Consider the following 72,089-nt stretch of genomic DNA (forward strand, 5'->3'; position numbering starts at 1 on the left):
AAACTTTCCCATAGATTATGTATGTTCAGTGAGACAAAGAGGCCTTGAAGGCTACAGTGCCTGTGGCTACTGCAAATGGGAGAAAAGAGTGGGCCCTAAGTGAAACAGGAAAGATTACCTGAGCAGCAGGGAAAGCAGGTTTTGGACAACAGAAATCAGAAGGTTTTTTTTTTTTTTTTTTTGACAAGATTCATTTGCAATGTCTCTTAAAGCATCCAAATGGCAATTGGGTACAAGATTGGAACTGGGGAGCAAATTAGGGTTGAAGAAAGACACTTTCAAATCTTTGAGATAAGAGATGATGGTGTTACAGATAGGAGAATGGACATGATCACCCAGGCAGTGAGTGGACACAGAGAAGAGGTAACCAAAATACTGAGTCTTGAAACACTAAGAGTAAGAGATAAAGTCAATGAGGAGGAACCAGCTGCAGAGGTTGAGAAGTCATCAGTGAAGTAGATACATAGCCAAGCAATATCAAGCCCCAGAAGTGTTAAGTGCAAAGTATTTCAAGAAAAAGTCCAGGACAGACTGTTGAATGCAACTGAGAAGTAAATGTGGTAGCACTCAAGTGAATTCTCGATTTCACTGCATTACTGGGAATCTGTTTCTAACTGTAGTCATTCTAGACCGTGTATCAACCAGGGGTGTCATAGCCTCATCATGGAATTTGAGTCCCTGTGCCTTGGCACTATGAGTGGAAACATGCTAGCCCAAGCCAGCTATAAAAACCAGCAGGGACTTTCTGCAAGGCTTCTTGAATCACCATCAGATAGGTAACTATACAATAATCAGCAGGGTCTGTTTTAAAAGCTCATATTGCACTTCTGTGTGCCACCACCAGCATACACACAATAACACACAAACTTGGCATTTATCATTCTAAATGCAAAGAATGGCATTCACCCTATTTTACTGAAAAGTAAATGGGTTTTGTATGGAAAATGGCATTAGTCATTGTTGTTACTATTATGCTTTTATTATTAATTGCTAACATTTACTGTGAGATTAGTAAGTATTAGACATTTTATAGATACAATTTTAACAAATCCTCTTGGCATCCTCTGAGGTTGGTATTAATATCACCCTGATTTTCCAATGATGGTGCGAAGCCTATGAGAGGTGAAGTAAAGTTTCTAAGGCCACACAATAAGTAACAGGCAAATTCTCTTTTCAAAACCAAAAGTTTGCCTCTAGGCATCTTGGCCAAAAAATAAGAATAGTAATGTTCAGTCCTCCTAAATAATGCTCTGTTCTCTGGATAATATATGTACTTTCAGCTCTGTTACCAGCTGTTCTTTTTTGTGATTCCCAATAGGATTTGTTTGTCTGGAATCAACACTAGAATTTTCTTGGCTCCTGAAATATAGGCAAGAGCTGACTTTGCCATGCCTTTATAAGATAGTCCACCATTTCTAAAACAAGGTATCTCATGGTCAGACTGACTGATGAGTGGCCAAGAGCCAACTGAGAGGTAGCCTTCTGACATGCATGTCTGACCCAAATAAGATTATCAATTTGTATTTCTGTAATCACATCACCATGTCAGTACTAGCCTCTGAGTTCACATGATTGGTCATATACCAAAAATTAGATACCAGACCTCTAGTGAATGGGGCAGTAGTTCAATTTTATTATCATTCAGTAATCAATTTGTTAAGAAATAACAATTCTTTATGTTGGCATGACCAGTGGCCAAGATGGCTGCTTAAAAACAACCAAACAAACAAAATCTTAGAGAAGAAATATCTAGACATTCGAGAGACAGTAAAAGGCATCATTCAAATTCCTCAGTAGACAGAATATTATGGTTTGGGTGTGAAGTGTCCCTCAAAAGCTCATGTGTGAGATAATACAAGAAGATTCAGAGGAGAAATGATTGGGTTGTGAGAGTGAATTAATCTCCTGATAGGGATTAACTGAGTGGTAACTGAAGTGCTGGAGTGTGGTTGGAGGAGGTGGGCACAGGGGGCGTGGCTTTGTACTTGGCAAGTGGAGTCTTTCTCTCTCTCTCTCTCTCTCTCTCTCTCTCTCTCTCCTTTCTGATCATCATGCAAGCTGCTTTCCTCTGCCATACTCTTCTGACATGACATGATGTTTAGATCACCTGAAGCCCCTGGGAAATGAAGCTGTTGTATATGGACTGAGACCTCTGAAACCATGAGCCCTTAAATAAATTTTTCCTCCTCTACAGTTGTTTTGATAGAGTCTTTTAGTCAAAGGAGTGAAAGAGCTGACTAAAACACAGAAAGAACATAAAAATGCCAGTACTATTAAAAAGCCTCTTTATGCCTCCCTCCACCAAAAGAAATACTTATAAGTTAGGCTATCAGTTTATTCCCTTGTTCACTGGAAAAATACTCTTGAAAAACATTATTTCAAGGACACGACAGTGAAGCAACATTAAACTTTATGGACAAAGGATACCAGAATACATTTGAATTATTTTCATTATTTATCATTTTTTTTTTTTTCATTCTCTTGACAGCCTTGATCAGTTCAGGTAAATCTGTGCATGGTGAAGAAGAGAAAGAACAACTCAGTCATTCTCAGCAAGGCTGGTGTGCTCTGGAATTGGATTTGCTAAATGTGTCACAGGCTGTGATGAGTCATCCCTAGCCCCACTCATTCTTCTGATTACTCACCAGGAGTTTCCATGCACATTAGAGAGAAGTCTCACTGGGATAAAGCATGTGGTCTCTAGCTGTGATCCAATCTTTGTGTACATGTCGAGTGTGTGTGTGTGTGTGTGTGTGTGTGTGTTCGCGCACATTTCTGCATACATACACAGGCACATATGCATAATCATTGGTTCCCTCGGGGCACCCACTTAAGTCATCTAGCCTAGGGCCCTGCTCAATTAATGAAAGAATATTCTTAAGGGTTCTGATCCTATATTTCCTTTCTCAAGGGCACTAGGAACATTCTACATTCTGATTCTTACACCATCTCCAAAAATTATTTATATTCAAGAGCTTTGGAGCTCTCTTTGATCAAAAGGAATAAATAGACTTATGGTAAGTGAGATGTACTTACATAAGGCAAGAGCGCATATATGTTCACCCCTTTGAGTATCAGCAAGGCTTGGCAAGTAGTATTTTTCAGTCATTTTCTTTAAAATGATCATTCTGCTGTAGCAAATAAATTCATCAGTTGTTCTTCATGAAGTAAGAGTATTTAACTCTGGTTCTGAATTTAGAAATCACCTCAAAACCAGATTGAAACACTAACTTAAAACAGTTTGTCCAGTTTTCACCAACTGGAGACCTAATGGGAGTCCAACTAAAAACTGTATGTGCTCATGTGCCTCAAGAAAAATTTCAGACTACTCAGAGTGAACAATAATGATGGCTAAAATTTCTTGAGTGACAAATGTATAAGTTACTATCTGCATAATAAATAATGCCCAAACTTAAAGTGACAAATACTTATTATCTCATAGTTGAGGGTTCAGAGTCCAAAAGCAGATAGTTTAGTAGTTCTGGCTCAGGGTCTCTCATGAGGTTTTAGGCTAGATGATGGGCAGTTTAATCATCTGATGTGGTTCATTCATAGGAGTGCTGACAGGAAGATTCACTTCCTTGTCCCGTGCTCACCACATGCAACTTAAGTGGTCTAGCAATATGCAGTTGGCTTCCTTCAGAGCAAATGACTCAAGAGAGCAACTAGGACATTATGCCTAGTAATAGAAATGACACATCGCTATATCTTCCGTAATCCATTCATTGGAATTAAGTAATTAAGTCCAGACCACTGTCAGAAGGAATTGAGATCTACCACTTGAAGTGAGAATATCAAAGATTATGTGGACATGTTTGGAATCCACCTCAATCTCTTTATTCTAGAAACTATTTTAATAGTGTGATAAAAATTGTTCCTATTTAGTCTGTATCACATCTCAGTGAGGCTAGAAATTATCACATTCCTTATTTTATAGCTGAAATAGCTGAGGCTTAGAAAGTTTAAGATATCTACATAGGTCTGATGGTTCTGGAAGTACAAACCAACTAGTCTGAAGACAAAATGTTGAGACAAAACATTTTGAATCATCTCAAAATTACTTTTATTCAGTCAAAATTATAAATTTTTTAAGATTGATAATGTATATCTAGAATACTTGGAAATGATTTAGTATGTAGAATTTTGGATTAATCATAATATATCATTTATTGACAAAGTCAAATGATTAAAACTTAGGGATTTACTTATTATGAGTTAGTATCAATTGTGGCAGGTAAAATTAATTCTTAAATGTTCTGCTGTATGCATTATCCTTCATTCTCAAACAATATCAATCCCATAAAATTATTTTATGAAATATAAGAAATGGTGAAGAAATTTGTCTATTTATTCATCGAGGGCAGTTAAAAGTTCTAAAAGATTCCAACAGAGTCTACTGTAAGATTATTTCATATCATTTTCAACACTCCTATGTTTTTTATGTTCTCAGACTTATTTCTAATTATCTCAAAAACACGGAGGGGGAAGCCCCATTGAGAAATAACTTACACTGTCATTTAAAAGCTACTTTTCGGGCAGCAATGACTCGAATTTAATTTACTAGGGGATCAAATTTCAGTTGTCGAGAAAAATCAAAGCAGGTGGGGGTAACCGTGGATGATCCAGATCACCACTTCAGTAATATGCCACAAAAATGTCAGGAGGCATTAATAAAATAAATGGATGAAGAAGGGGGGAGAGGAAGGAAGAGCAGAAGAGAAGGAAGAAAGAGCTGGGTGTGGTGATGCCTTGTAATCCCAGCCACTCAGGAGGCTGAAGCAGGAGGATTGCAAGTTCATGGCCAGCTCAGAAACTTAGCGAGGTCCTAAGCATATCAAAAATAAATAAATAAATAAATAAATAAATAGGGCTCAGGAGGTGGCTCGGTGGTGAAACACACCTGGGTTCAATGCACAGTTAAAAAAAAAAAGTGAAAAAGAGTGAAAGAGGATAGAAGGAAAACAAATAAATGAACAATTAAATGAAGAAAGAAATGTGGGTCTGCTATTGTCCAAATGTGTCTCCAAAAATTCAGGTGATAGAATTTCATGGCCAAGTGGTAGTGATATTAAAAGGTGGGATCTTGGGCCAGTGATTAAGTAATGAGGGTAATGCCCTCCTGGATAGGATTAGAGTCCTTATACAAAGGAGTCTGGAGGCAGAGGTTTTGTTTTCTTCAGCTCTTCTGCTAAGCTGTCCCCTATGAGCACCAGCTATGTCAGCACCTTGAGCTTGGAATACTCAGCCTCCCAAAGTATGAGAAATAAATTTCCATTCTTTACAAATTTCCCAGTCTCAATTATTTTCTTATTGCAGGATGAATGAATGTACTAAGAAAGGTAGGTAAGAAAGTAAGAGGGGAAAGAATGGTGTAGGCAAAATGCCCTGCTGGGACAAGAATGGTTCCTTTTATGCAACAGCTTTCTATGGCTTCCTGTTGTGAGGAGCAAGAACAGAAAACTACTGTTTACTGCTTGCTGCCTTGTCTCCAAGAAGGTGACCAGCTAAGGACTGTCATCAGAGCCCTCCAACAACCTAGGAAGGAAGTTCTTTGGAACTCAGGAGAGGTGTTGGAAGCACAGCACAGAATCCTTCCCCCATTCAATCATCCTTTGATGCTCTAGACAGTAGTATTTTTATGCTACTTTGTTGATAAAGAGAGGCATTCTCTTTCAAAGACACTAAACCCAAATTTCAGCCATTTACTGGAAAGATAAACATATATGTTCATCAAACTATTACAATTAGGATTAAATGAAATAAAGCAAGCAAAATATTTAGGAAACTATCATTTTCAGCAGCAACTATTATTATTATTAACATTATCAACTGTTTTACAGGATCTGGGGCACTCATATTCCAACAAATGCTCCAAAGTTAACAACATTTAAATGATACAGAAATGCTAAGCTCATGGCTACTGAGATCTTCAAGCGAGTTCAATATATGACACCTATGTAATCACCACCCTAGGATTTGAACAAATTAAAAAAAAAAATAAGGTCGAGGAACGGCAGATGGACACCCAAACATCACATTGAATACACAAAGGTTGAGCAGAGTCAGCTAATATCTATATCAAAGAATCTGGCAGATTTACCCAGTCAGTTCCAGACAGCCACACTGAATTGGAACAAGCCTCCTACCCTGTCCCTCACAGGGGCAGAGCTAGACCTGGAGGAGTAGAGCAGAAGGACTAGTTAGAAAATAGATGGGAGCAGCTTAGCTGAGCATGTCTGTGCCTGCTCTGTTCATTTTTTTCCCAGGTGTGTTAATCAGATCAGTCACTCCCCATTCTCTAGATTACAGTAGGGAAGAGGATGGACTGAGAGAAGATATACTAAGATTGAGATCCTTTCAAACTGAAGGAATGCCAAAGAAATGTTTCCTCCAAATAGTGTTTTTATAGAGAAATTCTGAATGTTCCTAACCCCAGGCCAGTCTAGAAGCTCAGGTCTGGAAACAAAGACACCAAAAAGCAGTTCAAAATTTTTAAATCCTCTAGATTTCACATGATATATATTCTCACCGAATATTTTAACTCTGTATTTTCATTTTTGCAATTTGAGGATTTCATTACCACATTGAAGCCCAAGGAAACACTTTTAAGCAAATGGTACTAAATCACTTAACCAGAGAGCTGATTGTATTAACAGCTACCAAAATCAGGGAAAACTCTAGGTTTATAACCAGGAAGTTTGATTTTCCATCCCAATTCAACCATATTTTAGCCAAATATTCTTAACTAGAAACTTAAATCTCAGTTTCCGCATCTTTACAATGGAGAGGATGCTAGGTTGCTTAAGATATTTCACATGATGCTGAGTACATCGTTAAAGGATACATTAAAAGATATTTGAAGGTGCTGTGCCTATAGATATGGCATTTTAAAGGGCTCCTAATGTACCTTAATCTAACTGAAAAGAATAAAAAAAAAATCTGTACCCTGGAAACATAAGCAAAGGAAATAAAGCCATCAGAATTTTAACAGTATATGATAGCAAAGCACAAAGAGGAAAGAAGAAAAAGGAGATTCTGGTTTTTTCCACTCATAAATCCATTAATCTTTTACAATGTGCTCAGCCTTGGAGAGATTTTTACATATAAGAGGAGATTTTCATTATATAATTTAAGGGCCAATATTTTGCAATCAATACATTGTCAAACAATTGGATATTTCATATAGATGCAAAACCACTATATTAATTCCTAAAAAAAAAAAAAAAAAAGTCATCAGGCTGAATCTACCACAAGTATCTTCTTGTAAATGCTTTTCATTCAGAAATGAAACAAAAAGATGTGCTGCTGCTAAGAGCTTCAAGGTCTGGAATAACTATGTGCTCCTTATTATAATTCCTTTCTTCAAAACAGGCATTTTGTGTCCCTGAAGGACAAGTGTTGTGTTCAGCTTTAGGAATTGATTAATGTTTCAGGGTGTGATGTATATTTAAGCCAGAATCGTGGCCTATTAGCAATTCACAAACCATGACTGTGTGCAGGGCTGTGCTAAACTCCATTTGCGATTACAAAATGTTTATAAATCTGCCTGTATTCCCAGAATGTTGTATAAACACATCAACAAATCACACACGCATATTATGGGAAGGAAGGTAGAAGGTTATGAATTTATCATAGCCTCAGGCTGTTCTGTGACAAATTAAATATCACCCTGACCACTGAGGACCTTACCAGGCAGCTGGTCAGAATGATCTGTAGATGAATTGAACCTCTCTGATTGGAGACTGTAAGCAGCTCAGCCAAACAGTATGAATTGAATCCCACACTAGAAAGAAAATTACACCATGCTAAAGTCAAGTCTCTCATTTCCACAAGACTTCAGCCTAATGACTTTCTTAGATTAGAAAACAAAGAGATTTTTAGGACAAAAAAGATTTGTATTTTCAGCACCTGAGATTTTTTTTTTTCATTTTTATGGAAACAATGGGCTTCAGAATAATTAAAAATATAAAATCCAGAGGATACTAATTTCCCTGAGACTATGTGTGCTCTATTTCTAGTAAGTGAGTTCTTCCCCGCCCCCCCTCTTATCTTTGGAACTGTGACAGGCCCTAGAAGGTGTATAGAAAAGGAAATACCAAGGAGTGGCTCACAGATTTGCCCTGAACCCACTGCCTAGTTCCTGGGTTTCAACAGGATTTAATCACAGGCAAATCTACTTTTCTCCTTTAATCATTTAATTAATTATTTTTTTATATATGCAACTGAACTTAAAATGCAATTAATCTCTCTCTTAGTTCAATGATTGATGTGAAGGTATGTTTTGGTATAAACCAAATCTCCTGAAAGGTTCTGCAGTCAGTTAAAAGATTAATCTGATAAAGCTTTAGCTTGTAAAGTGTGATGTTTTCTTTTATGCTATATATATTTTACCACAATTAAAACCAAAAAGAAAAAAAGGTAAGAAAAGCACACACACTAATTTGAAAAGAAAAAGGTTTTCTATGATTAAATCACAGAATTATAGACTGGAAGTGCTCTTAAGAGATTCGTTCACCACAGAGTTTTCCAGAATGTAATTCTACAAGTTAGTTATAGCTTTTCACTAAGAAAAGATTGCAGAGTCATGGTTGTCATTAGTTCTGCTCACTACCATCCAATTTTTCTCTTCTCTGGATACTTCTGTCCCCTTTGTAGTTTACTAGGGTCATGTGACTAATTCTGACCAATGAGTTGGTAGTGCAAGTGCTATGCATTATATTTGGGCTGTAATATTTAGTGATGGGTTTGAGGCCTTCATAAACTTTCTCTTTGTTTTCTAATAAAATTTCCTGCAATTTTCATGATGGCCTGCCTATACTCCATCAGCTGTTATCCCTGAGTGACTGAAGAAAAGAACCTTCACTCCACTGTCACTAGACCGAGAGAGAGAGAGAGAGAGAGAGAGAGAGAGAGAGAGAGAGAGAGGAGAAGAGATAAAAAGGGAGATTTCCTTATTTTAAGCCAGTCAAATTTGAATGTAATTTTTATAGCTGCATGCCCGGTCTATCTGGTTGATATATGCAATGACCAGTTGAGTTTAAGTTTACGTATTTATGCAGGCTTTCTTAATAAAGAAGTGTTCAAAGCTTCAAAATGCTAATAGGAAATGTATATCCTTTTAATATTTATTTTTCAGTTGTAGTTGGACACAATACCTTTATTTTATTTATTTATTTATTTATTTATTTATGTGGTCCTGGGGATTGAACCCACAGCCTCGTATGTGCTTGGCGAATGCGCTACCACTGAGCCACTACCCCAGCCCCAGGAAACACATGGAACAAAGGTATTGTGTCCAACTACAACGGAAAAATAAATAAATATTAAAAAAGAAAGAAAGAAATGCACTGGGAAGCATTTCTCCCACCAGTTTGACCATGGAAGTTTTTGTACAACTGCAGAATATTTATTAGGATATCAAAGATCATAGTATTCCACACAACAATTAGGGAAACCATGTTTGGCCCAATCTCTGCAGTTTACACAGTAATTAAGGCTCTAGGAAAGAAGGTCTTCCTCCAGGACTTACTTAGTGAGGCATTTGTCAGTGGTACACACATGACTGATGCCTCTTGGCCACATTCTGGACTTCACAAGATAAGTTAGCTTCTCAGGTACATCAAATGTTCACTAATAATCAAACTTTTCACATGTGTCTTTAAAGAGTCAGTCTAGTGCACACGTACCACCTCACCATGCACATTAAAATAAATCCAAATAAATTTCTGTCTGCAGAGAATTAGTAAAAAGAAACACCCATGAGAAATCCAAAATTTCAACCAAGACAAAAGCCAGACTTAACAGAGGTAACATTTTTAGATGTGAGAAAGAAAAGAGAAATCTCTCAGCTGGATCTCCTGAACCATAGTTCTATGGCCTTGTGCAAAAGATGAGCTCTCTTGCTAAGAACCTGCTGGTGAGAACCTCAAGGACATATTGGATTCCTTCTCCTTGGAGAAATACTTGGCCAAAAAAATGAGATTTCAGCCTGAAACTGGGGAGAAAATATCTGGTTCACCGAGCTTGTTTTTAAGCCACCAAAGACACTTTAAAACAATTTATTTTGACTGGTGCTGGAGGCCTTAGTAGAATTTTCTCCTACTTCACAAAACCACAGTAGTCAGAATGATAGCTCTGTCATGAGAGTAAAGATTTACCGAAAAATCATTTGGGTTTCAGCACAAAATTGAAGGAAGAAATAAAATCTGCTTTAAAAAAGAAAAGCAAACTGCTACATGGATATTGCCAGAAATTGATCAAAAAGAGCTCCAAGAACAAAAAATTTAAGTTACCTTTTATAACTGCTTCCAACTTGTTTTTTTTTTTTTTTGAGTTTCACTGAAGCACAAATCACTGTGTGGCATTTTATTACATAAATTGGAAAAGGTTCTCAATGGTATTCTGCATCTTTCTTAAAATATGGCCCCCAAATGCAGGATTTTCATGGCTCTTTGAAATTACTCAAATTGCATTGGATTCTTCACCCTACTGAAATGAGATCTTTAGTTAAAAAGTAATGAAGTGTGATTAGAGTATAAATAATTAAAAAGATTTGGGTACAGACCTGAGACCCAGCATGTGAATAATTTTGTCATGCACTGGGGAGTATATTGGTAGACACAGGTGGGGAGCATGAATTCTAAGTACTGCCTTGAGGGTTTCAGACATAATGGGTAAGGCTGACAAATCTCTGCTTTTTCAGCCAAAGACCTTCTTAAAAAAAAAAAAAAATGTCTGCTGCTGTAGTGCCTCGCTATGTGAAGAATAGAGAGCCCCAGAGCCTCTTCTAGTGAGCTGCAGAAGGAGAGACAGCTCAGCCCATCAAAGCCCTCTGTGCCTCAGCAAATACTGAGCACTGCAGTACCTAGCTTGAGTGTTTCTTCTCAAAAAAAACAGGAGGTGAAATTAGGATAAACAGGGCTTGGAAGAATAATGAATTTAGCAGTACATCTGCTATAACAAACAGCTTCCCTGGAGGACTGGAATACAGAAAGAAGTTCCAACTAGGACATAGAAGGAGGTAGCGGACCTGAACCAGAAAACCCACAGATGCTCTGTCAGCTGTCATTCATTTGCCCAGCACCCCTGAAACAGGATACATGCGCACAGCAAAGGATTCACTTGTCAAATAGCAGCAGCAACTATGTCATGACTAAGCATGATTGTCTGCCTCCCACATAAAATTGGAATTAAAAGAAATCTGATTGAATCCTCTTCCTGGCTCCTCAGCTATATCTAAAACTTTCAAAAAAGGTTCATCCTTAAGTTCATTCTGCCTCCTTTTTTTCCCCCCTGGTAACCCAATTATTTTATTTTTTCTTTTGTCTCTGATAATACATTCTCTGAAAAATATTACAGATTTCACATCTTATTTCTTTCCAGAGCTGTGGTTTCTAAAGAGACAGTGAGAACCATGTAACACAAAATAATAATTTTTTGATAGGGTGTACCAGGGATTGAACTCAGGAGCACTCACCCAGTGAGTCACATCCCCAGCTTTATTTTGTATCTGATTTAGAGACAGGGTCTCACTGAGTTGCTTAGCACTTTGCTTTTGCTGAGGCTGACTTTGAACTCTAGATCCTCCTGCCTCAGCCACCTGAGCCTCTGGGATTACAGGCATGTGCCACCACGCCAGGCCAAAATAATGAATCTTGAAAGGTGGGCTTTCTATATATATATATATATATATATATATATATATATATATATATATATACTGTCATTGATTGATAGGGAAAGAAGAGAGGTCTATCTAACTGCTAACCAAACTGAGAGCACTAGGTAATTACAAGTTTCATTGACTCTTTCACTAATTTATTCATTTAACAGACATGAAATCCAGTAAGCAGATAATTGTTCTCATTATTAACAAACATACAGAAATAAAATACAGAGATCTTGATTTAATGAAACTTCCAATTTGTTGAAATAGACATCTAAACAAAAAACTACAACACTAAACAGAACAAGATAGAGGTCACAGCAACATACTATAGAAGCCAGGGGAGTGAACAAATAATTCTGATCAGGAAGACACAGAACTGATTAGAACCTTGAAGTGGGAATACATAAATATAAGTGTTTCATACTTGGCAATAGGCAGGGAATACAAATATACTGAGCTGAGAACACAGCACAAGTGGTAGACAAAATACCCGAACATAGAAACAGAATCTGACCAGGGCACAAATCAGATCACTGAGGTGACTGTGTGCTGCTGTGGTTAGTAGTTTGAAAAAGTCCCATAGGAGCTGTATTAGTTTTCTACAGCTGCTAACAAACTACCACAAACTGGGTGACCACAAGAAAAAGGAATTATTTTTTTTTTCACAGTCTAGAAGCCAGAATTCAAAGACAGAGAGAAAAAACTCAAATTATTATAATTCATGATGAAAAGAAATATAACCATAAAGGCTACTGAAATACAGAGGATAATCAGAAACTATTTTGAAAATTTATACTCCAAAAGCTAGAAAATCTTGAAGACATCAACAAATTCCTAGAGACATATTTCTACCCAAATTAAACCAGAAAGATATAGAAAATTTAAACAGATCAATTTCAAATAATAAAATTAAAGAAGATATCAAAAGCCTTCCAACAAAGAAAAGCCCAGAACCAGATGGATTCTCAGCGGAGTTTTACCATGCTTGTAGAAAGGAACTAATGCCAAGCCTTCTCAAGTTATTCCACAAAATAGAAAAGAAAGGAACGCTTTCAAATGCGTTCTAAGAAGTTAGTATCACCCTGATACCAAAACCAGACACAGATACAGCAAGGAAAGAAAACTGCAGACAAATATCCTTGATGGGCATAGATGCAAAAATTCTTAAGAAAATTCTGGAAAATTACATACAAAATGCATTAAAAAGATAGTGCACTATGATCAAGTAGGTTTCATCCCAGGGATGCAAGCAAGGTGGGTTCAACATATGAAGATCAATAAATGCAATTCATCACATAAATAGACTTAAAGACGAGAATCACATGATTATCTCAATAGGTTCAGGAAAAGCATTGGACAAAATACAACATTCATTCATATTTAAAACACTAGAAAAACTAGGGACAGAAGGAACATACCTCAACATTATAAAAGCCATATGCAACAAACCCAAGGCCAACATTATTCCAAATAGAGAAAACTGAAAACATTCTCTGTAAAAACAGGAACAAGATAAGGAGTCCCACTTTCACTGCTTGTATTCAACATAGTCCTTAAAACTCTAGTCAGAGAACTAGGCAAATGAAAGGGATGTGACTAGGAAAAGAAAAGCTCAAAGCATCTCTGTTTGCCAATGACATGATCCTATATTTAGAAGACCTTCAAAAAACTCCACCAGAAAACCTCTACAACTCGTAAATATTCAATTTACGAGTCTACGTAAATATTCAATTCAGCCAAGTAGCTAGATACAAAATAAACACCCATAAATCAGTGTTCTTATACTCCAATGATGAATCAGCTAAAAGGGAAATTAGGAAAACCATCCCATTCACAATAGCCTTTTAAAAAACACTTGGGAATTAATCTTTAAAAAGAGATGAAAGATTTCTACAATAAAAACTACAGAACACTAAAGAAAGAAATTGAGAAAGACCTTAGAAGTTGGACAGACTTCCCATGGTCTTGGATAGGCAGAATTAAAATTGTCAAAATGGCCACACTATCCAAAGCGCAATACAGATTCAAAGCAATTCCCATCAAAATCCCAATAACATTCTCCACAGAAACAGAATTCCAAATTAAAGTATCAATAGGGCCATGATCTATGAGAAGGTTCTCGAAAAAGCACATTCCATTTTTCCTTTTTAGATGGAATTCTCAAAGTCTTAGTATTTCTTAGCCCATAGCTGAACTGCTACAATTTACACCTTCCTCTCCACAGGGCCATCTTCCCTCTTGACAGTCTGTTTTCTCTTCCTACATGGATAGCATTTGTTGGGATCCACTCTAAGTACATCTGCAAAGATGCTATTTTCAAATAAGATTAAGTTCTGAGATTGCAAATAGCCATAAATTTGTGAAGGAATAGGGGGATGCTACTAAACCTAGTACAGTAACAATGTCATTTTGGCGGCAAGAGGTGGGAATAACCTCTCCCAGATTCACACAGGCAAACAATGTGCAATACTTCTAAAATCTTCTTAATAAGAAAAGTACACTGGCTACTTCAACAGTTGCATAGACACAATAGTCAGCAAGAGGTGAAAGGAGCCGGGAAGGAAGAAGGGTCAATAGTTGTTCAGGTTCCTAGTGGAGGTGGTGGGATGATGGTGGTGATGGCACCTGTCATTTGTTGAGGATGTCCAAGTGCCAGGCACTTTCCTAACTGCTACTACTTCATATACTGCCCATAACAACCCTAATGTGACAGACATTACCATTTCTCATGCGGTAAAACTTTTATCCTTTTTTAAATGATTAAAACTGAGACACAAAGAAGTTAAATACTTTGCCTCAAACTAATGAATGTGATATTTAGAAAAGAAATCCAGATGATCAGAATCCAAAAATCTTAAATTCAACCACTATATTAGAACTGCCTAAGATATATGCTGGTGCTACTTTTAACAAAAGAGAATTTCTTTAAGGAAAAAAAAAAAAAGACAAAGTGGAAAAAGAATAAGTTGGAAGCAGGTATAAAGAATTATGTGTCCTAGCATTTATTTCAGAATCAAAATTACATTTGATGCATTGAGAGTGCAAAACCTCCCTAACAAATGTGACTTAAAAGATATGAAAAACATAATAAACAGTGTGCTGTGTAGCACAGCAACATAATGTCCCAGGACACTGCAGCATATTATCACACAGGAATATGAAATGATAGAAAAGACTTTTCTGAACCTCATTTTGGACTTGCTTTTCAAATTTTTATCTCCACGTAGTCCATGGTGTAAATTCTTCCTCTACTCCTCTGGTGAGCCAAGATAGGTAGTATCAGAGGTGTTCATCCATGGTATAAAGAGCTGCATGTTCCAAACGTTTATTTCCTTATTTTTTTATTGATAGTACAGAGTTACCTAATCATCAGAAAGGGTTTAAAATATTGCATTTCTATTTTATAAGAAAAAATTTTCTTTAAGCTTAGGTTACCCCTTAGAACATATTCTCATTTAGGATTATATCTAGCACAATAAGATTCCTTTTACAGTCACCTATCTTCTCTATTTTTATTCCCTGGCTTTAGTTCTGTATGAAGTACTCTGCTTCCCTGCCCTCCACCCCATTACTGCACTGCAATTGTTCCTGCCTAGACTATCTAGGTGCAAGGTGGCTTCTGATGTTAGTGTAATATTTGACACACCTTCTTGACACTTACTCTTTTGGTGGGTTTGGAAACCTCTTTCTGGTTTCATTCTTACTTCTGTAGTTTCTTAGATCTCATTGTCCTTTTTGAACTCTGGTTTCCCTATTTCTGATTAACTCAGTGGTTTTCAAACAAAGCATTATACATTGCTAAGAAGGAGATACCATGACATTAAGGGTTTTGATAGGTGACCTCAAAAATGACAATCAATGATCTTCAGTGTATTCATATCCTTGTGCACGCATGTCTCCTGAGTGTGGACTGTACTTGTTGACTCCCTTATGGTGACAAGAATACTGCAGATGCAATAAGATGTTACCTCTGAGAGCTGGCTATGACAGAACTGTGGCTTCTATCTTGAAAGTATTCCCTCTCACTGTCTCCTAAATTGCTCACTCTGGAGAAGCCAGCTGCCATGTTAACAGGCAGCCATATGGAAAGCCCGTGTGATGAGGGACAGAGGCCTGCCAAAACCCATGTGAGTAAGCTTGAAGGAAGACACTTTATCATTCAAGCCTTAAGATGATACCACAGAGATGGCTGAAAGTGGGCTACAGCCTCATTAAAAATCTGAGGCCCTGGACTAAGCCTCATCCAGATTCCCGGCCTGCAGAAAATGTGAATGAAGAATATTTGTTGTTTTAAGCTGCTAAAAATTGGTGTGATTTGTTATGTAGCAACAGATAACTAATACAGAAAACCTGTTAGGCTCTACCACCTACCTGGTACTTTCTGTTCCCAGTATTGCAGCCCCAGCCTGCTGCCGCCAGTCCTTACCATTTCTCCTTTCCTCACCTCTACTAGAACATTCAACTGAGGAAGTTCTGTTTTGCTCTTTCCTGTAAATTAATTTTCCATACAGTTTCATTTGCACAACTATTTCCACAGCTAAAAATTAGTTGAGAAGTAGCTCCCTAAATGTTAATGTTTCCTTCCTTGGCTTCTCTTCTCACTTTATATATTCCCCTAGAAATCATGTTTGTGTCCATATCTATAACTGTTTCCCCTATTTTTAGTTTTATGAAGCTGGAGATTGAACCTAGGACTTTATGCATACTAGACAAGCACTTCGTCACTTAGTCATATCCCCAGCCTTCCCCTATTTCTATAGATCCCAAATTAGCATTCAACTTAATTCGAAGCTTAACTGATCATTGGCCACCACCACTTGAAGTCTTAGGGGCACCTGAAGGTAAACCTATCCAAAACTGAACTTATAAAATTTCTTGAAAAACCTGTTTCCCAACTTTATTTCCCACTTCAATAAATGGAGCTGCTATCACTTAGGTCATAATAATGTCTCACTCTCATACCCAACTGTTCTTTAAATAACCATTTAAAATCCAATTAAATTGGGCTGGGGATGTGGCTCAAGTGGTAGTGTGCTCGCCTGTCATGCGTGCGGCCCAGGTTCAATCCTCAGCACCACATACAAAGATGCTGTGTCCGCCGATAAAACTAAAAAAATAAATATTAAAATTCTCTCTCTCTCTCTTAAAAAAATAAAAATTCCAATTAAATCTACTTCCTTAATATACTTTGGACCTATAACCTTAGCTTCAGGTCACTCTTATTTCTGCCTTGATTATTTTAATTCACTCCTATAAAGCTTATCTATATACATGCCACAGAGAGGTGGAGAGTTCAGGTTCTTATTTCAGACTGCCCAGTTTGAATCCCTCATCTTTTATTTACTATCTAGGTAATATTAAGACTTTCTCCTTAGTTATATCATCTACAAAACAGGGACATAATAATACTTCACAGGTTGGTTTTGATATATTAGTCTGTGCAAGCAAGACATTTGGAATACTACCTGGCAATATTGAAAGCTCTCAGCAAATGCTAATGATTATTCAAAAGCATTCTGGCATGGTGATAAGGACATGGACAGCCAGCCTGCTGGGTTTGCATTCTTATTCTGAGTGAACTTGTTTCATTGCTCTGTGCCTCCATTTCTTCATCTGTAATACAAGTATAAATAATAGTATTAGATAGTATTAAATACTAAATAGTATTAAATAATAGTATTAAATATAAATAATAGTATTAAATAGTATTGAATATTAAATATGTAGCAGCACAGGAGTTAGTGCATGGAAAACATTGAAAAACATTGCCAAACGGGGAACACTAGTTTTCAATAGTTACTGTAATTAACCATCTTGCTACTTTTATATCCATTTTTACCTTGCAAAGATGACATTTATTAGCCTCAGATCTCGTCACAACATTCTTTTGTTTATTCTGTGATGTCCTACCTATTACCCTTTTCAAGATCTGGCATCTTAAGCTTCATCTTCACCACTAAAGCTTAAATACCAAACAGCTATTTGACCGTCCTGAAATAGGCCACACTCTTGCATGCCTGTCTTATTGCAAATGTATTATTTCTATCATAAATACATTCTCTCCTGACCTGCCTAATCCGAGCCCCCAACCTTCCAAAATCTAGCCACCAGTGACATCCCATGCAACATACACCCACCCACCAACACAATCATAGATGTAAATATTTCCTCCTATGGGCCTCAATATTTCTCTGCGGACACCTGTATGTCTAGCATCCTAGGGATCATAACTATCCGTGTATGTTTCTGACTCTCTACATGAGACATAAGCTATAGAGCCCCTACCCAAGTCATTGGGCAGGAGCATCTGGAGCACAGTAAGCACTAAATAAATATTAATGCATCAAAAAAGCTCCATTTTCCTTTTATCCCCTTTGAAAAAGTATATGAATTTTTTATATATTGCTCCTACAGTTGACTTTCATGGCACACTCTTGATGTTGAGTTGGCAATATCTAGAGGAATTCTTAGTAATATCAATTTGAAGATGGATGCTGGACAATGAAGAACAATTAAGAGCTCCAGAGGACTGTTATTGTCTGTCCAACCCAACCCAGGCTAACAAAGGTAGAACAATATCTTCCTACCTGAATATATCCTATAGCTAGGAGAAGGTGCATATCTATGTTGAGTCTACCATAATAATTCTCCATTCCACAAAATTCCACAGTAATTTATAAGAAATTGAAAGTTTTTGAATACTTCAAACTAAGGTTGCAAACCACTAACTCCAGTGAGGTTGGTTTGTATCTCCTCTTTCAATCACAACCTCATGATATGCCTTGAACCTTAACTTCCCTAGAGAGGTGGTGCATGGATTTCCTACTGGGGGGGGGGGCAAGATTTGAACCAGTTCAGAGCTTTAGTAAGTACCAACAAAGCCAAGTAAAGAGACCAAAGAGTTTCCTGTCTTCTTCAGATTTATTCAGAACTGATAAGTCCCTGGTCCTCAAGAATATTTAAGAATGGAAAAGTTATGCTCTTTTCCTTTTCTAATATAATGTGCTTTTTTGATATATCCTGAAAAAGAAAATAGCTGTTGAGAAATGACATGTACTGCTGACACAAATGGGAGACTGTCTCAACCAAAAGAGCAGAGTCGGTTTCACTAATGAGATCTCCTACCGAAACTCCTTGTTGCGTGAAAGTTCTACACATGTGAGATGAGCAAAGATGGTTTTCTCAAACTGAACCTACATTGCATAACTAGGATAGAGAGTGAAGGAAGAAAGTGTACCTATCCAACTGATCAAGAGAGAAAGAAAGAACTGGCTTTACACTTCTGACACAGAGAAATGAAATGATTTTTCAAGAGTGCATTTTCATGACTAAAGTGAGGTGACAATGATCAGGGTAGGAGCAAAAGAGCATATTGTATAATTTATAGTGTATACATAGTGGGAAGTTTGGCATTTCTTTTGACACGAAGTTATTTTCTCAGAGATATTGGCTGGGAGTTTCTGTGCTGCTACAGAGACAGAAAATGGAAGCAATAAACCAGCGAACAGAATACTTTATATGAGAAAATACAACTCAAAAATGTGATGGCAAATAAGAGACTTAGGTCTTGACCTGATTAAGAAAAGATATGTCAATTTAAGTTTAAAACTATGAAGTCATATGTCCTGAAAATATGTACCCCATAAAGCATACACAGCACTGCATAGTATTCACCCGGCACATAAACTACTTAAGAATTTAGAGTATAAAGTTGCTGAGGATGAGACTCAATGGTGGAGCACTTGCCTAACATGTGTGAGGCCCTGGGTTCGATTTTCAGCACTGCATATAAATAACTAAAATAAAGGTGCACTGACAAATAAAAAATATTTTAAAAAAGAATTTAGAGGATAAGAGTTACTGCTTTTCAAAAAAATACTTTGTAGTCTTATCTTCAAATCCATGAATCATTATTGTTAGAAGACCTTCCCAAGTGACTCTATTAACCCTAAAACCATGTGTCCATGAAAGCCAACCATCCAGGGAAAGGGTCTTCTCAAGACATGTGTGTAGCAAGAAGCTGATACCACAGATGACAGAGCAGAGGAGGAATGGGCTGATTTTGAATAGATACATTACAAGGAAGGACTTATCAGGATTCAAGAATCACGTGAAGGAGTCATTCTGTGGGGGTCAAGCAATTTCATCAACAATGGGATACAACTCTGCATTCACAAAAATGGCCAGAACATGCAGGACTGACCCTTATGGATGTTGCTGAGGATGTGGAGCAATTAGAACTCTCCTACCTTCTGGTGGGATACTAAATGGTATCAAAACTTTGGAAAAGAGATGTGATACTTTCTTGTAAAATTAAATATATATTTGTTCTATGACACAGCGTTTCACTCCCAAATAATTACTCAAGAAAAATAAAAATGTGTTCACAAACTGCCTTGCTAAAAATTATTTATAGCAGCTACTTTCATAATTAGCCAAAATCTGGACAGAACCAGAATCAATAAGATATATGGTTTATTTTAAGGAACTGGCTCATGTGACTATGGGAGCTAACAAGGACAAAATATATAGGGCAGACAAGCTAGTTAGAAACCCTGGCAAGAGTTGATGTTGCAGTTTTGGAGCAGATTTCTTCTATCTTGGGAAACCTCAGTTTAGTTCCTTAGGCATTTTTTTAATTTTATTTTTATTTAATATGACCATAGATTGTATTTTGAAATATTATACATATATAGAATAAGTATAACTTGTTCCAATTAGGATCTCATTCTTGTGGTTGTACATAATGTGCAGTTATACTGGTCATATATTCATATATGAGCATGGAAAAGTTATGTCCCATTCATTCTACTGTCCCTCCCTTACCTTTATTCCCCTTTGCCTAATCCAGTGAATTTCTGGGTTAGCATCCACATATCAGAGAGAATATTCTACCTTTGCTTTTTTGGGACTGGCTTATTTTACTTAGCATGATATTCTCCAGTCCCATCTATATACTGGCAAATGCCATAATTTCATTCTTGTTTATGGTTGAATAATATTCCATTGTGTATATGTAGCACATTTTCCTTATCCATTCATCTCTTGAAGGGTACCTAGCTTGATTCCATAGCTTGGCTATTGTGAATTGAGCTGTTATAAACATTGAAGTGGTTTCATCATTGTCGTATGCTGATTTTAAGTTCTTTGGGTATAAACTGAAAAGTGGGATAACAGGGTCAAATGGTGGTTCCATTCCTAGTTTTCTAAGGAATCTCCATGCTTCTTTCCAGAGTGGTTGCACCAATTTGCTGTCCCAGCAATGTATAAGTGAACCTCTTTCCCCATATCCTGCCAAAATTTATTGCGGCCTGTCTTCTTGATAATCGCCATTTTGACTAGAGCGAGATGTAATCTTGGTGTGGGTTTGAATTGTATTTTTCTAATGACTAGAGATGTTGAACATTTTTTTTCATATATTTTTTGACCATCCGTATTTCTTCTGTGATGTGTCTTCAGGCCTTTAACTGACTCAATGGGGTGCAACAATATAATCCATTCCACTTAAAGTTAGTTGGATGTATGTGTAAATCACATCTAGAGAATACCTACACAGCTACATCTAGATTGGTATTTAAATAAAGGTACCAGAGCCTAATCAAGTTAGCACAATTCACTATCACAGAGTCCTTATATAAAAGTCTATTCTGTCTGATTTTATTTTATGAAATTTTAGAATTAGTAAAACCAATTCATGGATGTATACAATGAAAACCAAGCTTACCTTTTTGGCTTAGCAGTTAGGTAAGTTGGAAAGAGCAAGAGAGAACTTTCTGGAATGATGGTAACTTTCTCTGTGTTGACAGGATTTTGAGTTACACAGCAGTGTGCATTTGTTAGAAGTCAGTGAATGTATACTTGAGAACTGTGCACTTTACATAAACAAATTTTATGTCAAAAGAAAAAATATGTAAACATTCAACTCTAGTTAATGATATATATGAAGTGTTTAGGTGGAAGTATACTAATGTACTTTTAAATGCTCTGCAAAATGAAATTGATGGACAATAGATGGTTATAGAATGTAAATGGAAGGGCACAGAGGACTAAGGAATATATAAGATTTAATTGTCAGATGCTCCTACATTTGGGTTTTAAATAGTTTATTTTATAGAAGAAGAGATTAAAACAGTGTTCAGTGAAGGCTAGGAAAGGTTGGGTAAGGAAGGATAAAGGGAGGTTGAATAATGGATACCAAAATACAGTTAGACAGGAGGAATTAGGTCCAGTGTTCTACAGCACAGTAGGATGACTATAGTTTATAATTTATTATGTAGTTTTTAAAGAATCAGAAGAAAGGAACTTAAAAGACTTGACTCGCATCACAAAATAGGGATGTTTAAGGAGACGAAAATTCTTATTACCTTGATTTGATCACTATATCTTGTATGCATGCATCAAATTATCATACGGTTCCATGTCATATGCCTAATTATTATGTGTTCGTTAAAAATTTTTAAAAACTATCCTAACAAATCTTGGGTAAGCAAACCAATCTCTCAAAATAAGTTATAACAATCTTTTCTCCCCCAACTAACTGCAATCAATCGCCAGACTATTTAATTAAACCACTTTCACAAAGGCCATTGACCTCTATGCTGCTAAATCTGGAAGGCACTGTTCCAGCCATAGTGCATTTCATATTTCAGAGGAGGTTGCTTTGAACCTTAGAGCTCATTACATACTTTTGGGAGAAGATATTTAAATATTATCAAGATTTTATGCGAAATCACTGATTCTGCTTCTTCTTCCTAAACAGAAACCTCTCCACCTTTGTGGATCTTGTGTGTCCTGGAAGATTGGTGTTCATAGCAACATTGTTGTTAACCTAGGAACTTGTTAGAAATACAGAGTCTTAGGCCTGAGTACACTGACCTGCCCAGAGAAAATCTGTATTTTAATAAGACAGTGATCTCTGTGCACATAAGACAATGGGAAGCACCGACTTCTAAGTTGTCCACACCATCTACCACATCAAGACACTACTGCCTCCTGACTTTCCATCTACAGCTCAAATTTTCCTTCCAAGTCTCCTTCTCAGGCTCCTTTTCTTCTTTTCACACATATAATCCCATTTTGTCCCTGATACTGTGGCCCTCTTCTACTCTTACCGTCTGAGTCTTTGTCTTGCCAGTTTTTTGCAATCCTACTTCAATTGATGCTGGATTCCCAAACCTCTATCTCTATCCATTCTCTTCAGTTCCAGACTTGTATGTCCAACTGCATATTGACAATTTCTCTTTGAATGTTCCATAAATACTGCAGAGAGTCACTATATCATAAGCTAAGTGTATCTTCCTTCTCAATACAGTACTCTTCTCCTCCTCGCCACACCCTATGTCTCAGTTAATGTCACCATATTTCATTCAGGACCCCTAATGAGAAGGGAAGTCAGATTCCTTGCTTCTCTACTTTGTACAATACGCAGATTCCACTCAATCAGTTTTAAAATGTCTCTCATATAGGTCTCCACCTCCTTTTCCTCCCCATTGCACTGCGGAACTAACCCCCTTACACACACATTTACACTATTGATAACCTTTCTAATCAATATATCTGTTTTTGATGAAGTATGTCTCCATTCCATTTCTGTCTGTGAGTTTACCTAAAACTCAGATTTCATCATTTGCTTTTAACATCTGTGAATATCAACAATAAACCTCTCAGTAGAAAGTCCAAATGTCTTGGTCATGCAAATACAAATATCCTGTCATTGCCTTACCTCCTTCTTAAGCCACATGTTCCAAAACCACATATTCTGCTACTCCCTTAATTGCACCTCACACCCTGACCCATAGTAACTGAAAAACTATCCCACATTCAGCACCTGTGAGCATGCCACTTCCTCTTGCTGGAAGGAAGTGTTTTTAAGAGTGGTGAAAAAAAACTTAATGGGTGGTTAAGTGGACTGATTTCAAGTTATTCTAGTTATTTCATGTTATTCTGCAATTATTCTAGTTGCACAACTTGATTGTGCTTTTCAGGATCTCTAAGACCCAATTTACTCATTCATAAAATGTGACTAGTAAATGGGATTTGTGTGCCTATGTGTGTGGACAAAGTGTGTTTTGTGGCATATATTAAGTGTTCAGTGTGTTCTGTGACATGATTAGCACTATAATGCCTCAATGTCTTTCTCCATGATTTCCCTGGTTAACAAATGGCCTTAAAGTTTCCTTAAGTTTGACTAATCTTTAGATAGACTTCTTCCAGATGCTAGGTCCCTGACCTCTCTTTTCTTAACATCATTTTGCTTTAGAAAACTTATAGTTTTAAATCTTTCTCTACCTCTTTGAGATATAAATATTATCCCACTCTCTTGCCAGTTTTATAACCCAGGGACTTCAAGGATGTCCAAGCTAACCATTTGAAATGTAATCATCTGAGAAGAGGGCATTCTCTCTCCCAGTTCCTATAGGAGAGGAGGACACTAACTTTGGTGTAGGTACCTTGCTTCAAGTTGCAAAACAATGTCCTTACATAAAGATATGGGGAGTTCATGTCTCTCCCTTAGGACAAAACGAGTTAGCAAATACAATGAGTGGCCTATGACTTCCCTGTACTGTCCAGTCACTAGTTCATCCCCACACTTGAAAACCCTCCCACCCTTTGGCATGAATCAAAGCATTAACACCAAACTATACTAGTAGTCATGACTTCACAGCCATGTTGTTACAGGACACAAAACAGAAACAAAAAATAAACAAAATAAAAATACTACATAAGACTGTCCTTGGTAAAACGACAGTAAATGTACTCATTTTATTAAACCTCTGACCTATTATCTATTCTATGTGATAAAGTGAAAAGTATACAAAAAGCATTTTTTGCTACATGGCAAATACAGTCATTATCTTGAATAAAAAAGCACTTGTATAATTGTGATTAGTTGGAAATTAAATCAACCATTTTTCATGCAACAACATTTTTATTCAAAAGAATAACCAACAAACTCAATATTGGAAGACATTTTTTAAAAACAAACATAGCAATCTCATCACTCTAAGGAAAACAAGTGGCAGTATTTGTAGCCAGTGATAAAATTTGAGTTTTCCAGCAAAATTTAGAATTTTGAAAAAATTGTATGTGCCACCATGATTTTGAAAGCTTCTAAATACTCAAGTATTTCCTGATGAGAAAAGTGGTTTTATTAACAAGTGAATATTTGATATCACATAATGAAATCTGCCAATATTTTAAAAATATACAAACTCAATAAAATGGTATTTTCTGAGTGACCTATGCATGATATTACAAAATCACAAATTGAGAAAAGTCCCATTCAAAGTGTAAGACTGGCTGGTGGCTTTTAATTCAACAAAGCATAAAAAGATTATTGATATGATTTTTAGATTTGACATTGTAATTTAACATCTAAGAAACTACCACTTGTCAAGTTTTTGAGAAAGTAACAATGAACAGCCATTATTATCTGTAAATGCTATTATAATGACTTTCCTGTTAAGACTTCAGACTTCCCTGGATATCTGCAAGGGATGGGTTTCAGGACCCCTCCACACAGAGATAAAAAATCCAAATGTTCAAGTCCCTTGTATAAAATGATGTAGTCTTTGCTTGTAACCTAGGCACATATATATACTGTATAGTTTAAATCTCTTCTATATTGCTTATAGAAACTAAATGTCATCTGAACTATCATATATTTTGAATGTAATAATGAAAAATAAAAGTATGCACACATTCAATACAAGCATAATTTTAAAAAAATCTTTTAATCTGAGTTTGGATGAATCTGAAAACTTAGGACTCTTAAATACAAAGAGTTGACTGTACTTACCTGTATGAATGTGAATATTCTTCCCATACTCAATCCAAGACAACATCAGAATAAATTTAATACAGAGACAGATTCACAAGATTCCAGCTATGTTCTGTTATCCTTATATAAGGGAGATGTGCAAAATTGTAAAACGATGACATTCTTCCAATTTGTTTTTACCTTGAAAAAACCCTGTAATTTGTAAATAAATAAAATGTTTAATGTTATTTTTAGATAAGAAAATAACAATTTTTAAATTATTTTTAATATTTAATATTTATTTAATATCCTAATATGATAAATATCTGAAGCTATAACTCACATAAATAAAACTTCTTTGAGTTTTTCTATTATGTAAGATTTTAAGAGTATCAAGAGAAAGAAATTTGGGGATGATCAATGTTTTATAGCACATATAACAAGTTTTCATTCTATCCATTTTAAAATTATTGTTCATTGTCTCCATTCATTAGGTTATTAGCCATGAGAATATTATCTAGATCTGTCTTGTTCATTGACAGCCTCTTTGCCTCAGAGTGACACATGGCACATACTAGATGCTCAATAAATGTATGATTGCATGAATAAATCTCCATTTTGAGGTAAGGAAACTGAGTTTTACAGAGTTTGTGTGCCCAAGGTTATGTTGCTAGTTAATAACTGAGGAGAGATCCAAATCCATTTCTGTCCAATTGCAAAGCTCATGCTCTTGATTACTCAGCTATATTGCCTTTGCAATGAGGATTTAGAAGTGGTCTAGTCAAAGCAATAGTTGGCTCTTGTATCAAGCCTTCTAGCCCACATAAACATTCATAGCATCTTACATGCTACATAAAACTATTTTTTTTATAGCACAGAGAAAACTTAAAACTTACCCAGGGTCATAAGGTTAGCTATTCATATAGCTGAGGAGTAAATCCTGAAACTTCCATCCACATCCATCAGGGCAAAAATCACATCAAGTGATTTTCATTTCTTCTGCCTCATTCCAGCGCAGCCTTTTCTAAAACACCAGATGATGAGGAGATGCATAAAAGAAATGGAACCTGGCATGCTAAGTTGATGGCATTGACTTTTTGACCACAGATCTATTTTTTATTGCTGACAACAAGGCCACACATCTTTCAGAGGTATGCCTTGATCAATGACATCCTGCCCTACCACAGCCTTCAGCACTTGAAATAGAAGCACACTCTGACCATTCCAGCACTTGGCAGAGGTACATTCAATGTACAGTTCATTAGAGATCATGGCCTTTTGGAAAAGCCTTGCCAAGTCTCTCTTTTAATTTAATTACTTTTTTTCTTTACATTTAACACTTCAGTGTTGGGGATGTGGCTCAGTGGTAGAGTGCCCGCCTGGCATGTGTGAGGCTCTAGATTTCATACCCAGTACAGAAGGTGGGAAGGAAGATTTGACACTCAAACAATCAAAGAGAAATATTTTACTACCAAATTATTTCAAATGGTGAAAGACAGCGACCAAAGCAAAAGTGACTCAAAGTTTCATTGAATACTATGTTCATGTGTACCTTCACATGTAACACAGCTGAATGTGGAAGAATGACAATGGCCATTGTGACTGTGACTCCTGCATTTTGCCTAACAGTGCTCAGGGCAATGCCCATCTCACACCAATTCCAGTCCCCAGGGAAATACCCTTGATCAATGCTGGCCTTAAGCACTGAGTGGCTTCTTAAGGTAGTAAGCTCCCCAGCTTCTAGCACATAGCAGATGATCAATAAATAATCATGGAATGACTAATTGTCTTCATGCTGGTACATATTTCAAGCAATCAACATAGGTAGGGTTCCTCTAATCTGAAAGTATTATGGTTATATCAAAGACAAAACAAATCATCTTGTCTGTACCAGGGAAGGTTAAATTCATAAATCATGCAGGTTTTATGTACTTCTGTTAGAAAGATGATACTATTTTACCTTTAGATAGACTTAAATCCAGATCACTGCTGTCAGACAAAAATACTGACTTAGCCTACAGTCCTACTACAAAATATAAAGTAGCAAAATGTAGAAAAAAAATATCAAACATGGGACTGGGAGAATTCGGGAAGACACTAAGAACCTAGATACTTAAATTAATTAAATCAACAATTAAAGGTTTAAAACTATTCTGATTGCTATGATCTGGATGTTTGTACTTGTGTCCACAAATTCTTTTGTTAAAATAAAAGCACCAATGTGATGATAATATGAAGTGGGTCCATGGGGAGGTGATAAGGTCATAAGAGCAGAACCCTCATCAAGAGGATCAGTGTCCCTTAAAAGAAGCCCCTAAAAGCTAAATGCGTGCACCATCCACCAGATGATGATGAAGAAGGAGGAGCCAGACACTCAATCTATTGACACCCTGACTGTGGACTTCTCAGGGTCCACACTCGTGAGAAATGAGTGTTTGTTTATAAGTCACCCCGTTTATTGTTATTTTGTTACAGCAGTCTGAACGGACACAACACTAATTTATCACATCTGTCAATTATTTTTTCCTACCATCAATGTTACTCATCATATTTTTGGATTTTAACCCATGTAACATCCAGACACTTGCACGGACTAAAGGCTTTATAATTTGTGTTAATTTAATATACTGGTTTTACTTTTCATTATTTCAATTACATGGAGTTAACTTCTGTCTGAATCATTAAATGAAAATTTCCAGAAATGAGTATAAGTTTTAAATGGCACGCCATTTTGAGTAGCATGATGAAATCTCATGCTGTCTACTCCATCCTGCCCAGGATGTGAATCATCCCTTTGCTCAGTGCATCCAGGCTGCAAATGCTACCCCTTCATTAATAACTCATTGACTGTCTCAGTTACCAAATTTGCTATAGCAGAGCATGCATTTAAGTCACCTTTATGTATTAGCCTAATTCTATGTCACAGTGTCTATGTCATTTATCATATAATGCCACTTCATCTGATCATGTAGGCATTATATCATCATCACAAGAAGAGTGAGTATAGTACATTAAGATGTCTTAGGTAAGAAGGGAGAGAGAGAGAGGTGAGAGAGACTGCACCAACACAACACAACATTAATTATAGTCTATTGTTAGAATTGTTCTATTTTGTTAGTCATTGTTAATCCCTTACTATGCCTAATTCATAAATTAAGTTTATAAATTACATTACATATGCATAGGAAAAACTTAGTATATAGAATTATAATATATAATTATATATTAGTATATATAATTATATTAGTATATAGAACAGCCATATCAGTGTATTTACACTAGAGAAATAGGCAAGTGCTACAAATAGGAAGATTTTTTTGCCCCTAATCAGTTGTTAATTTTTTAAAATTTCAGGTAATAGAGCAGCATACCACATTCCCAGAGTTCTCAAACCCTTTCCTAGTCCTTTCCCTTTCCAAGCCCATGGTTTTTTAATGGGAAAGGCTTATTATCTTCATATATGTCAATCAAAAGAACACATTAAAACATGAAGTATAGAAGTAGAGATGAGAGACTAACTATAAGACCAATATTAAAGCAATTGTGAATATTGTATAAATATGTCCCTCCTCTCACTATTTTCTGAATTCATACTTATTTTTTTCTTCTTAAATTCTAGTAAGATAAATATTGATGGAGAAAACTCACAAAACCAAAAGCTCTGTAGGGTCCTCAATACTTGTTAAAGAATAAGAAATGGTCTATGTCACCATTTGTGACTCAGAGGTAGACCACTTGCCTAGCACATGTGAGGCACTGGGTTTGATCTTCAGTACCACATACAATGAATAAAAAAAAAAAAGTATAAAAATGTTGTATCTATTTAAAAAAAAAAAAAAGAAAGAAATGGCCTGGGATCAAAAGTTTGAGAACCATTCAATTATTAGTGTTGTTAACCCCTCATTCTGCTTTCTTTAGTGTTGTCACAATAGAAAGCAGGTCTCTATTCCTATGTCTTCTTGACCTTGAGAAATTAATTCTCCATCTCTTCAGATATTCATCTGCAAAGGCCAGTGCTAACCAAGATGATCTCACTGATCTATTTTTAGTTCTTAAATTCTTAAATATGAGAATTACAAGGGAGCTTTGCTCCTAGTGTGAAGGCAATAGAAATGTTTTGTTTTGCCATCTTTTTTTTTTAACCTACAACCCACATCATCACTATGTTTAATAATCTTTTCTGCTTTAGCTCTTGTCCCCCAAAAGATTTAACATTCAATTACATCAATATAATTACACGTGTCACTACTTTCAGTTGTCAAGAAATCAGACCAGTTCTGGTCTAAGCTATACGTCATGTACCGGGTACAAAAATGCTGTGCAGACCGAGAAAATGCCATGGTGTCAACCCATCCATCACACACAAAAAAATAAAATAAATAAAGCAAGCACTGCGACCTAATTTAATACAGCACACTACTATCTAGGCCGCTTTCCATCACCCTACAGCAGCAGAGTAAAATGTGAAGACATGGGCTGCTGCGTATTTTCTTTTCGGTACAGACTCCAGGGATTTGTTAGGATGTGCTTGGCATCCTTAAGAAAGTGTGAATTATCAGTCTTAATTTCAGACAAGTCCGTGTCTGCTTTGCCCTCAAAATCACTGCGGCAAAATGCAAATTAAATGTGAAATTAAAGGCCTTTTGTCAAAGCTCCAAGACTGCAGCCTTTACTTTGGAATCACATCTGTAGTTCCTCTTCCCTCGCGCATCCGCAGCCACAAGGATGTGCAATGGCATAATCAGAGCCGGGAATTCAATTTGCACATCCTTTCTCAACACCCAACAATCACGAAAAACAACCCCGCCTTGCGCGAAACCGCCTGGGAGCCAGGGTGCGGGTAGGGGAGCCTTCACTGCGAGCGCTCCTCTTAGCGTTCAGACCCTGACACTGATCGCCACCCACTGAGGCGCGATCCAGGTCTGAGATGCGCAAAAATGGCTGCCACCTAGGTTGCTGCCTGGAGGGGGCTGCTGGGTGCCAAGGGTAGAGCGCCCTCCCCAAGGGGCCCGGGGTTCCCTGAGCCTGCGCCACCCGAGGGCGAGACTCCAGGCAGCAGCCAGGATGCCCCGGAATTTGGAGCACTTTCCAAGGCCAAGGCGGGGCGACCTCCACGTCGTCATTTAGCACAGTAGAAGGTCACCTCTGCACTTCCCTCCCCTTCCTGGCACGTGCTGCCAGGCATCGCCATAGCAACCTTCCTTCCCCCACCCTTTTATTATGGAACAGCTGAGACAGTGAGCGGCCCTTGAACTTGTTACTGAACAAGTTAATGCGGTCCTCTGAGGGCTCGGTTTCCTAACTATTGTTCTTTGAGCAGGACTGCTTCCTGGAAAAATAAAAATAAAAACAACAACAAAAAAAAAAACCTACCAGTATATTCCAAATGTGCTCCTTCTCTCTCTACCACTCCTCCTAGGCCCAAATTTTACTGAATCTGGTCTTTCTGTTCCAAGCAAGTGCTACAGAATCAACTGGAAGGACGCAGGAAGGGTTCAACTCCAACTCTAATTTACAGACACTAACATTAGAGCCATCTTGGCATTTAGAGGTTTCAGTTTCACTAGATAAAAACCACTAATTGTTATATGACTACCTATCTCCTAAATGGCCAATGAGTGGGTAAATTGCTGTACTCTCCCTGGAGGCAAGTGTTTCAAGAAATAATTATGGGTTAAAACAAAATACAAGTGCAAAGATTCTTATAGCAGCAATGTCTATTATTTTTTAAAATGAGCTAATATGCAAAAAACAATTGACTATAGAAAATACAGTGAGAGACTATGTATCTTTAAAAAAATGAAAAAATCCATAATTCGCTGAAAGATTTTTTTTTTAATGATTCATGGCTAAGTGAAAAAGAGATATTAAACAGTAATTAATCTCAATCTTATTTTTACTTTAATGTAATGTATACAACAAGGAAAGTGTGAACAGTGGTTATTTCTGGATGGGGGAATTACAGGTGACTTTCTTTATCCTTTTGCTTTGAAAGTGACAAGAATGATTTTATATAACAATAAAAAAGCAAAAAAAACCAACGTGTTTTGTTTTCTATTATTGTGTTAACAAGTTTGATGTCTTTTATAAATAAATATATAAATAAATGATATCGGATAGCAATAAAATTATACATAGATTATAATAATATATGTGTCTCACATAGATTATGATTATATTGCTATAAAAAGCATCTTTGAACAGATTGCAATTAAATATATTTTTATCTAAGTGTGAAGATTTAAATAGAAGAGCTCTGGATCACTGGGATCATTTGTCCTTTCCCCCTCAGCTATCCTAGCATTTGCATTTGATTGGGAAAAGAAATATTTCTTTAATTATTTATGCTCTAACAAAGGAGTTTCCATTGAAACCGCAATGATGTTAGGAAATATCAAAAACGTTTTAGTGTCCTAAGCCTTCATTAAGGATTAAGACTTTCATTTTGTTCCAGTTATCTGATTATAGAATTTCAAATGGAAGAACACTTATTGGTTTCAAATGGAAATCAGTGAGTGATGAGAGGTCTGGCTCCCATGTGAGATGGTGTTCAGAGTGGAATCCTTCAAAACCTCCTTCTCTGAGGTCCTACACCCAGATCCAGAGCAGCAGGGAATGGCCTGTCATCTCATTCACACACTTCTACTTCATCCTGCAGGGACTCTGCTCCCTTCCTGCCCTATGAGGGTGAACCTGGCTGTTGCTAAGCAGCCTGAGAGCCCTGCAGCATTACACAGAAGGCACCTTATTTCTAAAGAAGGCTCACTCTGAGCCCAGGACTGACCAATGGGTGCAATTAAATCAGAGCTTCTTAATGCTTGAGAACTGCTTATGGAGAATTATCTTGGTCGTGGGATCATAGACGTGGGTGAAGATTAGGTATGATAACATTGCCTTTCACGTGATATTCTAACAGAATTTTAGAATCCACATAAATTTCCAAGAGTTAGAGACATTGTGTTGCAGCTAGATTATAAAACTGCATGCAGCCATTAAAACTGAAGATATAATAGAATATTCAATCAGGCAGGAAAGTGCTCATGGTGCAGTATTAAGTGAAAGGAAAGGAGTATTAAAAATAGAATGTTCACCATGACCCCATTTTATAAAACAGTTCATATTGCACACAATAGTTAACATATTTCATATGTAAGTGAAATTTTTAAACTCCAAAATTATGGCTAGCCAGTTATTAGAGAGGTCAAAAGGAAAAAAAATAAGTCCATTAGTAATGGGGTGTTAATGCTTCTGTATTTATTAATAAGGCATTAACAAGAGAAAGCATATTTTATTAGTAGCCAGGAAAATTTACTATATGCTCTGCTGATATTTTTTTAGGTAATGCATTTTGCAGGCAACTTGAAACAGTTCCAAAGCTTACCTTTTTACAAGTTCAGTAATTAAGGATGATACATGGCCTGAGTCACATTACCCATTTCATATACTCTTTCATCTGAACCAAAGTCCTTGGACCTTGTGTTTCTTTCCAACCTAATTTTTAGAGCACATATTATACCATTTACCTGGGGACATCTGTTTACAACATTGAAAAGATTAAATGAAACTAAAGGTTGTGCAGGCCCCTACCAAGCACATTCTGTGCATTCTGAGAGTAAATATGTACTCTGGATTCAGATCTGATTTTCCATAAACTTCTCCTTTATAAATGGTGAAACAGTTGGCCATATAACTCCATAATTGAAAATCCACAAGCACTCCCCATTTAGGGTGGATGGCAAAGTTTATTTTTTAGCACAACTTTGCCATTTCTTTGTTACCTGAACCCTGTTAACCCACTGAAGTTTTGAATCCCAACACTGCCTTTCCCATCTCCTATGCTTGAACACTGTGAGACTACAACAGCTAACACCCATTAAATCTTTTTTTCTGAGCTGGGCATTTTTATAATTCTCTCAACAAATCTATTGGGTCAGTATTATTATAATATTGTCCTTCCTATTTTACAAATCAACAAAAGGAGACACAGAGAGTTAAACTATCTAACATATCATCTACAATTAATAAGCATTTGGGTACAAGACCAGGAAGCCTGACTTCAACTCTGTGCAGTTATATCATGAGTATAACTGTTAAGTGGCTTCCCAGATAAAGCATTAGTTTCAGTGACCCTCTGGTTTGACTTAGACATTTTTTTTTCCTCTGTAAGAGTCCTGTCTACTTTGCTCTCTATCTCCCCTGAAAAGTGTTCCTCAGTCATCATAGGTAGACTTAAGGATTTCCTCTATGCCACCATACATGCCTCAGTTATGTACTTGTCACATTGTTCTTAGGCATAGTGTAGCTCCTACTTTCACCATTAGTCTTTGAGAATTTCAAAGCCAAGTTTCAAATTTCTATTGATTTTATACCTCCAGTGCCCAGTTCGGTATCTGACTCATAAGAGGTACTTAATAATTAGTCGAGGTATGAATGATTATAAGGAATACTATATAGTTCTGCTGGCCCCCAAATATGGTTACCATACATAACAGACATTGTCTCACTATTAGAGTAGATGCTGTGTAGCCAAACACTGGGCTCAAAGCCAGAAGGCCAGTGTAACTCTGGCTTCATTATTTAAGTACAAACTTCTCCTGCTGGGCTCTTGGTAAATCTGGACTTATTCTTGGGAAGGGGAGGGACAATGTTAAGAGGACCCATAAAAATATTATCAGGAATGAGTTTTGATAATTTATCAGCTACCTATTAAAAAAGAAGGGACCCAAAACATGTAGCACAGGACAACTAAATTTAATAGAGGGCTTGGAGTTTGGTAGATGATCAAAAGAGCACAACTTGCTGAGATTCTATAGTCATCAACCAAACATTAGTGCCAGAGATATCTGCTCAGGACAATTCACACTGCCTCTCTCTGTCATATTCCACTAAGACAGGCCTGAAACTCATGGTCAATGATAAGAAGTTTTTCTCTTCATTTCAATCAGGCCACTATGTAGAACTAACTCAAACAGTGGAAGGTTACTGCTATTTATGCAACATAAATGTGTAATGAGTATATAAAAAGACGTTTCTTTTTAATTTTTTAATAGTGTACTATAATTATACACAATAGTGGGGCACATTGTGACATAGTCATATATGCACATCACATAATTTGCTCCATTTTATCTACCAGTACTTCTCCTTTCCCTGTCTTTCTTTCTCTCTGACTCCCTTCCTCTAATCTACTGATCTTCCTTCTATTTACTTATGTTTTTAGTTGGTGAAGTATACTTAGGCATAAAAATGGGACTCATTGTGATATATTTTTACATGAACTTAGCATAATTTGGTCATTCTTCAGTTCTTCCCTCATGTTCCTCTCCTTCCCTCAAATACCTTCCTCTGTTCTACTATTTTCCCTTCTATTTTCAGGAGATCCACTTTTAAAAATTCCTTATTTCTCTTCAGCTTCCACATATAAGAGAAAACATTTGATTCTTAACTTTCTGAGTCTTGCTTATTTTACTGAGCATGATGTTCTCCAGTTCATCCACTTACTAGCAAATAAAATGATTTCATTCTATTTATGGCTAAATAAAACTCCGTTATGTATATATGTCACATTTTCTTTATAAACATTAGAATGCTATAAACATTAGAATGCATGTATTGCTATAGTATGCTGATGTAAGTTCTTTTGGATAAATGCCAAGGAGTGGAATAGCAAAGTCATACAATTGTTTCAATTCAAGTTTTTTGAGGAATCACCATACTGATTTCCATAGTGGTTGTACTAATTTGCAGTCCTACCAACAATGTACAGTGTTCCCTTCTCCCCACATTCTCAGCAGTATTTATGATTGTTTGGGGTTCTTGATAATTGCCATTCTAACTAGTCTGAGATGAAATCTCAGTGTAGTTATGGTTTACATTTCTGTCATTGCTAAAGATGTTAAACACTTTTTAATATAGGAGTTGGTCATTTGCATTTCTTCTTTTGAGAAATGTCAGATAGTTCATTTGCCCCATTTATTGATCTGGATATTAATCTCTCAGAAGTGTAATTGGCAAAGATTTTCTTCTATTCTGTAGGCTCTTTCTTTATGTTCTTAATGATTTGCTGTGCAGAAGCTTTTTTTTTTAGAACTTTGTTTTGAAATTAACTGTCATTTATAATACCATCAAAATAAGAAGTATTTAAAGATAAATTTAACAAAATATTTGCAGAAGCTTTTTAATTGGATGCTATCCCATTTAGAGATTCTTGGTTTTATTTCTTGAGCTTTAAGAGTCTTATTAAGGAATTCAGTACCTGTCCATACATATTGAATGTTGACTCTATATTTTCTTCCAGTAGCTACAAAGTTTCTGGTCTAATTCCTAAGTGTTTGATCCACTTTGAATTGGGTTTTGTGCAGGGTGAAACAGAGGAATCTATTTTCAGACTTCTACATATGGCTATCCAGTTTCCCCAGCACCATTTGTTAAAAAGGCTGTCTTTTCTCCAACATATGTTCTTGGCACCTTCTAGACATGTTTCTGTTTGCCTCATTCTTACTATCACTTCATCTTACTGTTATGCCTGCACTTTCATGAGGCTACTTCAAATATCTTTAGAAAAAGTCTGAGAATAAACAAATACATAAGATGAAAATAAACATGCTCTTATTTGACTTTGAGGGTCTGGTTTAAACTTTGCTTTGGGCTTTTAGGTTTACTTGTAACCACATTTCTAACAGAATCTAGGAGATCCTCACAGATGCCAAAACAAATGCTTTGAAGAAAAGTGTCAAAATCTCAGGAGCCTTGAATCCACTCATTTGGAAGGAAATCAAACTAATTTCACCCAATATATTTCCTGCATTCTAATTATAGAAACTGAGATTTGAATATTAGAAGTTTCATTTGATTTTCTAAAAAATTTTCTCTTTATATTGTACTCCCATTGCACATTTGAGGATTCTTTTTCCAAATTAGGAACGTGGTGACTCCTTGGAGAGTTTTCTGTACATATTATAATGCACTAAAAAGTTAAGAAATCATAAAGTCTGAGTTGAAAGCACCTCAGAAGTACTTAATGCCAACTTCTACCCAGCTGGGTGTATATTTTGCAATAATCATGAAAGATAGTTGGAAATCTCTTGTGAACCAGAAAGGATCTCTAGGATTACTGCCTCTATCTGTTCTTCCAATGGTGAAGCATACTGCCCAACCATGTTGCTTTTTTTTTTTTTTTTTGGATTTTGCCAATAGATAGTCATTTCAACAGGGCTTGAGATGAAAATTAAAAGGAAAGAGAATTTCACATCAGCCAAAATCTGTAATGTGTTGTGGTCATTCTAAAATGGAGGTAGCATTTTTTTTATCACTAGTACTAAATCAAATTTGACCTTAAAGTCATAAGCCTAGCCAAGTTTATTATTCCTATAATGCAAATAGGTACCCCTCCTGTTATTTCTAATAAAAAGTGTGTTTCGGTATAAAAGATGCACAAGTGAAAAATGCGTAATGAACAATTAAAAACACATTGCAAACCATGAGGTGAGAACTTTCTGTGTATTAGTTTATTTAAAACTCAAAACAACAGTGTACTGCAACTTAGAACATTTAATGCTTTGCTGAAGGTTATAGGGCGAAGAAGTAAAGAAGATGAAATTCAAACTCAAGTCCATCTGATACTAAAGGTCATGTTTTTGTCTGATACTTCTCTTCATGCTTGCTTTTTCAGGATTCTAAGAGGAAAAATTTTTAATTGTAACCAAGGGCAGAAAGAACCGGATAATAGTATGTAAATTCCTGCTAATAAAATATTAATTTTAAAATTAAATTTAGATGGCCAGAAACATTTTTAACTTTTTTATATGTGCACACATACCCAAAAAAGTCATTTTCTTGGAAAATAAGAATTATTTAATCTGTACCTTGCTTACCTCTTCTTTCTCTTCTCACCAGCATCCCATACCTTCCAGAATTCATGAGTTATTTATGGGCCATGATTAATGGAGGCTGCAAATTTTTTCTCTCTTTTCTAAACACCTTTCATCATTTCCACACACAAAAAAAGTTAACCTTTTCTTAACAAGACTGTCATGGTGGGTGGAAAGAACCAACACCTCTTACTCCCACAGATTTCTGAAGAATCCTGTATCTACCTCAAACATGGGATGTTTCAGTCTGTGTTATGTTGGTAGCTTACCTCTTTCTGTTACTAAAGGTGAAATTGCATCTATTTGTCTTTAAGCTTCAGCCTCTATCTGGCCTGAGATATATGAAGTACCCAATAAATGTCTGTCAACAAATTAAATAATTAATGATTCAGTACTTTGGAAAACTAATACATTGTTTTTTGTCCAAAATCTTATAAACTCAGTTTGATTTCTGCATAGAATGTTCTGATTAAATAAATAATCTGTGTAAGAGATTATCTCAGAAATAATATCAAACAACCATAATATCATGAAATACATGAAAATGTTACTAAAAATAAAGTTTCCCTGACAAAACAATTTTGATATTATGATAGCTGGAAACATCGGAGGCCCTTAGTAATTGTAATGTGTATGCCCTAACATCAATTAATTAAGAAGTCTTAACATGATGTTAAATGCCAGGGAGCTTATTATATAGTGGAAATACTCCTGTTATTCCAAATATTGATCTAATAGCATTTCTAAACCTAGGGGGAAAAAAATCTTATTTTGGAAGGGTCTATAGTTTTTATTCTGTAATTTTATGAAATTTATCGACCTTGACAAATGTGTCATCAATATTAAAGTTGTTCTGTGCAAAAGCTCATGTATGGAGGCTCATCTGGCACCCTCATATTTTATAACTTGTCCCTGGCATTTAAGACATCAGTAATTAGCAAGAATTTTGGCTTTAGTCCCTTTTACCTCACATGAGGATACTGCTCCCGGGTCCCAGTGGGCTTTCTCTTTCCTGGGTCACTCCCCAGCTTCTTTTAGGGAGAGTACAGGGTAGAAGGACTGAACAGGCAAAGATTTGACAAGTTCTTAATTCCACTTTGCCATCACAAATATATGACTAATCTCTTGTAATAGAAGCCAGATGGCTCTTGGCCAAATTTGAATGACTAACAATTAGCAGTAAAGTTTGCATGGTCTCAGCATTTCCTGAATTCTAATCCTTAACTTTGGCTATTTGTGAATATATACAGTCACGGCAGGAGAAAAGGTGTCTCCAAGAAGGGTCTCAGGCATTCCAACAGAGAAAGAGGAACTCAATTCAGGACCCACAGGGTTCTTGGCAATACTTGAGGAAAAAGAAATTCAGCATGCACCAAAGGTATAGACAGGTTTATTTAGGAATATATTCAAAGGAGAATTGGGGCCTTATCAAGAAAGACCCCTTTGGGGATAAAGCAAGAAATACTCACTCAAGGGAGATATTAGGTTGCCTCGAGAGTGATAGATATATTCCAGGGGTTTCTAGCTTTGGAAAACTTGGTGAGGGTGGGTATGGAAAGGTGTGTAAGAATGGTATCAGTCTGGTAATCTCAAGATGGATATGATCAGTCTCAGGATCCTCAGGCTGATGTGGTCTTCATTATCTGATCAATAAATAGGGCTGAGAATTCTCCTAAATTATAGGACCCTTAAGATATCATATGTTTTCTTTAGGGGGTTCACAGGGCTCAGATAGACTAACAGAATTTCCAGGAATTTGGGGGTAACAAAAAGGAGACAAGCTTAGTGAGTGACATGAACTTCTGAATTGCAATCATATTTCTTTTTCCTTTCTTTTTGTCTCCTATTTACTTTTTTTCTTCTTTCCAACCTCAAAATCACTATCTATATAATTTACTAGAAGAACATATATTGGTTGAAAAAGTAAATATCAAATATGACATTTATTTGTGAAGAATTAGAATTAAAAACACTCTGTGAAAACTACAGAACACTGAAGAAAGAAATTGAAGAACACCTTAGAAGATGGAAAGACCTCCCAGGATCCTGGATAGGCAGAATTAATGTTGTAAAATACTACCAGAAGCATTATAAAGATTCAGTACAATTCCTATTAAAATCCCAATGACATTCTTCATATAACTAGGAAAAGAAATCATGAAATTCATTTGGAAAAAACGAGACACCCAGAATAGTCAAAGCAATCCTTAGCAAGAAAAATGAAACAGGGGCATCACAATTCCAGACCTTAAACTATATTACCGAGCCATAGTAACAAAAATAGTCTGGTATTGGCACCAAAACAGATATATAGACCAATGATACAGAATAGAAGACACAGAGATAAATCCACATAAATACATTTATCTCATAGGAGACAAAGGTGCCAAAAACACTCATTGGAAAAAAGATAGACTATTCAACAAGTGGTGCTGGTAAAACTGGAAATCCACCTGCATGTAATGAAATTAAATTAAACCCCTATCTCTCATCTTGCCCAAAAATCAATTCAAAGTGTTAACAAAATTTAAGCACCAGAACAGAGACCCTGCACATAATAGAAGAAAAGGTAAGCCTAAAATGTCAGGCTAAGGATCTGACTTCCTTAACAAGACTCCTAAAACACAAAAAGTAAAATCAAGAATCAATAAATGGGATGGATTCAAACTAAAAAAGCTTCTTTTCACCCAAGGAAACAATCAGTAACATGAAGAGAGAGCCTACAGAATGGGAGAGAAATCTTTATCACATGAAACTCAGATAGAGCATTAATATACAGGATATTTAAAAACTCAAAAAACTTAACACCAAAAAAAACAAATACCCAATCAATAATTAGGCTAAGGAACTGAATGGGCACTTCACAGAAGAAGAAATACAATTAATCAACAAATATAGGAAAAAATGTTCAATATCTCTAGAAATTAGAAAAATACAAATCAAAACTACTCTGAAATTTCATCTCACTCCAGTTATAATGGCAATTATCAAAAATACAAGCAACAATAAATGTTGGGAAGGATGTGGGGAAAGGGGTTCACTTATACATTGCTGGTGGGAATGCAAATTGATGCAACAACTCTGTTAAGTGGCATGGAGATTCCTTAGAAAATTTGGAATGGAACCACGACTTGATCCAGTCATCCCACTCCTTGGGACTTAAAATCAACATACTACATTGATGCAGCCACATCAGTGTTTATAGCAGCTCAACTCACAGTAGATAAACAATGGAATTAACCTAGGTGTCCTTCAACAGATAAATGAATAAAGAAAATGAATATTATTCAGCCTTAAAGAAGAATGAAATTATGGCCTTTGCCAGTAAATGGATGGAGCTGGAGAATATCATGCTATGAGAAACAAGCCAATCCCCCAAAAACCAAAGTCCTAATGTTCTCTCTGATATGTAGATGCTAATTCACAATAAGGGCAGGGGGCTAGGGAAGAATAGAGTTACTTTGGATTAGGTAGAGGAGAGTAAAGGGAGGGGAAGGGGTATGGTGGTGGAAGGACAGTAGAATGAACTAGACATTATTGCCCTATGTACATATATGACTACATGGCCAGTGTGATTTTACATCATGTACAACCAGAAGAATGATAAATTGCACTCCATTTATGTATAATGTGTCAAAATGTATTCTACTGTCATGTATAACTAATTAGAACAAATAAAAGAAACACTCTGAAGGATAAAGGCAAAAAGAATGAGTTAGGCTTCAAATGTAGCTCAGTGGTAAAGCACTTGCCTAGCATGTATGAGGTGCTGGGTTCTACCCCATTACTTCAAAATAATAAAAAAGCGGGCTCTCTTCTGTTATATTTGGGGAAGTCTTGATGGGATTTTATTATGCTGTGTATGTGTGATGTCAAGAAATATTTATATATTGAATTACATCACATGAACTAGATATATTCTAGCAGAAAACATGACCATTATATCTGCCATAAAATCACAATCCTGGGTATCCTGGTGTTGAGTGCAGGGGGAGTCAAGCATTCAAAGCCAGCATGAATTTCCATTTCTCATTTTTCCTACATACTTCTTCCACAATAATTCCTTTTATAAGACAACCTGTAGAAAGTATCAAATATCAAGAAATGTATGTGGAAGAAATGCTAAGATTTACATCATTATTTGACTCAAAAAATTACTTTTCATTTTGGAAAGCAACATACTGCAGCCTCATTCAAAGACATCCCAACTTCCACACTGTCAGAGTTTCAGAATTATTGTGCTCACATTCCTCAACTAACTTCTAAAACAACTATTACCCCTACTTTTCCCCTTAAAATAAACTGCAATTTAAAACGGGAGGGTTTCATTCAGATGGGAATTGAGATGCTAATATTTCTTAAAAGATTGAAAACAGAGTTGAGCATAAATACATAATATGTATATTTCTCATTTTCAATAGTCTTGTAAATGTTGACATAGAGCATTCACACTGCACTCATTCATGCAATTGATGCCTAATTTGAAACATATTTCCCATTAAATAGATGATTGTATATGGGGAAGTAATAACTCCTTTAGTCCCTCTGTGTATATCAAAAGAGAAATCTGGAGCCATTATATAGTTTATGCTTAAGATTTTGATTAAAAGATACAATGAAAATCTCATGAGTGCTCAGCCCAAGTTAGAGAATTTGAATTGAACATATTGAAAAAAGATCAGGTGCCCCAATACCAGTTTTAAATATCCTTTCTTACCAAACTACATAATAAACCATCCACATGAATGTAAAAACCAGGAACTTCCTGAAAAATGGCCACATCTGTTTTCCAGTCAAACTTATATCCCCTATCTCTGAATTTGGCAAGTGATTCAATTTTTGAGCTGGAAGGACATTTTAGTCCAATTCCCTGATATTACATGAGGAAATTGAGGCACAGTGAGACTCCACCTGAATATCCCATATTAATCCTTCTAGTCGTATGCTCAGAGTCACTCCTTGGGGAAGCCTCTGCTTCCTGCCACCATCAAAATTGGAGGTCCCTTTATTACATATTAACTAATTCCTTTGCATTTTGTTTCATAGCACTTAATGTAATTTTTAATCCTGCATTTGAAATTCATAATTATTTTAGTTTAGGGTCTGTTGCCACAAACAAAAGCTGCCATTAGCTCTACAATCTGGATTCTCATTGATCAGCACATGCCAAGCAAACATAGGGCGACTCACAAATATTTTTAAAAGTCAAGCAACTGTCAATGGCATGAACCTGTGTGTTACTTCATTTATAAAGTGAGAAGTTGAACTATATTATCTTTAAGATTTATACCAACTCAAAAAGAAATTGAGTGGTAAGTCTGATATTTTTCTCTTCTATTCCACAAATGTCATACAACACATATCTGGTTGCTATCATAAATTTCTCCACCTGTTGTGCGGGTGAATTAACCACATCCCATTCAAATAATGAAACGTGCCTTGGGAGGGGTGACTTGGCCCTTGCAAGTGGAGAGTTTGTTTTAGTTGCCATCAGTAGTGTGGCTTCACACTTCAGAGGCCTTAGGTGGAGCCAGTGTCAGATCTGTATAAATTATACACAAAGCACTCACAAGAGGGGGGGCAAGGAATCTTATCTGATAGTACTGAAGGAACAAATGTAATTGGCATTTTGATAAGGATACACATGTTTCCAGGAAGAACCATTTCAAAGCAAACGACCAAATAGAGATTGTAGCTGAGATGCACACAAATACCTCTTTCATCTTTGACCTCCAGAGAAGCTTGATTTATTAAGAACACAGGGAAGCAGAATAATTTCATTCCTAGTGTTAGCAGAGACTGAAGTATGATCCTGGAAGGAAAAGAAAGTGGGTTTGTTTTAATCTATTTTGCCTTATCCCTCTGCAGGCAAGCCAACAGGCTGCCCATGAATAAAAGAAGAGTGCTTATTGAATTTTAGGACATAATTCTTTTGCCTGCCACCTCCCACTCTGTGAATTTCTTATGAAGAATGAATACTCCTTAAACTAAGAGACAACTGAGAGTGAAAGCAAGGTGAACACTGGATGGACTTCTTGGAATATGGAAAAAATGAGAAAGGTTTTTAAGGATATGTGACTAAATGCTGCCTTACATTGTAAGCTCTCCAGACAAGAGGAACGAACCTATCTGTTATGATCTTTAACCTAAATCTGCCCATTTTAACAACAACCAGGAAATATTAATTAAAAAGTTATAAATACTGGATGGATATCTTAAGGCTATTTCTGTCCTGATAAATTAAAATAATTGTGCATAGATTAATTACTCATTTTGAAGACTCTACACTTTACTTCACAACCATATGTTGAGACTCAGGCTCATGGCCCAAGACAAAAACTTAAGATGCACACCAGACTCCATTTGGTATTAGCTAATGTGCCATCTGGCCACACTCATTGCATTTAACTATGCTTACAATGTGGTAGGATCCATTTGTCAGCCATTTGTTGGAGCTTTTGTATTACATTTTAACTCATTCATTCATTCATTCATTCTTGCATTTTTTAATATTTATTTTTTCGTTGTAGTTGGAAACAATGCCTTTTATTTATTTATTTATTCATTTTTATGTGATGCTGAGGATGGAACCCAAGGCCCTGCACATGCTAGGCAAGCGCTCTACCACTGAGCCACAACCCCAGGCCCATTCTTGCATTTTTTGCATTCATTTTTTGCAAAAGGTTTTAAGGCACCTTTCAAATTCCAACTGTTCTAGAAACTAGAGTTACAATGAGGCAAAAAAAAAAAAAAACAACTAATTAAGACTAATTAAGGCTTTGCATAGTACAAAGTTTGCTTTGTTAAGTGCTTACTCTGTGTAGTGGATAATTTTTCAACTGGCCAAAACCATAGTGCCCAATTATTTGGTTGAACCCTCTTTTGGATATTATTGTAAAGGTATTTTGTAAATATGATTTAGCATTTACAATCAGTTGACTTTAAGAAAGTAATTATATAATGTCAGTAATCCTCACTCAACCAGTTGAATAATTCAATTAAAAAACTGAGATTTACTAGAGAAATTTTGCCTCAAGATTGTAACACAGGGCTGGGGATGTGGCTCAAGCGGTAGCGCGCTCGCCTGGCATGCGTGCGGCCCGGGTTCCATCCTCAGCACCACGTACCAACAAAGATGTTGTGTCCGCCGAGAACTAAAAAATAAATATTGAAAATTCTCTCTCTCTCTCTCTCCTCTCTCACTCTCTCTTAAAAAAAAAAAAAAAAGATTGTAACACAGAAATTGCACCTGAATTTCCATAACTGAAGATTTCAGGCTGATGACCAAGAAAACTTTTCACAAATGTGTTGGGCATTTTATGTCTTATTAAAAAAAAAGTCTATTCAGGTCCTTTGCTTCTTTATTGATTGGGTTGTTTCTTGCTAATCAGTTTGTGAGCTTCTTATATATTTTCAATCTTAACCCTTTATCAGATATATTCCTTGCAAATATTTTCTACAAATCATCAGGCTGTCATTTAATTTTATTGGTTGTTTCCTCTGATGTGCAGAAGGTTTTCAGTTTGATGTGTTCTTCCTTATTATTTTGTTTTTGTTTTTTCTGCCTTTGTTGCATGAAATTTTGGTCTGATACCCAAAACATAATTGGCAATGCCAATATCAAGGAGCTTTTTCCGTATGTTTTTCTCTGAAAGTGCTAGATTTCAGGTGGTACATTTAGATCTTCAATCTATTTTAATAAGATACTGTGTATGGTGTAAGATACAGTTTCATTGTATTATGGATACTGTGTATGGTGTAAGATACAATTTCATTGTAATATAGATATCCCATTCTCCAAACACCATTTATTGAAGAGTTTTTCTACCCTACGTGATTTTGTCAAAGATCAGTTAACTTTATATGCTTGAGTTTATTTCTAAGTTCTCTATTCTGCTACACTGGTATATTACTGCTTTATGCCATTACCATATTGTTTTGATTACTGTAACTTTGTAATATAATTTGAAATTAGGAAGGGTGGTGTCTCCAATTTTGTTCTTCTTTCACTAAATTGCATTGGCTAATCAGGATTTTTTTTTTGTGTGTGTGTGTGTGTGATTTCATATGATTAAAAGGTACTTGGCATCAATAACCATCAGAGAAACAAATCAAAACGGCAATGAGATATCACCTCTTATTTGTTAAAACAGCTATTCTCAAAAGAACAAGACATAAAAAGTGTTGGTGAGGGTATGGGAAAAAGAATACTATGCACTGCCAGAATGTAAACTGAAACTCCACTATAGAAAAATAAAAATCCCAATTCCTAAAAAATTAAAAACAGAATTACCATATGACCCAGTAGTCTTTCTTCTGTATATATACCCAAAGTAAATGAAATCAGCATTTCATAAAGACAGGCATTTATGTTTGGCAGGCATTTATTTTATAATCCATTTCTAATATTATTAGAATGTTTTAGAATAACCTAATATTATAATACATATCATATATATTATAACATATATATGACTATATCATATATATGAATATATATATATATATAAAAGCATTACTCAGTGTTTTAAAAAAAGGAGTCCTAACATTAGTGAAGTAATTATGAAACTAGAGTACTTCACACTAAGTGAAATAAGTCAGACAAATAAAGATAATTCTGCATGACTTCACTTTTATATGGAATATTAAAAACAGTTGAATACATGGAAATAGCATAGAATAATGAGGTCAAGGATTGATAAGATAAAGGCTAAAAGTTTCAAGATATTAATTATATAGGATAAATAAGTCTAAACATCTAATAAAGCACTTTGTTGCTACAGTTAATAATTTTCTACTGGATACTGGAAATTTGCTAAGAGAGTAGATTTTAGGTTACTATATGAAAACACACACACATTCCCCAAAAGTAGTTATATAAGGAAATGGATATTTTATTTGCTTAACTGTAGTAATCATTTTGTTATGCATTTGTTTATTTACACCTTAAATATGTAAACTGAAAAAGAGCCTGGACCATCAGTTCTCTGAGTTTCCAGATGCTGGTCTACTCTAAAGATTTTACCAGCCTTCACAATTATGTGATCCATTTATTTATCTAAGTTAATCTCCCTCTCCATTTCTCTCTCTCTCTCTCTCTCTCTCTCTCTCTCTCTTTCTCTCTTTCTCTCTCTCATCTCTGTATTAGGCACTTTACTGAAGCTTTGTATTAACATTATCAATCAGGAGATACAGACAGAATAGAATAAAATCAGGAGATACAGATAATATGAGCTTTGAATCTAATTAGGAAAACCCTTTTAAAAATACAAAACTAAAAATATAAAATTAAGTACTGACTTTGGAGTAAATCTATACAAATGAAGCATTGAAACCTAACCTGAATTAGCACCTTACTAAGTCTATGTCTGTTAAATGACCTTCTGTGACATGAATAATTTTATTTTTATTTTTTTCAACCTGCATATGAGGGAAATGAGTTTTAGAAGAGTGACTTGTTTCCCAGCTCCTTAGAGTTCAGGGTGGGGCAATGCAAATCTCTAAGATTTAATTACATGTCATGACTGAGGCCAAAGGCTTTTCCTGATAAGTATAATCGGTAACATTTCAAATGGAAAGTTTCTAATTTTGGTTGAAGGGAGGCCTTTCTGAGAGATCTGTACCTTCCAGCTTGATGTGCCTTTTAAATTCCCAACTCCCAGATGTATGTCACTCTCTCTCACCCTCTCGAACTAAGCAAAGAACTTAGAGGAACAATGCACCATGAAACCAAAAGCTTGAAACCATTCTGAGGATTTATGGGCAAGAATGGTAATGGTGCATTAAAAGAGACAAGGGAAGCAAGTGAAGTGATTGTGGTACTTTGGGCAATGGAAGCACATTTCCTTTTCTTCTTCATCCCTAACCAAATGCTCTATGTTTTATTCAAGGTACTTGGCTTCACAACAAGCACCATTGTATAGAATAAGCTTTAAACAAATCTTGCTATTTTGTCATATCTTCTTTACAATTTTAAAATAAAAATTTATAGGTACAAATTAAGCCACTAGTGTATTCCCTTCTCAATCTTATTTTTATCCACCTCAGTAACTATTTGCTGAATAAATAAATTAATATACTATTGCATAAATAAATACTTGTGCAATAATATGTAACCATGCATCTTCTTTTCTTCTCAGCATTCTGCATATTGGAAGAAGAAGAAACTTGAGGTGGATATTCCAATTTGTTCAGAATGCCAAAGAAAATAACTGGGCAATCCAATAAATTCTTGAGAAACACTGATTGGAAAACTTTGAATCAACTCATTCTTGGTCCATCACTTAATCTATGATCAATTTACAGGCCATGGATGCAACTGTCTTTTTAAATAACACTATCTGAATCTCTCCATATCCATTTTTAGGATCATAGAACTGTTTCCTTTTAATTTCTACTGAGATCTATAGGTTGTGATGACTAACACCACCAAAGGTTATGAAAAAACCAGCTTCCATATGTGAAAGCCACTTTTTAGCATGAAAGGTGTGATATTTTATACTCAGTTGGAAAGGTGAAGGCAATGCAGGCATGGAAAGCAGAATTACATCAAAGTTGTGTGACCTACAACATCTAAAGAATTCCTGTCTTTGAGTTCAGCTCTGGCTTTCCTGTTCAAGGAAGAATTGCTTGCAATCCCTAAATGCCCTAAACACTAGAGAGAGAAAAAAAAAATGAGCTGCTCACCATCTCTCCAGGGTCAGGACTCTTGCATACGGGGAAGGGAAGTAGGAATCTGCTCTGTAACTTACAAAAAAAAGACATTAATTTAATCTATAATAGCCAAAAGCTCTGTTTTACTCAACTTTTTCACTGCTGCCATTAAAAGGACCCAACTAGAACAACTGTAGAGGAGGAAAGATTTATTTATGGTTTCAGAGGTCTCAGTCTATAAGTAGCTGGCTCCTTCATTGGGCTCCAAGTGAGGCCAGGACATCATGGTGCAGTGTAGCAGAGGGAGGCAGAGAGATTCCAACTACCAGATACATAAATAGAGCCCCCACACCCCCAATGAAGAACTTCCTCCAGCCACACTACACCTGTCTCCAGCTACCACCCATTAATCCCATCAGGATTTAATTCACTGATTAGGTTAAATCTTTGACCCAATCATTTCTCCTCCAAATCTCCTTGTATTGTCTCACATGTGAGCTTTTGGAGGACACTGCATTTAAACCATAACAAACTCTAAGCAGGCAAACCTGGTTTGGTATCTTGAATTCTCATTTCATTAACAGTATGATGCTTGAGAAATTGACCCCTTTTCTGTAGCTGAGTTTCTTCATCTGTGATTGAAAATAATAGTAGTAACTACTTCACTTTTAAAATTTAATTGGACATAGTGTCTGGTGCTTTGTGTGTAGTGTATAGTAGCACTGACATAATGTAATTATTATAAAGTACCATGAACTAGAGTGCCTGTTCAGCTGACTAGAAACTCTACTTCAACCATTAGTCATAACAGGAGCCACCATTTAAGTATACTATGACCTCACCCTCTGGTCACAGATAGTGACATAGATTGGCATTTGGAACTACCTGTGAAGAAGTCATTCTCTTTGAATGAGAAACTACAACAAATATATATATATATATATATATATATATATATATATATATATATTTATATATATAAATATATATATAAACTTAGAAGGCAAGGTCTTATGAAGGCAAGGTCATCTACCAAGAATGAAAATCTGGTGCCCAATGAAAGAGAAGGTTGGTGTATACATAAAAATGAAAATAAGCATGAGAAGTGGTAGCATCCTAATAGTATTTCAATCTCTGATTACCATCATACTTAGACACATCCCTTTATTCCATAAAGTCTTCATGCTTTATGGTGTATCTCAATAACCTTCCATAATGTTTCCCTTCATATTTAAACTACTTGACAGATTTCTGTCACTTGGTATCAATGGTAACACTTCACCTATATTTTCTCACTTCTGTGTCAGTAATGGTGAGAGATAAGCTTTATTGTCTATATTTTCTAGATGAGGAAACTGAGATTCAGAGGTAAGTCATTGCTCAAGGTCAAACTACTAACTAATGAGGAGGCTAAGATGGGATGTGATCTCACTTCTTCTTAGCACTCCCTTTTGTCTCCCATTTCCATGCATGTTCTTTCTCTTCTCCACTCACCCTTCACCTACCTGGCTTCTGTGGCATCTTCAAGTCAGCAATCACCATGCATTTGAGAAGATTTCCTTGACTCCAAGGACCAGGCAAATGTTTTTATGTATCTGCCTATTCCCCATGGTTGTTTTGGTTTTGGTTTCGGTTTGTTGTTCAACTTTGCAATTTTTTTCACTTTTAATCTTAAAAAAATCTCCTTTTGTGTATGCTTTACTATACTCTAAGACTATCTAAAGGCAGAAGGGAACTCTTTTCCATCTTTGTACCTCATACCAAGCAGAGACCCTGGCAAAAAGTAAGTCCTTTATATGTGTATTTTGAACTATGTGAATAAAGGATATATTTAGAGGGGAAAACGGGGGAGTTTTCTCTGTCTTCAAAATCCCAGGACTGACGGAGCTACTGACATTCTTATACAATAGATTGACCCAGCAGGCACAGAGCCTTCTTCTCCTGGGCTTGATGTTCCTGTCCTATAAAGTAAAATAATGCAAGTAATTCTTTTGCTTAGCATCCCTCTCTTAACCTACCAATTTCCACAGCTTTGAAACTCTGCTCTAATTGAAGGTGAGAGTGAAAAGGACAAACAATCTGAAGACAATCTGGACACTTTGAACCATCTCATGGTGTATCGACAGCATGGGAGAATGTCTGGCTAATAATGTTCATAAAAAATCTGGCTTTCAATTCTATCATTCTATCCTTGAACTCTCCAGGAACAGAAGCTATTATTTTTCATTATATTTTCCCTCAGAAATTGAAAAAAAAAACTGTAGTTTTTATATTGTTTCTTAAAACCCAAAGAAGTATGTGCATGAACAAGTATATGCATGAGAGGATGTAAATTATCAATAATATAATTTAAATCTAAAATAATGATAATATTATCAAAGATTCTTAAAAATTAAATTGTTACACAGAAGAAAGTTGAAAGGATAATATTTAAGAACATGTTTTTAAGAATATTTTTAAATTGACAAAAATTACATTGCATTTTTGTATACAACTTGGAGTTTTGAAGTATATATATGTTATGCAATAGCAATTGAGCTAATAAACATGTGCATTATTTCACATTTAAATTTTGTAATGAGAACACTTTATGTTATTTTTTAATAATGTAATTATTAAGTATAATTCCATAATGTATATTGGAACTTTTAGATGTTTTTCTATCATCTAACTAAAGTTTTGTGTCCTTTGATCAACATTCTCCTATACCTGCCCACCTCCTGCTGGTTCTAGGCCCTGGTAATCACCATTTTTATTTTCTGCTTCTATGAGATTAACTTTTTTAAGAATATACATACAAGAAAGATCATGTGCAATAACACACATGCCTGGTTTATTTCACTTAAAATAGCATTCCCAGTCTGATCATGTTAGCATTAATGACGTAATTTCTCTACTACATATATTTTATCCAATCATTCATTGATGGAGACTTAAGCCAATATCTTGGCTACTGTAAAAAGTGCTGCAATGAACATGGGTGTAGAGATATCTCTTTGGCATTTGAATTTCATTTCTTTTGTGCACATACTCTTCAGTGGTATTATTTTATCATATATTTTAATATGTTAACTAATATAGAAATTTTATGGTTTTAATTTTTATGGTATCTCTGTATTATTTTCCCAAATGACTGACTTACAATCCCAACAACAGTGTGCAAGGGTTTTCTACTCTCTACATCTTCTCCAACACTTGTTGTGTTTCCTCTTTTTGATAACAGCCATTCTCACAGGTGTGAAGTGAGATCTCATTATGATTTTAATTTGCATTTCTCTGATGATTGAGAATATTGTCTTATACCTCTTGGCCATTTGTATATTCTGTTTTGCAAAATGTCTTTTCAGATTCTTCGTCCATTTCTTCTTTGTTCTTTCTATTGCGTTATTTAAGTTCCTTATAATTGTATATAAATTAACTCCTTATTGTATATATGGTTTGAAAATGCCTTTCTTGTTCAGTAGGTTGCCTATTAATTCTGTTGATTGTTTCCTTGGCTGTGTAGAAGTTTTTTAGTATGATGCAATCTCATTGTGGTGTTGCCCCCAGACCAATGTCATGGAGGTTTCTCCCTGTAGTTTTATAGCTTCAGATCTTATTTTTAAGTCTTCAATATATTTTGTGTTAAATTTTGTGTATGATGAGGGACAAGGGTTTAGTTTTATTTTTCTGCATAAGGATATTCTGTTTCTTCAACACCATTTGCGGATGAGATCAACTTTGTCCTGTGGTGTGTTCTTGACACCTTTGTTGAAAATCAATTGGATTTATTTCTTTGTTTTCTATTTTGTTATATTTATTGATAATTTTTATGTTACTACAATTCTGTTTTGATTACTACGATTTTGCTGTAGATTTGGAAGTCAATTTTTGTTACAGCTCCAGCTTTATTCTATTTGCTCAATGTTGCTTTGGCTATTTGGGATCTTTTGTGGTTCTATAAAAACTTTGAAACTTTTTAAAAATTTCTGTGACAAGTATCATTGAGATTATGAGAAAGGATGCATTGATGCTGTAGGTTGCTCAAGCAATATGTAATATGAATTCCTCCAAACCATGAACATGAGATATCTTTCCGTTTACATGTTTCATCTTCAATTTGTTACATCCATATTTTATTATTTGCAACGTTTTTATAAGCATATGGAACTGCTTTCTTAATTTCATTTTTGGATAGTTTTTTGTTTGTTGGTTTGGTTTGCTTTCCTTTTTAGAATACAGAAATGGTACCCACTTTTGTATGTTCATTCTGTATCCTGCAACTTTACTGAATTAATTTAATAGTATTAACATCATTTTTTTCCATAGAGTTTGGCTTTATATACATGGGATTTTGTCATCCATAAACAGAGAGCTTTTAATTTCTTCTTTTCCTATTGAATTCCTTTTTTTCCCCTTGTCTCATTGCTCTGCCTAGAGTACTTGTAGTATTATGTGAAGTAGAAGTGGAAAAAGGGGGGATCTTTGTCCTAGTCTTGATGTTAGAGGAAAAGCTTTCAATTTTTTTTCCATTATGTATAATGTTCACAATGACCTTGTTGTATATGAACTTTATTTTGTTGAGTTGTATTCTTTCACGATGAGTTGTTGAATTTTGTCATATATGCCTTTTCTAAATCTATTCAAATGAACACACAGTTTTTTCCTTCATTCTGTGAATGTGGTATATCACCTTTATTGATTTGCATATGTTGAACCACCAGGTATAAATTCCACTTGATCATAGTGAATGATTCTTTTTATGAGCTGTTGCATTCAGCTTACTTGTATTTTGTTGAGAACTTTTGCGTTATATTCATCAAAGGCATTACCCTTTTCTTTTCTTGCATTATCCTTGTTCCACTTTAATGCTGAGGTCATACTACCCTATAGAATGACTTTATAAGAATTATATTTTCTTCAGTTTCTTGAAACAATTTAAGAATGGTTAGACTTAGTTCCGACCAGCAGACCACCGCAGGAGCCAAGATCCAGCCCAGACCACCCACACCAGCCCCAGCAGGTAATATCACTATACCAGACCTTAAACTATACTACAGAGCAATAGTAACAAAAACAGCATTATATTGGCACCAAAACAGACTGGTAGACCAATGGTACAGAATAGAGGACACAGAGATTAACCCACAAAACTACAATTATCTTATATTAGAATAAGGTGCCAAAAACTTGAATTGGAGAAAAGATAGCCTCTTCAACAAATGGTGCTGGGAAAATTGGAAATCCATATGCAACAAAATGAAATTAAACCCCTATTTCTCACCATGCACAAAACTCAACTCAAATGGATCAAGGACTTAGGAATACAACCAGAGACCCTGCATCTAATTGAAGAAAAAGTAGGCCCTAATCTCCATCATATGGGATTAGGCCACAACTTCCTTAATAAGATTTCTGTGGCACAAGAATTAAAATCAAGAATCAATAAATGGGATGGAATCAAACTAAAAGTTCCTTCTTAGCAAAAGAAACAATCTATGAGGTAAATAGAAAGCCTACATCTTGGGAGCAAGATAGAGTACTAATTTCTAAGGTATATAAAGAACTAAAAAAGCTAAACACCAAAAAAACAAATAACCCAATCAATAAACGGGCCAAGGACCTGAAAAGACACTTCTCAGAAGATGATGTACAATCAATCAACAAATATATGAAAAAAATGTTCATCATTACTAGCAATTAGAGGAATGCAAATCAAAACCACTCTAAGATTTCATCTCACTCCAGCCAGAATGGCAGCTATTATGCATACAAACAACAGTAAGTGTTGACAAGGATGTGGGGAAAATGGTACACTCATACACTGCTGGTGGGACTGCAAATTGGTGCAGCCAATATGGAAAGCAGTAAGGAGATTTCTTGGAAAATTAGGAATGGAACCACCATTTGACCCAGCTATTCCTCTCCTTGGTCTATACCCAAAGGACTTAAAAATAGCATACTGCAGGGACACAGCCACATCAATGTTTATAGCAGCACAATTCACAAAGCTAAACTGTGAAACCAACCTTGATGCCCTTCAATAGATGAATGGATAAAAAAAAATGTGGCATATATACACAATGGAATATTACTCAGCAATAAAAGAGAATAAAATCATGGTATTTGCAAGAAAATGGATGGAGTTAGAGAAGATAATGCTAAGTAAAGTTAGCCAATCCCCAAAAAGAAAATGCAAAATGTTTTCTTTGATATAAGGAGGCTGATTCATAGTGGGATACAGAGAGGGAGCTTGGGCGGAATAGACAAACTCTAGATAGGGAAGAGGGTTTGGAGGGAAAGGGAAGGTGCTTGGGGTTATTAATGATAGTGGAATGTGATGGACATTATTATCCAAAGTGCAGGTATGAAGACATGAATTGGTGTGAATATACTTTGTATACAACCAGAGATATGAAAAATTGTGTTCTATATGTGTAATAAGAATTGTAATGCATTCTGCTGTCATAAATAAAAGAATGATTAGTTTTAATTCTTTAAATGTTTGGTGTTTTTATCAGCTTTTTCACAGCTGTGACTAAAAGGCCCAACAGAATAACTATAGAGGAAGAAAAGTTTATTTGAGTGCTCACAGTTTTAGAGGTCTCAATCCATAGACAGCAGGCTCCATTCCTTTGGAGCTCAAGGTGAAGCAGGATATCATGGCAGAAGAATGTGATGGAGGAAAGTGGCTCACAAGATAATCAGCAAGCAGAGAAACAGATCTCTGCTTTCCAGATACAAACATATACCCCAAAGCCATGCCCCAAGTCCCCACCTCCTCCAGGCACACCCCACCTGGTTTTACCACTCAATCAATCCCATCAAGTGATTAATTCACTGATTAAGTTAAGGCTCTCATAACACAATCATTTCTTCTCTGAACTTTCTTGCATTGTCTCACACATGCGCTTTATTGGGGGACGTCTCACATTCAAACCATAATATTTAGTAAAGCTCAGCAGTAAAAACATGTGATCTTGGACTTTTCTTGATGGGCGAATTTTTGTTTCTGATTCAATTATTAGTTTGTTCAGATTTTCTATTTCTTCATGATTCATTCTTGGAAGGTTGGGTATGTCTAAGAAATTTTTCCCTATAGGTTATCCAAGTTCTGGATATTTGTTTGTTTATAATAGTATCTCATTATTTTTTTGTTTCAGTATTATCTGTCATAATGTCTCCTCTTTCATTTCCAATTTTATTTTTTTGAGTCTTTTCTTTTTTCTTTATTGGTGTAGCTACAATGTTGTCAATCTTTTGAAAAAAACTAACTAATTTTTGTTGATCTTTCCTGTTGTTTTTCTAGATCATTTACCTCTGCTCTGATCTTTACTATTTTCTTCTTTCTACTAATTTTGGACTTCTTTTTATAGTTCTTTGACTGATTATGTCATGCTGTTTATTTGGGAGATTTCTTCTTTTTGATATGTTGATTACTATAAAATTCCCTCTTAAGACTCCTTTTGTTATATACCATGTTTTTTTTTTTATGTTTGTGTTTTCACTTTCAATATCTTAAAATTTCTTTTAATTTCCTCTTTGGTTTCTGGTTGCTCAGAGTCATGCCATTTAATTTTTATGTATTTGTGGATGTTTTGAAATTTCTCTTGTTGTTGATCTCTTATTTCCTACAATTGTGATCATTAAAAAATGCTTAAAATAATTTCAGTCTCCCTAACTTCATTAAGACTTATTTTGTGTTCCAACATGTGATCAGTCTTGGAGATTATTCCACCTGCATTTAAAAAGAATGTGTGTTCTGCTGCTATTGAATGAACTGTTCTATACAAGTGTGTTAAATTCATTGGTTTAAGGTGTAGGTTAAGTTCAATATTTCCTTACTGATTTTTTTGTGTGAATGATCTGTCCATACTGAAATCAGTTTGTAGGTCTCTTTATATTAGTGTATTACAGTCTGTCTTCAGATCTATTAATATTTACTTTATAGGTTAGGTGCTCCCATGTTAAATAGATATATATTTATGATTGTTGCATCCTCTTGATAAGTTGACCCTTTACCACTACATAATGACCTTATTTTACTCATTTTGTACTTTTTAACTGAAATCTATTTTATCTGATGTAAGAACAGCTGTCCCTGATCTCTTTTCATTTGAGTGAAATGTCTATCCCTGTCCTTTCACTTTTAATATATGTTCTGTCTTTAAAAATGAGTCAGTCTTTTAGGAAGCATATAGTTGGGTCTTATTTTTTTAATACATGAAGTCACTTTATGTCTTTGGATTGGATAATTTAATCCATTTGATCCAAGATAATTGTTGATAAGTGAGGACTTACTAATGCTTTTTGTTATTTGTTTTGTTGTTGTTGTTGTTGTTGAACTGACCCTATGTTCCTTTCTGCCTCTCTTGCTGTCTTCCTTTGTGATTACATAATTTTCTCTAATAGTGTGATTGGATTTCTTATTTTAAAAATCTTTTGTATATCTGCTATGAATTTTTGCTTTGTGATTGTCATGAGGCTTACATAAAACAACTTATAATAATATAAGCCTATGTTAATCTGATAATTAACTGTCTTTATATTAAAAAAAAAACTTCAACACTTTCACTCTACCCTTTCCCACTGTTTTGTCTTTGATATCACAATTTACACCTTTCTACACTGTGTATCACTTCAGAAGTTAGTGTAGCTGCTATTATTTTGAATGCTTTTGTTTATTAGCACTCAAACTAAAGAAATAAATGAGTTATACATCACCATTACAGCTTAAAAATATGGTGAAATTTCTTTGTAATTACTTACACTACTGATTATAACATTTTAGGGAGATAATTTTTAATAAACATGGTTTATACCTAATTAAAACTTTCTTCCACCAACATTTCTCAAAGAAAGAGATATTGGAACTATACTAAAAATAAGCTATCAGATATAAGACTTGTGTGTGTGTGTGTGTGTGTGTGTGTGTGTGTGTTTAAGTTGATGAACCTCACTTCTCAGCCTGATAGAGAAGAAAGCATCTGATTTTTTTTTGGGGGGGGGGGTGAGGGAGGAAATCATACTGAAATTTTTTTGAATTATTAAAACTTTGGTAAAATGTGACTATTTTAGATAGGGTAAACTATTCTGATGCTGTGAGTCTGTTACCATCCTCATTAAATAAAATTTTAAAAGATCAAATCTTTATGCATGTTGAGACCAGAAGATTTCAAACAGCTGCTGAGCCGTGAGGGGTCTACTTTGTGGCCAATAGCTATCCAAGTTGTTCTTTGAAAGCTCTGTCTCCTAAGCAAATGGAAGAAAGGGACAAGAGCTCTTCAGCACTACAGAGGACACAGCAAACAAAAAGGCATGCAGGGCGAGTGCTTTTAGAGTAATGTAGCTTAGCTCAGAACCCTGTGAGATGTAGCCTTTCTTCCTGTAGGATGGGGGATGGGGGAGTGGGGAAACCACAGAAACACAGAGGGTTAACATAAACTGAGGCTCTCATAATGTGGGAAATTGAGTTGAGCAAAAGAATATATTCCTCAATCACCCTCCACGATATTTTCCACAGGAAGAGTTTGGTCCTCAAGCTTACACAATTTATTATGCTTAAAACCTTCTATAAGCTGTGTTCACTGTTCCATGAATCTTTTCCACTGAAAGTTGCTATTTCTAAATTTTGACGTTAGAAGAATTTGTTCAACTGTAGCTCTTCATTTGCTGGTTCTAATGAGGAAATGGTTAGTTGTTTCAAAAATGCAATTTATCATGAAGGTGCTATCGCAAGGTGATAAATTAAACTGATATTTGTATTTATTGCCATGAAGATGAAAAGAGTTACTTGGAAATAAGCTGCAAAGCTGTTCCAATCAAAATGCAAGTGAAAATCAATAATTCATCTTCATACATCTTCTTGCACTTTGCTGGCAACTGCATACAAAATTAACAGCAACCCTGACAGCCAAAAGGAATGACTCTACTCTGTTTCCCCTGGGGGGAGGTGGCACCACTTCAGTCCCAATGACACAGTCTCTTCATTTTTCACATTCCTTGCTCTGGCAGCTTATGAGTCACATGTTTATTGTGACGTTGCTTAATCTATAATCTGGGAAATGGTTATTTTTAAATAATCAAAACTAGCAAGTTTTTTTTTTTTCTGTTTTCAGGAAGCCGTCCTTCCTTAGATATACCAGCACTGATATTCAATCCAATCAAGCCTATAAATACCAACTATAAGCTGTGGGAAGAGGCATCAATATTTTACAAGATCTGTGAGCTATGGTAGAAGAGGGGTCATCAGGTGACATAGTCAGGAATCATTTAGTTGTGCCCAAGAGTGACTTGAGTGCCTAAGTGTTATATGACACTGCTCAGTTCTTCCCCCATCACCTTACTGAAGGAGAATGGACCCCCGCCCCCACCCATTCAAAGTTTGGTTCAGATATTGAGACAGATAACACCAAAGATGCTACCTAGAGTCTATGAAAATATTTCATATTTAAAAATAGACTTTGGCCAGGCATGGTGGCTTATGCCTGCAATTGGCCATTCCACAGACTCTCAGCTATCATTCAGGATTTCCCTGAATTCTCCACAGAAATTTTACTTTTCATAGTCGATTCATTTCAGACTAACTCCTCATCTGATGAGCTGATCATTATAGAATAGGGCAAGACCCATTCCATTTCTAACTTTGTTCCATCACAACACATAAATAAAATACAAAACACATTTATTTGAATGCAACCGTGAGCTGAAGATGCAGCCAGAATTTTAGGTGCCAAGATTTTAGAAAGATAACAAGTTCATTGAGGTGGCTTCAGTATTATTTTTTCCAGTTAAAACATGATTCATAGTCCTTTCCAAATTTAGTCTGATAGCTCACATTTATGAAAGAGGGACTATTAACAATATATAAGACAAGTTAATGTTGATGTTTTTTTCTCAGGAAATTTATCTAATTACATTTGTCTTTGCTGAGTCCTTTATGTGCCATAATATCCAGGCCCAGGCAATCACTGGGAGTCCCTCATTTGCACTAAGGCTTCTAGGATTTTATCGCCTCAGGGTTACTGCTCACCACAAAATCTATTGTAAATATATCAACTTTCAAAGAGAAAACAGAATAGGATATTTTTTTAAACCCTGTGCTATATAGTTAATTAACAGGGAGTAAAACAAAAAAACACAGGCCATTAGAGGTAACACTCATCTTCCCACCAAACATAAGTGTTCCCACCTCAGTGATAAGCCCCCTCCCTCACCTAACTAGTTGCTATGCCAGAAATTTGAAAGCAATCTCTTTGTAAAAAAAAATAATTACATACAATGTTTATATTTTTATGTATCAGATAAAAAATAAACTTAAACTAAAAAAGTGAAAAATAGCTTTATTATCGACACAGTAACATTGTATAAGTTTAAGTAAACAATTTGATATTTTTATATACTTACATGTTGTTAAATGATGACCACATTCTAATTCATGTACATAGTAGGTCTAGATAGTTAGTGGGTATGATGAGAAGATTTAATTTAATCTTCCTCTCAGCAAATTTTAAGTATAACATTCAGCAGTTTTAGCTGTTGTCCTTATACTGTGTATTAGACCTCTTGAATTTGTCCATCTTGCATTAATGAAAAGTGTAAACTAAAAGTACAGAAAGGGCCTGGAGTTGTGGCTCGGTGGTAGAGTGCTCACCTAGCATGTATGAGGCTCTGGGTTCAAACCAGCACAAGGTAAAAATAAATAAATAAAGTGAAGGTATCATGTCCATCTACAACTAAAAAAAAAAAGTTTTTAAAGTACATGTAGGATCCATGATCATTTTTATCTGCTCATATGAAACTTATGAAAATTGTATAATGCTTTAGTTTGAATTAGCAGCTGCAATGCTTTACCTTTCCCTGTGTCCACATCCTTCCCCATGATATTCTGGAGTTCCCCTACCAAGGTGGAGGAGTGTCTACTACTCCTTGCTTTTGCATCATCAAAGATTTTAAAAATCATAAACCAAACCATCTTACATTGGGAATTGTCCTATGTGTACATAATCTCCACTAGTCTCCGTCTACCATGTATGTCAATACTGAAACCACCATATAATAATTCATAAATAGAATATAAATATTTAAAATATATTACTTAAGATATGTTACTTCACCATTAGCTTAAAACATTTCAGTGGTTCCTGATCAAACTAAGATAAAAATCCAACATTTTTATCTTGACCTAAAAGACTCTACCTAATTTGTCACCTGGCCTCTGGTTTCTCCAGAAATCCTATCTGAAAAGAACATTAGAGAAGGATTCATGATGGTCTGTTTTTATTTGCTCATATAAAACTTATGAAAAATATGTCGTGTTGTAGGTTGAATTATTGTCTGTGATGTTTCACCTGTCTCTATATCCATGATATTTTGGGGTTCAGTGATATGATAGTTTGGCCTCAGTTATATGATTTGCTTTGTCAAGAGCACTGTTCTTAGTACTAAACATGTTCAGATAATTAAATATTCTCTCACTATGTACTAACTGCAGAATGTCTGACTTATAGTATTTCTGGGGTTTTTTTCCCTAAATTACACAATTTTCTCCTAAATTAAAAAATAGGTGTATTCGTAAAATGTATTACTTCTGATAAAGTGTGCAGAACTAGAACTGCATGGAATAACAGGAAAATTAAAAGACAGAAAAATGAAGAAAATCATCATCACACACAGGCTCAGTTTTGGCTTTCAGTGACACTGTTCCCTCAACCAAAGCCTTCCCAACACAGATTTAACCATCCTCCTGTAATGCACCTCATATAGTTTTGTATCTCCACCTTTTATCAAAACCTGTTCTCAGATCTTTCATTCTCCTTCAGATGGTATTAACTGTAAAACTTGAAATTTCCTCTGAGACAATGATTTCAACACTCTCTTCTATGTCTCTGAACCCTCTTTTTGCTGGCCCATCAAAGACTGTCAAAGCCAAGAATCATGCCATTCATCATAGGATTCTCAAGACATACCACTATTTTATACTAACAAGGTCCATTTATTAGGTACCTATTATATGCCAGTCCCTCCCCTAAATCCCTATGCATGCCCTTTCATTTCTTCCTCACAATCCCTATGATGTATGTATTTTTATTATCCCAGCTTCCAGGATAGGATTTGTGAGGCACTGTGGAGATTCTTTACTCAAGCTGCATAGTGTTTAAATAGACTGTCCTGATAAAGAAACATAGGTGTACTTCACATGAGGGATTGTGCAGTTAGGTTCTGGATTGTCTTGTGGTAATTAGAAGGTGTTCAATGCGTGCTTTCTTAGTGCAATATTAATAACTAGATACTAATATTTCTTAGTGCAATATTAATTACTAGTTCTGGCTAATGAGAAATTGGTAGAGGAGCTAGGGTGTGCCTCCATGATACAGCACTTGCCTAGTATGTATGAGGCCCTGGGTTCGATCCTCAGCACCACATAAAAACAAATAAAATAAAGGTATTGTGTCCAACTATAATTTTTAAAAAATAAATTTTAAAAAAATAAATTGATTGAAAACTTTAGCTACAAAACATTCACTGTTCCAATAGGGCCTGAATTTCTCTTTTTCATGCTAGTTATATGCAAAAGAAAGATGGAAAGAGAAATCACCTTGTGAATGATGACTATTTGTGAAATTCCTCTTCTGATGATACAGACAATGTAATTCACATCAAGAGGGTTTGAAAAATGGCTGAACTTTACCCTTTCTGTCTTAATCAAACCTTTCTTTTAAGTATATATTCTTCTCCTGTATTTAAAGAGCACATACCTCTGTAGTCTTTAAGCTTATCAAAAGGTCACAATAAGATAAATTACAGTGGAAGAGGAGAGAAGCAGCATGGGAATGGAGTGGAGATTTGTAGCTGTAGGAAAGCATAGACCCAGCTCTTGAGGGTATTTGAATCAGTGGGTGACAAATCAGGTTGATGAATGTGAGGAGGAAAGTAATCTGATTCTTATAAATGCTCGTATTTGCAGGAGATAAAAGGGCAAGTCCAGTGCTCCATACCTTCAAGGAAAGCTTTCTTTGAGTCTAGGAAAAGTCCTTAATAGTCATCTGAATCCTCCTCCTAAGTCTTAGTCATTCACCAGACAAGGAGGGAATTAATTGCATCTTACCAGAGTGAGAAGGTTGGAATAGAACTCACAGAGGCTGGGTGGCCATGATCTTGACATCAGAGATTCGTCCTTATTTAACCTTTCCTGGATATATTTTCTATTAATTTTATTGTTGGTTCACTGAATATCCTAGCTATTGGCATTTCTCGTAGACATCTTCACCACAGCCATGTCAGTACCTGTATCTTCCTAAAGCTCTGTTTGAATAATAAGTAACATGCCTAAAATTCATGACAAGAGTCAGTTTAGTCCCACTGATGGCATTCATCAATATATTGCAATATCATAAGAATTTTCTTCACAAAATCAAGACTTTGAAAGTCACTAAATGCATCCTGTGAACTCTTTTTTTTTTTTTTTAACAAGAAAGGTAATTTTAACACAATAACATACACAATGCCAATTTACCTTCCATTCTTCTTCTTCTACCACCCTTCTTTGTTATAGTTCTAAATGACTTTGGTTTTTCTCTCTTCTTTATTTTCCAGGATCCTTCCAGGTATACAAAATAATTTCAATTAACCCCTAAAACCTATTCTTTCTTTTTATTTTTATTAAGAGAAACTGAATATGGGGTCATCCATATAAACACTACATTTTCCATTCTCCTTTGAAGATGTGATGGTTCTATTTAGGTTCGGGTCAATGTAATATGAGCACTAGGTTGAACTTCTAGGATGCAGAAGTAGAGGAGAGCCATCCCTGGAACTGTAGGTGAGGGCAACTCAGGTTGGAAAAGTAACTCAATGAAGATGCCTTGATCTTCAGTACTGTCAAGTCATTCTGTTCACCTTGGACTCACCTCCCAAGAGGTAAGATAGAAGTCAACTTAGATCTTGATTGTTTATGCCGTGTAAGCTACTGTGTTGAGGTCTTTTCTTATAACAATCAGGTCTCCACCTAAGGATCATGCTATATTCGTGTCCTCACCAGTTTTCACTGGGTTGGTCACTCCATGTTACCAGGGTCCTTTCCTAGGATTAAGACTCCTGGTTTGTATTTGATCCAACCGGTGTTTTAGAGTTCCCATAAACTTATTCAGGCAGAGGTTTCTTCATTCCAAAGAAACTTTTTTCATATATAGGAAATAATCTTTCCTGATTATTATGGACCTATTGGCAGAGCAACTTGAAGGGATGGAAGTTCCTTGAATATTCAAATGGAAATATTTGGGGGGAGAGTTTGTTCCATCTTTTTAAACTCAATCAACCTTTCCATGCTATTTTGTTCCAGAAACAAACAAACAAACAACAACAAAAAAAAAAAACAATACAATTGAACACAGAGTACAAATAATTTCCTAACATGCCTTCCTGTTTAGATTTTCTTTTTTTGTGAGTCAGGGTTGGGGACAGGCAGGGTTATGAGGGAATGAGCTCAGGAGCATTTTGACCACACTGAGCCACATCCCCACCCTATTTTGTATTTTATTTAGAAACAGGGTCTCACTAAGTTGCTCAGTACCTCACTTTTTGCTAAGGCTGGCTTTGAACTTGTGATCCTCCTGCCTCATCCTCCAAGAAGCTGAGATTATAGGCATGCTCCACCAAACCCTGCTAGATTTTCTTAAAAAAAAACCCTTTATTTACAGTATATTTTTCTTTAAAATTTGTTTTAAATCCCAGAAAAAAAGTAAATTTGCCAATAAACCTAATACCAAGTAATCCATTTATAGCTATTTCTTATTTTATTTCTCAAGATAATTGTTATACCATATATTTTTTATTTTCATAAACTAACCCAACTCTATATTAATGTGCAATAGTCAGGGCACGCTAATTACTACATCAAGCTATTCCAGTGGCAATGTTCAACAGAATAAGAGTATTTCTTGCTTAAACCATAGTCAAGTATGGTTTACCCAGGACATTTACTACATTCATTCATTCAAAGAACCCAGGATCATTCTACCAGTGGCTTTGCCATCTTCTGGTTGCTTCAAACTCCTACACAGGATTCTCCAGATCTTGCCAACTCATAAGGTAAGAGTTAGTACAGAGGCACAGGGGATTTCTGGAGTAACGCTCAAAAGTGGTACCTATGAACTTCCTTTAACATTCATTGACCCAAAATTAGTCACATGGGAACACCTAATGCAAACAACTGGGAGAGGCAGTACATCTGTTATCTAAGGGAAGGAATGTCACAGCTTGGGTGAGCAACTACTTTCTCTCTTCAGCATGCTACTTTCCTATGCCAAAACAATAGATATATTTGGATATGTACTTCTAAACAACAATTCAGGTTTTTTTTTTTTTTGCCTACTCTGATACTCATATTCTTTGTTGTTGGATTCCTAAATATATGCCCTAGCATCTATTTCTGTTTCGGAAAGTGTCTTATTAAATTTTCCTTTGTCATCACATAAATTCCTCATTTCAGCTCTCTTTTCTTACTTCAGTATCTCATCAGAAACTTCATGACAAAATTTCTACTTTATACCTGCGCCTACAGAAATCTAATTAGTTCCAAGAGAATATTTGGAAACTGTCAACAAATCACCTCTCCTTGACCTTGAATATCCACCCCCTCCTTCTTTATCATCCTGTCCACAGTTTTCAAATCACAAACTTCAAATGGAACTGACTAAGCCACTAATTCCAGGAATATGAATTAAACTCAGGTTTGCTTGATTAGAACATCATGTTCTTTGTCAAGTTGTTATTTCCAGAAAACTATAGTTGGCTTCACAGAGTGGCTTAAATTTAAAAGAAAGAAAAGTAGTCAAGTCCTCAATTTTAGCCTTTGAGAGATGGGATACATCTATTTCTGAAATTTGTATACTGATGCAGTTTTTTCAGTTTTATATACATTTTAATTTGGGCTAGACTTTTTCCTCTTTCCAGAAAGAATCCTAATTAACATTAAGCAGGAAGCATAGGGAGAAATTCAGATTTTATCAGTTCCTTTGGATGCCACTCAGGAGAAGAAGCATCATTATATCCAAAAGCAACAGAATAAATTGAAAATGAAAAATAAAAGCATTTTTGTTGATAAAATCAGTAATCCGGAAGAATAAAGCAAAGAGGGACAAAATAAGCATGACATGGTGGTGCACACTTGCAGTCACAGCTACTTAGAAGACTGAGGGAGAAGGTTTGTAAGTTCAAGGCTAGCCTGAACAACATAGCAAGACCCTGTCAAAATATATAAAGGGCTGGTGCTGCAGCTGAGTGGTAAAACTAAGGGTTCAGGTTCAATCCCCAGTAACTAACACACACACACACACACACATACACACACACAGAAGAGGGCTAAAATAATGGGATGAATCTCAAAATATGTCCATTGCAGAGAGGATAAACTTTAAATATGGTTAAGTTATTAATTCCATTAATTCTTTTAAATTGAAACCCTGAGCATCTGTCATGGTAACCTACTTTTCTTTTTTACTATCCTTTTCTTAATGCTTTTGGAGATCAAGCCCAGGGCCTTGTGCATGTTAAGTGCATACTCTACCAAGGAGTACACTTTCACCCCTCCCCCATAGTAACCATTTAAACATCATTGGGTAATCACCAATGGAAACAGAGACATATCTTAAGTTGCTAAGGCAACAAGAGAAAATTTGAATACATTTTTTGTAAGAAGTAAGCTTAACAGCTTCAGCAACCAAAAAAAAAAAAAAAAAAAATCTTTAATAGGGCATTCTAGCTCAACCCTAGCAGAGATTATGTGCAGACTTGTCAAGAAGGTCAGCTTCCAAATATCCTGGGGAAAAGGTAGTGACTCCTCAGAGGAAAATTTGGAAAAGCAAAATTGCCATCTCTCAGGGTTCAGGTATATTTCTAGGTCAAGGGCTTAGGAAGAGTTATCTTCTTGCACAGATATCTAGATGGACACAAAGTAGCTTATAATTAAAATCAGACTGATTCCACACCTGGGATTGTTTAATTATTTATGGAACTGGTAGAAATTTGAGAAATTTTCACAACAATTACCCTTCTATTACACAGATGGTGGTAATTTAATTCCACTTTTGTGGTAGACAATTTCTTAGTTCTTGGAAAACCACACATATGGATCATTTACTTGTTCAAGTGTTTTGAAGAGACTATTATCAGAAACAAAAGTGTCCCAGAAGCTGTGGAACTTAGGTGCTAAAATGTTTGATGTGCTAATGTGAATGTTTGTTGATGCTGGGCACACATGCATTTCCAAATACTGTTTCTTTTGGAGAACATCTATTTCCAAGTCTGGATTTAGAGTGTTATGCTTCCAAAATAGCAAATATCTTGTGGAGTTACATGTGCTAACTCTTTTCTGCTTTGTCACCAGAGGGAAAAAAAATGTTTATTGATGCCACAAAAATTTTCATGCTGCAAAATTTAAGCATTAATATCTGTCCTCCTTTAAATAACTCTCATCAGTTTTTGGCACTGTTCCACCCCTTCCTTCCTAACATAATCTTCTGAAATCTACATTGACTAGAAAGTGTTGGGTTAAAAGTTAGTAAACACTACAGAGTCTGGGCCCCAGCCCCATTTTACACAGTGTAAGCTCTGCACATCTACAAGACTCAGATTCATTTGTTAGTGTGTTCTTTATGGTTACAAGAAAACATAGAGCCAGATCTAGGGAGAATTACTTCCTTGTGGACAACCAGGAAGAAATGAAAAATTTTCTTTCCTTCTAGAAGGATAAAACACTCATTTTCTTATTGAATGGTGTAGATTAGAATGGAATCTTATAGTCAAGATAATGTTGGGCCTGGGATGTGGCTCAAGCGGTAGCACACTCGCTGGCATGTGTGCGGCCTGGGTTCGATCCTCAGCATCACATACAAACAAAGATGTTGTGTCCGCCGAAAACTAAAATAAATAAATAAATATTAAAAAAAAAAGATAATGCAATGTACTAATTGACCTAAGTCAAGGCTACTGAAGCCAACTACTGACCTATCCAAGAGAGATAAGATTAACCTGACAGGTTTATACTGAGACCCTTTCTGGAAATGGGGTGAGATCAATCCAGTTCAAATTCTACAGATGCCACACTAGGAAGAAGGGATGAAATGGAAGATGCTAAGTCACAAACAAGGTCAGTCACCACTTCTTACAAAAATTCTGTAGGTTATCCTTGATTCTCCTTTTATTTATTTGTTTGTTCATTCATTCATTCATTCATTCATTCATTCATTCATTCATAATTCAGTCCTTCCATCTTTTCTGTGCCTTCTGCCCCAGTACTAACACTATTTTTAACTGAATACTGCAGGAACTCAGTCATCTCCTATCACTATTCTTGTTTCCCCTATAATTTATCCTCCTCAAAAGAAATGAGGTTCTTTTTTTGAATTTAAGTCACATATATATTTGCTCTCTTCTCAAAACCTTAAAAATGGTTTCACATAGCACAAGAAAATCCATTACAGGTCTTGGTTTCCTCTTTATTTTTCAAGGCATATTTTATAACATGTTCTACATTTTCATTGCACTCCACAAACATTGACCAAGTTCATTCCCATGCTGGGGAGGATCATTTTCTCTTCTTTTGACCTGAAGCTCTGTTCCTACAGTTATTTTCTTGGCAACTCTTTCTTACTTTTAGGTCCCAAATCAAATGCCGCCTTCTGTATTAGATGTGGTTGTCTACCTCCATTTTCCCTTTGCCTGGCTGGGCCACCCATCTCCAGCTGTTGAGTGTATTATTAACAGCTAGTAGCTTCCACTTTTTCCAAAGAATTGTCCTCTGTTCCTGGGCCTTAGAAACAGTGTTTCTCCCACCAGGGATTAGAATGCAGCCAGTGATTGATGACAGGAATATTAAAAAAAAAATTAAAAAAGGTTAGCCTTTTCCTCAATTCATGTTCTAGAGCTCCTAGTGAGACAAGCCAAAAGAGACCCCAGCTGGGATCACATCCCTTTTAGCTTTCTTTGCCTGCCCTCTTTTCCCGCTAGTTCCCCTTCTCCTGAGAGCATTCCTTAAACATATGACTCATAGGACTTTCCACCTTGTTCTCTGCTTACCCTGCATAAGATTTCTCTCAAGAGAGGCTATGTTGACATCTCAATTTAAATAGAACACCATCCTTTCTATTTCACTTCTCTTTTATTTTGGCTCTAACACAGAACATTCTGAAATTGTTTTTTAACTTATCTACTTTTTTAAAACAATCTGTCTCCTAAATATGCAATAAAATCCAGGAGATAGATGTATATGTCTATGTGTGTTTACAGTCAAAGTTGATTAAATGATAGAGTGCAGACTTCAAGCTTGGATAAGGCAGGAAGTACTTTCTTTCTTTGGACTTGAATCTCTTGCCTCGCCTCTGAGATGGGTAGATGTTTCCTTTAATATAGCAACAATAAAGGGGAGAAGCGATCTCAACCACAGAGACACAGATTGAGAGCAAGGCAGTTAGATAGCTCTGAACCTTACCAGTAAATAATCAATCCAAGGCATCCTATCTATAAAAGATACTTAAGGGAGACTCAACAATCTAGACTCTAAAAGTATCAGACCAGAGATTTCCAAGTGCAAACTTAAGGGACAAGTTGACCTGGAGGCATTTTGTTCAGCTTGTATTGTTTGTTAAGTTTCCACTATGCTTGCCAACACTCAAAGAAAAATGTTACTATTTGTATAAATATCTGGATTTGCAGCCCTCTTGGGGAAAAAAGCATACTATCATTGCCACAGGACACACCATTCTAGGACTGAGTAGCTGCAGCCCCATTTCAGCTGGTGTGAGGTTGCCCACTAACTTTCCTCCTTATTTTGCATAATATATTGGTCTCTATATAAGCCTTTCCGTAGTAATCTCCATAGTGTCCAATTGAAAATTGCTTTCATAATTATAGATTTTTTTCTTTGAAAAATCCCTTGTTGGGAACGTTTAGCTTGTCTTGGGCTGTGCTGTGAGTGACTGAAGGAAATATGAGAGTGGTAATCAGGAGATTTTTGGACCACTCATAACTTAGTGCAAAATTTAACCTGCATAAAGAGGCCAGGCTAAGAGAAGCCAGTGAGAGATGAAGCTCAGCCAGAACTCTGTGTGCCAAGCAATGTATCCTAGAAAGAGTCAGCTTCAACCAGAAAAAAAGGGGGTATCCCTTTCAAAAACATCTACCTCTTTGTAACTAATTGGCCAATGGTGAGCCATGAAAGAGCCATCTCCCTAAACAAGCCACCATGGTAGATCAGGAAGTGTCCTTGCAGGTACTCTTTATGATAGTACAGGGAGTGGCTGGTGGGTGAAATGATTTCCCAGCACCTAACACATCAGAGGCTCAATCAAGGACTCAGATGGAGACAGAAGCAAGAGGGATGCTCTCCCAAAAGAAAACTGAACTTTAAGATGGCTGTGGAAAAGCTTTCTGAGTTAACTGATAAATTACCTCATTAAAACCCAGAGGCATAACAATTTAGAGGGATTCTGTCTTAATTTGCTTTCCAGAAGTTTTTTTCAGTTTCATATACTTTGCTTATCTAAACTTGAGATGTGTTTAACTGTTTCTTAAGTAAATATATTACCCCCAAATAATAGCTCCACCTTCTGTAGGGATTGAAGTTGCTGTCACATAGAACAGCTTCACTGACTTTTCTGAGTGTTGTTAGACTAAGACAAAAATCAGCAAGTAAAATAAATCAGATTCCTAAATGATTTCAGACACTGGTCAAACAGCCAAGTACACTTGTTCTAAGCCCTTGTCTCTGTGCTCATTTTATTTCTTGCCCTTTGCTATAGGACAGTCTGCCACTTGATCCTTGAAGGAATCAACAACGTGTCTTGTCAGAGGGACATCTTGTCAGCAGAATGGCAGAACAGCATCTCTGTGATGCCTTCCTCACTACCTGGAATTCATGTTCACTTCTGCATTGCTGATTGGCATTCCACGTCCTGGATGGTGCTAATGGTGGTATCAAAATGAACATATTCTTTTACATTTTGGATACAATGCTGGAAAACTGGTGCTCATGCTAAGCTGAATCTAACAGTGCTGGTCAAGAATCTCATCACCCAGAGAAAAAGGGTGAAATGGACATCTTTGCAGTTCAGGTAGCTGCTTTGTGGCCCTGCATTGCACAAGATCTTAAAAACTGAGAATCTGATAGATTATCTAAGAGGGAGATTGTTATGTGTTGAATTGTCTACTCAAAATTCATATATTGAGATCTTATCTGGAAATAGAATCAATGCAGATGTAATTGGTTAAAATAAAGTCATGCTAGAATTGAATGGGACCTTAATCCAATGAAACTAGTATCTTCATAAGAAAAAAAAAAAACATGTCAAGGGTCAAACATATGCACAAGTAGAATTCTTTGTCAAGATTGCAGCTATGTGCTGCCAAAAAGCCAAGGAACTTCCAGAACATAGGAGAGAGACCTAGAACCTTTTCTAGACTCCTCTTCAGGGGCATGACCTTGAGTCTGACACATTAATTTCAATTTTAAACTTATGACTTCTGGAACTGTAAACCCTGCCATTTTTTGATGACACCTAGTTTGTGGTGCTTGATCAGACAGCCCTATGAAACTAACACAGTGATGTTCTAAGTTGATAGATTTTGGATTGGGCACTATTACCCTTCATTAAACTGTGAATTTATTAGGTGGGAGACAATGTTGGGCATTGTGATAAATTTCAAAGAAACATAAACTTCATTTAGTTTTTTTGGTGAACACAAATTTAAGTGCACATAGTAAGTTATTAATAAATTAGAGATAAATGGAAATAAAAGTGATAATGTGCTATAAATGAGCAGGAAAAAGCATGGTATACCAGCCTTCTAGACCATTCTCTTCCTTCTCAGTGTTGTCTTTCTTTTCACCCCATGTAGGATTTTCATGCAGGTACCTAGCTGCTCTTACTCCAACCTCCCAGGGAGTTCCTATTGGACCTCCCATTCTGGGAAAATAGCTTTTTCCAACTATTACTTCTACTGGGGTTCATCTACCTTGGATATATACTATCCAAGAATGAATACTGTGTTGCATCTGAATTAGCACTTTTCCTGAGTTCTAGCCCCAAATTGAACAAATTTAAGAGTTTCTTTGAGTCTTGATTTTTTTTAATTTGGAAAGATGTGAATTTTTACTCTTCTCCATTCTATTTCAAAATATTGGGCTGAACAATTCACGATAGCAAGATTGTGGAACCAACCTAGATGCCCTTCAATAAATGAATGGATAAAAAAAATGTGGCATTTATACACAATGGAGTATTACTCTGCATTAAGAAACAACAAGATCATAGAATTCGGAGGGAAATGGATGGCATTAGAGCAGATTATGCTAAGTGAAGCTAGCCAATCCTTAAAAAACAAATGCCAAATGACTTCTTTGATATAAGGGAAGTAACTAAGGACAGAGTAGGGACGAAGAACAGGAGAAGAAGATCAACATTAATAGAGATGAGAGGGGGGAGGGAAAGGGAGAGAGAAGAGAAATTGCATGGAAAGGGATGGTGATCCTCAGGGTTATACAAAATTACATACAAGAGAAAGTGAGGGGTAAGGAAAGAATAATACAAGTGGAAGAAGTGTTGTACAGTAAAGGGGGTTGAGAGAGAAGAGGGGAGGGGAGGGGAGAGGAGGGGGGATAGTAGAGAATAGGACAGAGAGCAGAATTCATCAGACACTAGAATGGCAATATGTAAATCAATGGAAATGTAATTGATGTAACTGATGTGATTCAGCAATCTGTATACGGGGTAAAAATGGGAGTTCATAACCCTTTTGAATCAAACTGTGAAATATATCAAAATAGATGTAATGTTTTGAACTACCAACAATTAAAAAAAGAGAGATAAAACAGAAGAAAAAAAGTTCAACAACTTTAATTGGAATTAAAATTAAAACTGTAATGAGATATTAAAAAAAAACATGAATAAAGAAAAGTAAAGCAATTCAAAAAAATTGGGCTGAATAACAAATAAGGAAGAATATCTTGAGATGTGTTGGAATTCTGTAACATGTAATAGGTTTAATATAATTACATTTAATTTAAAAATTCTTCTTTTACAGAGCATCCCTGAGAGACTTAATTATCTTCAACCAAATGGAGAAACTTTAAATCTTTCATTCAACAAATTAACAGAGCTTAAAA

This window comes from Urocitellus parryii, chromosome 4, assembly GCF_045843805.1.
Source record: "Urocitellus parryii isolate mUroPar1 chromosome 4, mUroPar1.hap1, whole genome shotgun sequence".
In the NCBI taxonomy this organism is placed as follows: Eukaryota; Metazoa; Chordata; class Mammalia; order Rodentia; family Sciuridae; genus Urocitellus; species Urocitellus parryii.